Source organism: Carassius carassius, chromosome 41 (assembly GCF_963082965.1).
Source record: "Carassius carassius chromosome 41, fCarCar2.1, whole genome shotgun sequence".
Classification (NCBI taxonomy): domain Eukaryota; kingdom Metazoa; phylum Chordata; class Actinopteri; order Cypriniformes; family Cyprinidae; genus Carassius; species Carassius carassius.
Genome location: NC_081795.1, coordinates 25758827 through 25830915, shown reverse-complemented (window position 1 = coordinate 25830915; position 72089 = coordinate 25758827). Strand labels below are relative to the sequence as shown.

General features: G+C 39.3%; 2 protein-coding genes across 3 annotated transcripts in view; one reads left to right on the top strand and one right to left on the bottom strand.

Moving 5' to 3' along the window:
• Window positions 1-34394, bottom strand: part of LOC132123082 (serine/Arginine-related protein 53-like) — a 163726-nt gene extending 129332 nt beyond the window's left edge. The window contains exons 1-4 of the mRNA XM_059533624.1: window positions 34243-34394; window positions 33460-33627; window positions 28382-28504; window positions 2859-3038 (exon numbers count right to left, since the gene is read on the bottom strand). Of these exons, the coding sequence (XP_059389607.1) occupies window positions 2859-3038; window positions 28382-28504; window positions 33460-33617 (461 nt within the window). The 5' untranslated portion in view covers window positions 33618-33627; window positions 34243-34394. The remainder of the gene's footprint in view (window positions 1-2858; window positions 3039-28381; window positions 28505-33459; window positions 33628-34242) is intronic.
• Window positions 34395-36117: 1723 nt separating this feature from the next.
• LOC132123391 (short stature homeobox protein 2-like) lies at window positions 36118-41924 on the top strand. 2 transcript variants are annotated; one of them, XM_059533975.1, is made up of 5 exons: window positions 36118-36597; window positions 37672-37880; window positions 39566-39623; window positions 39933-40021; window positions 40349-41924. In XM_059533975.1, the coding sequence occupies exons 1-5, from the start codon at window positions 36345-36347 to the stop codon at window positions 40604-40606; spliced, it is 867 nt and encodes a 288-aa protein (XP_059389958.1). In that variant the 5' UTR covers window positions 36118-36344; the 3' UTR covers window positions 40607-41924. The 2 variants fall into 2 exon arrangements, with proteins under 2 accessions (XP_059389958.1, XP_059389957.1); XM_059533974.1 differs by having other exon boundaries at window positions 36119-36597; window positions 40313-41924.
• Window positions 41925-72089: the final 30165 nt, after the last annotated feature.

Below are 72089 nucleotides of genomic sequence, written 5' to 3'. Positions count from 1 at the left end.
AATGACAATAAACCAACTTTGACATTGGTCCTAAGTAGAGGCGGTTGTGAAGGTGTAAAGGGAGGAGTGTTAGTGAACACGTTACTGGAGAATGAAGCTCAGATTAAGACAGCGGCTCCCAAGGGTCTAAAGTGTTTAAGATAACGGCCCCTGTGTTTGCTCATTTGTGTTTGTCCCTCCATTATGTTAATGTCATCCCAGCCACATCCCTTAATTACAACCACAGTTACATCTATTGACTCCCTCAGGACAGATAAGCTGCAGAGAAACCAAATACACAACACACACACACACACACACACAGAGAGAACAGAAGCCCAGTGTCTGGGGATCCAACTGTGTGTTTACGCTTTACACTCATTCATCTCTAGTTCTTTGTTAGATTAAAAAAATAAATAAATGTTGCATAATTAAATGAAAATGAGACATCCAGTAGTTTCGTCAGATCACCTGAGCAATCAAGCAACAAGCAGCTCTGAATCTTAAAGTCAGTCATTCAGGTTTGGATATCGTGAGAGTGGAAAAGCTGTCCCCAGTTCACAAGTATTTTCCAAAGAGGTACCCCCGAGAGAGCGGAGGAGAGCACTCGTTTTCTCTAAAGCTGGCTTTATCGTTAACATACAGGACCATTTCCCCCTGAACTTGCTTTTCCATTCCAATGCACTACTTTTCCTTGTTTTCCATTGTGTTTCTATGTAAAGATGCACTAGATGGATGTGTATGATTGTGCACTCATGTCTCGCAGTTTTACAATGCTAATTTTTCAGCTGGCTAATACGTTTTGGCGGACACACGGCATGTGGATCCATCTTTCGCCCGGTTATGTCGTTTAATTTGTTTTGTTCTTGTTTATCCAGCAAGAACACATTAAACGATGCAAACACAATAAGCATATGCCGAATGAGTGTATATGTACATGCTTTATAGTGTTTTGCACACATTTTTAAAATTTTCAATGGAAAACACACACACACACACACACACACACACAAGATGTAATGTATAAGCTTGTTGTGAATATAGCCTGATAAGCTTGTTCAGAAATGCTGACAAAAATTATTTTTGATTTTAAAAACGTAATGTTTTTTTAAACTATTTCAATGAATGAATATTAGAATATTTGGTTTTTATGAGCTCAAATATATTTAAATGAAAAAACTCATCCCTCGTATATGTATTGATGAAATAAAAACACATATACAAACTTGTATAAAAGTACAAAAAAATATATATAGTTTGCGTGTGCTTTTGTTTAGTACTCTATTTTATACATCAGATGTGTATGGCTCATATAAGCAATTCAGTATCGAGAGAGAGACAAATTGTGTCTTTTTTGTCATTTACTTTAAATGAATTTTTTACATAAAATGTACAAATGCATAATCAGCTGCCTCTTGATCATGTTGATCATTTATAGGCCCTAGAAATGTGTGTACCAAATATATTACTGTAGGATAAAATATAAATAGACATTGTATTTATTGTTTAACACAATATTACAACAAACGTTTACTGTAAGTTATGAGAGGATATAATGTTTTATAAATGTAGCTAAAATGTTGTAGCATGCATTACCAAACAAGCATTTGGTTTTCAATCAGTTTATACCTCCGGGGGAACCAAACATTAAAATAAAAAATACAAGTCAAGCTATAAAGAAAATAAAAAATAAAAATCAAGAATTTGTATTATTTGTGTCCTAATAAGATGGAAAACAGCAATACGTTTATTTTCAGATGTCTCTTTACAGTGACACCCTTTTCAGGCTTAAGGAGTAATTCTCACTATTATCTACCTGCTTCTTTATAATTAGTAAGGTAGTAGTTAAGTTTAGGTATGGGGTGGGATTAAATGACCAAAATACGGTCATGCAGAATCAGGCATTAATAAGTGCTTTAGAAGTATGAATAAACAGCCAATTTCCTAGTAATATGCAAGGTAATAAGCATCTAGTTAATATTGGTCCTCAAACTAAAGTGTTACCCTATTGCTTTTAATTTATTATATTTAGTTTTATTATACCTTACCAACCTATAATAAAGCAGCAAATTAGGAGTTTAGTGAGGCAAAAGTCATAGTTAATAGTTAACAGTGAGTATTGGTCCTCAAGCTCAAGTGTGACTTTAATTATCCAGAACGCACATTTGTAAAAGAAAATATATTTATAGGAATATTTCATCAGGCTGACAGTGACAACCCTAAAATGCTGTAATGATAATTATAACCATGTGTTCTCATGTGTAACTGTCTGTATGTAGATTAAATCAACGCTGTAATTAAGTAAAATGTGTAAATAGTCGTGCAAGCAGTCCGTTTCTCTCCAGAAATGGTTTATGGACATGTGAACATGTTCTCATTAGTGGGTTACTTCACAGCTAATAAACGCTCACACACAGCAGCTTCACAGGCAAATTATTACACCTAATCATCAATGTTACGTGTAATAATTACTGCCGATGTATAGCTTCATTTGAAAACATTTCAGGATTCTGCATGATTACAGCTAGTTTACCCAGCGAGCTCAGGCTTGCTGACTGTTGTCATTGGAAGGGGAACGGAGAACATTTAATCTCTCAGGAGTCGAGCCGGGGTTTGAGAGGAGAAAACAGAGTAGCGGGATGGAAATGCAGTTAGCTCTTGCTCACGCATATTACACTGGGGCATAAATCAAGAGAGCGAGAGAGAAGCAAACGCATTAGACACCCAGCGGGACGGTGTATACACTGATGGATGGATGAGGCCTTCCACACAATCAGCTAAACTCTCCAAACTAGAAGATTTCCTACACAGACATGAGACTTGGGGAGATTTGGGAGTGTGTTTCTGTGTGTGTGCTAGAGAAAAGAAAACTAGATTACCTTTGTTTGTCCTTATCTTTGGCTTTGGCTTTGTCCGTCTCTTTGTCCTTAGTTTTGTCCCGCGGCCGGTCTTTGTCTCGGGCTCGTCGCTGACCACGGTCTCGATCTCTGCTGCGACTGCGTTTCCTGCTGGATCGACCGCTGCTGCGACTGCGAGACCTTCGGTGACGGGAGCGTGACCTTCAAGAAACACACCATACCAAAAATACATGCAAGTAGTGGTCAGCTTAGCAGTTAAACATCCAGGTTGGGCTGAACAGCCAAAATAAACATTATTCAAACTCCAAAATGAATGCAATTAATGAAACGGCACAATTGAATAAAGATCAGGGTGACTGAACCTCTAAATCTACAGAAACTGATTCTACTGGCGATTCAGCTGTGGACATTTCCAAGGCCCTCAGAAGTCCTCCGTTTGGGAAACTTCTACAGTGTTGAATGGAAACTACACCAAATATCATTTTAAGGTCTAGCTGCAAAATATTGAGAGTTGATGACATTGGTCAGAAGAGGGAAATATGTCAAATCTGCCATTGTGTCAGAAACACTCGCACAGCAGCGTTCACTATACTGTTATTTAATGCCAAACGTAATAAAACACAAAGTACAGTGTTATAAATGTACAAATATAACCTGCATTGTGTGGATCAAATGTACCCAGAAGGACAGTTAAACCTGAATTCAGCTAAACACTATGGGGACACACATCAGACAGGATTAAACATGCTGACTTCAGTCAAGAGCAGTGAGGGATTTTCTCTTTGTGTTTTATTGCTTGTTTAATATTAAGCACAGTCAGCAGCAACAAGAGCTTAAAGAGCTGAACAGATCTAATATACATTTACATTTATTCATTTAGCTGACGCTTTTATCCAAAGCGACTTAAAATTGCTATATATGTCAGAGGTCGCACACCTCTGGAGCAACTAGGGGTTAAGTGTCTTGCTCAGGGACACATTGGTGTCGCACAGTGGATTCAAACCCGGGTCTCTCACACCAAAGACATGTGTCTTATCCACTGCACCAACTCCAAATATACTGTTACATTTAACCCCAGTTTATACAGACCTCAAAGCAAAAAGATTTTTGGGGTGAAAACAAAATTCCTTTTATTGAGTGAGTGTTAAAAACTGTTATCTTTCCCTCCTTTGATTCACTATTAAGCCGAGTCAATGATTTTGAGTGGATATTTCAGGTTTATGTAATTTGTCATTGTGTGTCTGTTATGTCTGTAATTAAAGACGTCTGGCTATGATTTGAAGAACATTGGTCACCACTGGCTTCCACTGTTTGAACATCATCTTTTGTGTTTCACAGAATAAAGAAAGACATACAGGTTTGAAAGGGCAGTTTTTCTAATGGACAATGCAGCACACCGCACCAAAACTCATAACTAACTCATAACTAACGTCATAACTAATAACAAAAGTAAAACTAGTCCTTTTTTGGCATGCATGTGTAAGATGTTACTGTATTTTTTAATTCAAGACCATGACTGATCACTGTTTTCATGATCGATCACTGGTATCACTTACACGTGCTTGTATGAAGTGGCCATTATGGAGGAGCTCGCTATGACTGGACACATGCTTTATTGATCCTTCAGACACTCGGAGAATACTTACCAAAGCAACAGAGCCCAGAACCATACATCCACACCGTGACATACACACACACAGAAACCGATACACACGGGGTACAGCAGGGAACAAAACAAGTCAAAGACTTCTTTATACTGATTGCATTTTCAATAAGAAATGAATGCACTTTTACGGCAGAATATACTTTTCTCACTTTCACTATTTTTTTTTTCATTTGTCTATTAAAAACCAAACAAGACTAGGTTTTACACAGTCCATGCCAAATCAGGAGCCATATAGTAATTAAATAACTTTTAATTTTTAATTTGAGTTTTTTCGTGAACTATTGCTCAGTCTGTCAAAAATCTCTTTTCTAAGGGTGTAGGTAACCTCGTTTCAGTTTCACCATCATTCCTGAGATTACAGACAAGGTCTAGAAGCAGATCACTATTTAAAAAAACCCAAGACTGGAAAAACACTAAATCTGCTGCACTTCTATTTGTTTCATTGTTTTATCTGATCGTTTAGCAGGCGGAGCAAAGCAGTTACAGTTACACGAGAGAACACAAGAGCGCTCTTATTTTAGCACATGTACTTGTGGCCAGGCGAATGTAATACACACCAGCACCGTCGGCCCGCCGTTTTTTCATCTCTTCCTCTCTTTCCGCAGCCCAGCTCACTTCTGGCCCTGTTGCAAATTAAATTTATTGTAGTTAATAGACTGTGGTGCGGCTGCTAAATGTCAATTTCATTACCAAGGCCTTACCCTTAGAGAATCATGACCTCATTTAAGGCGAGGGGTAAATGTGTTAATGCGGGGTGGCCAGATAAACATCCCCTGCCACAAGCACACATGCGTCCAGCAGCATCATGCCAAGAGTGGGCTGTTTTACATGACTTTCAGCTATTATCACCAGAGGGAAAGCCTTCCCCTACTGCCTAAAAATATTTTACATATTTTTTTTTTCCAATCCATTAAATCTAGCAGCAACGATTGGCTCAGGCAATTTTCCTGGCAAATTATCAATAAAGTAATTACCAGTGTGTGGGAGAGTGCCGGGCACTTATCACACACACACACACACACATATATATATACACACACACACACACACACACAAACACACACACACACACACACACACACACAACCACACATTTATTGTACAGATGTTTAACAAAAAACTTCAATTCTCACTTCCAAATCACTGGCCTTGTTTTTTTGATGCAAGATGATAACATATTTCAATAACTGAATTTAAAATTAAAACATGGTAGTGAAAGACACTGGGCGTGAGGCTTAAAATACAATGATGAAAATGAATGTAAATGTATAGCACTATACCTTTTTACACAATTGATACAAGTTAATGTTTTTTTTTCCAAAGCACATACAATTCAACTCTAAAAAATGAATTAAAATAGAATAATTAAATTAAAGCTATGACTTATAGGAGTCATCAAGAGATGTAATAAAAGGCTCCAGACAGAAAGAAACTGATTTAATGTTGAGTTAATACAAAGAATGGTCAGGTTAATCAACAGAAGCTCAGAACGAGCCTGATTTCAGTTGATTTAGCACAGTTCATTAAGTCCATTTCACAAGATAAAAAGTTGTCAGAAATATTGGAAATGGTTTTTTGTTGTTGTTGTTGTTTTTACAGTGAGAGCATATTCAAGCTTTCAGATGACATTATCACAATAGTACTGTTTTAGGACGTGCATCATTTTCTGTCTAGCAAACAAAGTAGTTGTCATTTCCTGATTTCAGTTACATGGGGAAACTACAGTTTAAGAGCCGTTTAAGAGATTATGTCACTATTAACTCTTCCTTATGTCAACCCAGACCAGTAGTGCTGGTATTTATTTATTAATTGCAGAAGAATTTTTGAATATTAATTTAGTTTTAGTCTAAGACTGTCTGAATCTAAACATGAATAAAACACTCTTGGTTCTTACATGTGTTATAACTGAACATGAATGAGCTGAGCACTCCAGTTCATTTGGGTTTGGACATTAAGGTGAGTAAATGACAGAATTAGCTTTTCAGGGTGAAATATTCAGCCCTAAACGCAAAATAACTACAATTATTGAATGTCCTAAGCTGACAGTATCATCAAATATCTGTTTGCTTCTACAATACTTTGTACAGTAGGTGTAATAAATTTCATCCACAGCAAGGTGACAACACTCACAGTTGGGCTGTTGCTTTTAAGAATGAGCAGAATAAGAAACCAAAACAAAGGGATAGGTGAGGAGGTCAGAAGGAACCCATGTGTGTACACACAAACTCTGTCTTCTGCAGGTGAAGAGGAGAAGCACTAACTACAGTCCCAGTGTGTTCACGATCAGCGGACGATGATCAAATCAACTCATGATGGTAGAATAAAAAACAAGGCACCACCCAGGCTTCAGACAACGATCTGTCCCATCTGTGATAACTGATGTCCAATTACATCAATGCCCAATCCAAAATCTTAGCCACCGTTTTCCATTGAATAATGATATTATGCGAACAAGGCAAGTGTTGCCACTTCAGAATGCAATATTGCTGCAAGTCCCAAAAACTGCATTCTTCCATCTTAGAAACATTGCCAAGCTACGAAACATGTTACCTGTTTCTGATGCAGAAAAGCTAGTTCATGCATTCATGACCTCTAGACTGGACTATTGTAATGCACTTCTAGGTGGTTGTCCTGCTTCGTCAATAAACAAGCTACAGGTCGTCCAAAATGCAGCAGCTAGAGTCCTTACCAGGTCAAGAAAATATGATCATATTACCCCTATTTTACAGTCTCTGCACTGGCTACCTATTAAGTTCTGTATCAGTTACAAATTATCATTACTTACCTATAAGGCCCTAAATGGTTTAGCTCCTGCGTACCTAACTAGCCTTCTACCACGCTACAACCCATCATGCACCCTAAGGTCACAAAACGCTGGACTTTTGGTAGTTCCTAGGATAGCAAAGTCCACTAAAGGAGGTAGAGCTTTTTCACATTTGGCTCCCAAACTCTGGAATAGCCTTCCTGATAATGTTCAGGGTTCAGACACACTCTCTGTTTAAATCTAGATTAAAAACGCATCTCTTTCGCCAAGCATTCGAGTAATGCATCTCTTAAATTGTGAGTGTAGTTGTATCTGATCAAATGTGCATTCTTCTTCTTCAGCTTGGGTTATACTAATTAATTTTACTTTGTTGGAACAGCAGCTATGCTAATGATGTCTCTGTTTGTTTCTCTGTTTCTGCTGGGATCTTCATCCCGTGGTAACTAGGATTTACACAAGCTCCAGTCTGGATCCAGAACACCTGAGAAGAGATGATGCTGACAAATATTGCTACTTACTATGCAATCACATAATAATTGCTGTTAATAATGTTCATCGTCTGGTTGACTACGTCTTGTATTAATTTTTCTGAAAATTCATGTCATTTGCACATAAACTGATCACCACTTATAAACTACTACTAAGCATTGTAGAAACTTAATTTTCTGTAAAGTTGCTTTGCAATGATTGTATCGTAAAAAGTGCTATACACTTGAATTGAATTAAATTCTGTTTCTACACTGACAGTGAGCTATTTTTAGTGAATCTAGTTTGATTGTGCTGCTTATATTGTAAAAGTGTAGCAAGTGTCAAAAAAAAAAAACTTTATCAGCCACTTCTAGTCTATTCATGAAGAAAATCTCAACAAACAGCTTCCTCTTAATTAGCGAGTCAGAACGTCTCACTATTTTTATTCCAGATCGCTGAAGTTCACCTTGAATGAGCGATGTGGGTTTCCTACAGGAGCCAGAGCTCCAAACAGCTGTTTCTTCTTGTTCCCAAGCGTTTCCTCAACGAAAATGTTAACAATTCAGGATGTTCTGAGTGCTCTTTAAATGCAGAGCCACACAAGTGTAATTTATGAGATTCCTCTAATTACCAGAGCTGATGAGAACATTTCCCAAGCTGCTGCTTTCTGCAGATGTGCGATGCTCCTTTTACACACACCACAATTTATCACACAAAGATAAAAGGGGGGCGGCCTACAAATTAATAGTACTGAAGTGTAATGTTTAAATACAATAGCAACCCCACAGATTCTGGTCATTTGTATTTTGTTGGAGAATGCATGGTTTAAAAAAAAAATAAAATCTTGGATCAGTCTGTTTCTCAAGCCTTTTTTTTTTCTTTGAGTGCTGGTGAAGTTACTGTACTTTGCCTTTGTGGAGTAGTGTTTCTTTAAATGGGTGAGTGTTTTAAACTAGTTAGCACCAATTTGATAAGCAATTTAAAACAGATTTGTAATTTACAATTCAGAAACAAACTGTAAGTGCATGAAAAAGTAATTTACTGGTTCTCACTGTATTTATTTATGTTTTTTATGAGATCTTGCCTGCACTAATCTGGATACATCTCAAGAAGGGATGTAACGATTAACTCAACTCACAGTTCGATTCACGATTTTTTATTATTATTATTTTTTTTACAAAATGAGATTTAAGACAAATTATAAATTAAATGTGTCCTTTTATTATTGCTTGGACAACATGCTTCACGTTTCTTTATGAAATTGACATAAATAACTCTATAATAATATACTACTATAGCACTTGCATTGCTCTTTTATTAGTTTTGATTGCTTCTATTGTCCTCTTTTGTAAGTTCCTTTGTATAAATGTATCCGCTAAATAACAAAAGTAAATACAGTATAATGTAAATAAAACTAAATTGTAAATTCTACAACAAGACCCAAATCAAATAAGTAACAAATAAAAGAAATCTCTTCATATAAACAACATAAGGCTTCATCTGTGCTCTTTCAATTTAAAATTAGAAGCAATCACTGCATTTTAATCCAAATCTAAACAAAGATGCTGCATGCATGCAACGTGGGCTGTTTTTAATCTAAATTAATTAATTAAATAATTTAAAAAATTTGAAGCAAAAACAGAACCATATGACTTCAGTTTTGTGAAAATCTACATAAACAATATCTTTATGAAACAGAAAGAGCAGACAAGCTGAATTAGATGCAGATTCACTCTCTGCCAGCAGGTGGAGCTTAAAGCGGCCCTTGGTTAACATTGTTAACAAAGCAGCGCTGCATTTATGAACTTTAATGTGCATTCTACAGATGCAATATCACATATTTGAATCGATTTTCAACCGGCTCGCTGTTAATGGTTACATCCCTAATCTCAAGTTTTAGCCTTCTGTCCACAATGAGACAGTGTTCTTTCCTGTGAAAACTGGACTTTGAAATGCATGAGGGCAGCTGCGCTTTAGATCAAACATAAGATGGCGATTTTGTGTGACTTGGTGAAATGTTTCGCTATTGCTGACTCTATTAGGCTTGGTCTCTCAGTATCATCTCAGTGAGATTTTATTATGTTTTATGCATGAGCATTAAAATCATTTAAAACTTTGAAACTTCTGGAAAACGCTAGTGTGGACGGCGAGTGTTTTGAAATGAAAATGCCATTTTTTTTTTAATATATCCAGATGAATGCAGACGAGAGGAAATCACCTCACACTTGGGCCACCCACACTCACAAGGCTGTGTGTCATTTAGTTGAGTTCAAAGGTCTCTCAGAACACTCTGATCACTCGAGGAGAACAGAGACACCCTAAACGCTCCTACCTAACCAGCAGCACTGAGACTGAGACTGTATTACATCTGTATTAGTGGTACAGAGGGCACATGCAGAGGTCAAAGAGAGGCCAAAGGTCAGAGTGTCAATAGGTGCTAACTCACCACTGTCAACACACACACATTCACGAGCAACTGCTCCTGTCCAAGATCCACCTCTGAAAGAAGTAGTGCATTACAGATTTTCATTTTAACAAGTATTCAGAGACATAAAATATAAATCATGAGCAATGGCCATTTTTTTTTTCACATTGAGGGCAAAAGAAGAGTGATTTTTTTTATGTCAGAGGCATGTGTTTTTAATTAGTAGGTGTTCTCATGTTGGTTTTTCTGTTCTTTTTATGATAGGGTATTTATGGAGTGACGGTAGATCTGAAGGCCGGCCCTTGAGGACTTTTATTGTTTAAATGTGGAGGGTTACATTTCAATTCAAGCACTCACACAAGAAAAAGCATAAATATTGGGACTAAGTGGGCCAGTCATAAAACTAGAGCGCTGTGAAACAGAGCAGAAACCACACTTAATTAAACACTAAACGAGCATCTGAAATATAAAACCCCCCATAAAACCCACCAATACCTGTGCAGAATGTTGTTTCAGAGTGAAAGGGAAATGCTACATTTGATAATAGTGTCAGATCATATACAAACCACAGAATGCCTTCATCTACTGTAAATGACATGAATGTCCTCCGCTGTAGACTAATGCATCTGTTGGGTCCACATCTAATGAGGTTTATGAAGCAAAGATGCTCACATTTCAGATTTTACTAACAGTCAGGACAGTCTCATAGTCCAATAATTACCTCAAATCACTCTCCATTTCTCTTCAAAAGTAATATTAGAAAAACTACAACTAGAATAACAAAATAAAAAAACATTAATGAGCCAGTGATGCATCAAGATTAAGTAGTAAATGGTGGAGAAAATAAATATGGCGAATTTCACTTCTGTTCCAATGCAAGACATTTTTATGGAAGCCCATTTCCACCACTGAATAAATAATAAAAAAAGTTAACTGCAATTTTTTATCTCACTATTTTTCTCAGAATTGTGTGATATGCACTCAATTGCAAGTTACAAAGTCAGAATTGCAAGACAAACTCGCAATTTTAAGAAAATTGTATTTTTTACCCTCAGAATTAAGTCAATTGGGAGAAAAAAAGTAAAAACTTCTATATTCAAAGCTCCAATTGTAAGAAAATAGCCTTTTTCCTCAGAATTGGACTTTCTAACTCAAATTGATGTCTAGTCTCAAAATTCGAAGTAGTTAGCATTGCAAGAAAAAAGTTAACAGTTGTCATGCCACGGTGCAACAGCTGAAGTCTGTCTACACCAGATGTGACAAAGCATTCATTGAAAATCATTCGAAAATTGTGTCAATATGTCATATCATATCATATTTATCCGCTACACGTTTCAGAAAAATGACTTGCGAGTATCAGGAATGCATTTCATTATTTTCCAAATGGTGTCAAAATTTCAGTCAAGAAGCACATCATTCAGCTTTGAGTTTTATTTGTGCTCCCTCTGTCCGACTTTCGTCCGAGGTGCAGGTTCACTGTGAACTGAACTATAGCACAATTTGCTGAAGTGCTCTTGAGGAGAGAGGGTGATGGCAGATGTGTGGCTGTAAGGCGGCTTTGAAGCAAGACATGAGTACTTCAACAGATCAGTGGATCTCCTGAACTCCTCTAAACCCTCCTCCAGCTGAAGCCGCACAGGAACTCACAGCTTTATGAATAGACTATAAGAAAATGTCTTTGATGCTCACTCTTTTCCTTTGACTTTTGTCCTTTTTTTATGCACCAACTCCCAGTGATGTATAGATGAGTATGCAATGTGAAGAGTGTCTGGGAAAAGAATGTGTAATGTGAGTTTCAGTCAAGTCATTCTCGTTTATAGCTTATTGTATACATTGTGCATCAGTAATTCTCAACCTTTTTTTCTTAAAGACTACCATTCCTCTCCGAATCAATACTGCAAGCCCCTCCCCGATTCTTGACTCCCCGAAATTGTTGCCGCTCCACTCCGCTCACACACTCTACATCCTACAGGCAATGTATATTCTATATGTACACATTAAAAAAGCCTTGTCTATATTTCTCTTCAGAAAGACTGACAGGTCAGTGCTTCATACATTTCAGCCCTTGGATGGAGGCTGTCTCCTCTCGGAGAAATCGGTCCTGCAGATCTGTGCTTGGGCCCGCCAATTAGAAATAATTAGGCAGTTATTGCAGTGGCGAGTGTTTTTAAGTGCACATATAACGACACAATGATGCTGATTAGTGGGCTCAGAGTGAGCACGGCTCAAACGGCCAGCGAATAATTATGCCAGTGATCACAAAGCCATTGCGTGCCTCTGTACTTCACCTTAACGCATTTCAAAACGCCACTTAATTACGGCCCCTAATTAATCCACCATTAATTGCAGGAAGAGCCCAGTTTATCTCGCTTCGTTTCTAATTATCATCTTATGAATAGTTATGTTTCTAATTAATGTGTTCATTAGGCAGGATATTTTCTTTCAAAGTCGTGCTTGGAGCCAAAGATTCGGCATGTGCTCTCAGAAGCCTGGTCAGCCAGAAGGTGAGGCCGTTCTACTCGCACTGGCTTTTATTTGACTACATTCAACCTCCTAATTGGCATTTAAAACAAAATTTGGAAGAACTTCAAGAAGGGCTTAAATGGGGGATGGATAGCTGGAAAGAGAGACAAATTAATTTTATATTATTTTCCAATAGCAGTGGCTTGAAAAGGAGGCAGCCGCCACACGCAGGTCTGAAAAGGATGAAATAAACAGAGCTCACGGCGAATGAGCAGCCAGCCATGACTTTAATTCCCACAACTCAATGCTCTCAATGGATGCTCACATGATGGAAAGCACACAATCATTTCTTCAAAGGTTATACTAGCAATCATTGTAGGGACTCATGAATTTCCACACATAAGGATAGATGCACAGCCTTATAACTATGAGCAAAACCTAGTGTTGGAAAGCACTGATAGATTAATAATTAAGCATCTAATGACTCACCCTAATGGACCTGCAACTATATTCAGTTGTTACTTGACCATTTAGTGCTTAATTCTGTCCTGTACACACAGGATTGTCGAAATCATACTCTAGATTTAATACTGTCACATGGAATTGATGTTGATGGTGTTGAAATTATTCAGCCAAGTGATGATATCTCAGATCATTATTTAGTTCTGTGCAAAATTCATATAGCCAAAATTGTAAATTCTACTTCTTGTTACAAGTATGGAAGAACCATCACTTCTACCACAAAAGACTGCTTTTTAAGTTATCTTCCTGATGTAACCAAATTCCTTAGCATATCCAAAACCTCAGAACAACTTGATGATGTAACAGAAACTATGGACTCTCTCTTTTCTAGCACTTTAAATAAAGTTGCTCTTTTACGCTTAAGGAAGGTTAAGGAAAACAGTTTGACACTATGGTATAATGAGCATACTCGCACCCTAAAGAGAGCAGCCCGAAAAATGGAGCGTAGCTGGAGGAAAACAAAACTAGAGGTATTTCGTATTGCTTGGCGGGAAAGTAACATATCCTACAGAAAAGCATTAAAAACTGCTAGATCCGATTACTTTTCTTCTCTTTTAGAAGAAAACAAACATAACCCCAGGTATTTATTCAATACAGTGGCTAAATTAACGAAAAATAAAGCCTCAACAAGTGTTGACATTTCCCAACACCACAGCAGTAATGACTTTATAAACTACTTTACTTCTAAAATCGATACTATTAGAGATAAAATTGCAACCATTCAGCCGTCAGCTACAGTATCACATCAGACAGTGCACTATAGACCCCCTGAGGAACAGTTCCACTCATTCTCTACTGTAGGAGAGGAAGAATTGTATAAACTTGTTAAATCATCTAAACCAACAACATGTATGTTAGACCCTATACCATCTAAGCTCCTAAAAGAGGTGCTTCCAGAAGTCATAGATCCTCTTCTGACTATTATTAATTCCTCATTGTCATTAGGATATGTCCCCAAAACCTTCAAACTGGCTGTTATTAAGCCTCTCATCAAAAAACCACAACTTGACCCCAAAGAACTAGTTAATTATAGACCAATCTCGAATCTCCCTTTTCTGTCCAAGATACTAGAAAAGGTGGTATCCTCACAATTATATTCCTTCTTAGAGAAAAATGGTATATGTGAGGATTTCCAGTCAGGATTTAGACCGTATCATAGTACTGAGACTGCTCTCCTTAGAGTTACAAATGATCTGCTCTTATCATCTGATCGTGGGTGTATCTCTCTATTAGTTTTATTGGATCTTAGTGCTGCATTTGACACAATTGACCACAACATTCTTTTGCATAGACTTGAACACTTTGTTGGCATCAGTGGAAGTGCATTAGCATGGTTTAAATCGTACTTATATGACCACCATCAGTTCGTAGCAGTGAATGAAGATGTATCCTATCGATCACAAGTGCAGTATGGAGTACCTCAAGGCTCAGTACTAGGGCCGCTACTCTTCACGCTTTATGTTACCCTTGGGAGATATCATCAGGAAACATGGTGTTAGCTTTCACTGTTATGCTGATGATACTCAGCTCTATATTTCTTCGCAGCCCGGTGAAACACACCAATTTGAAAAACTAATGGATTGCATAGTCGATATAAAAAACTGGATGACGAGTAATTTCTTACTGCTAAATTCTGAAAAAACAGACGTGTTAATTATAGGACCTAAAAACTCCGCTTGTAATAACCTAGAACACTGTCTAAGACTTGATGGTTGCTCTGTCAATTCTTCGTCATCAGTTAGGAACCTAGGTGTGCTATTTGATCGCAATCTTTCCTTAGAAAGCCACGTTTCTAGCATTTGTAAAACTGCATTTTTCCATCTCAAAAATATATCTAAATTAAGGCCTATGCTCTCAATGTCAAATGCAGAAATGTTAATCCATGTATTTATGACCTCAAGGTTAGATTATTGTAATGCTTTATTCGGTGGTTGTTCTGCACGCTTAGTAAACAAACTACAGCTAGTCCAAAATGTAGCAGCAAGAGTTCTTACTAGAACCAGGAAGTATGACCATATTAGCCCGGTCCTGTCAACACTGCACTGGCTCCCTATCAAGCATCGTATAGATTTTAAAATATTGCTTATTACTTATAAAGCCCTGAATGGTTTAGCACCTCAGTATTTGAATGAGCTCCTTTTACATTATAATCCTCCACGTCCGCTACGTTCTCAAAACTCAGGCAATTTGATAATACCTAGAATATCAAAATCAACTGCGGGCGGCAGATCCTTTTCCTATTTGGCACCCAAACTCTGGAACATTGTTCGGGAGGCAGACACACTCTTGCAGTTTAAATCTAGATTAAAGACCCATCTCTTTAACCTGGCATACACATAACATACTAATATGCTTTTATTATCCAAATCCGTTAAAGGATTTTTAGGCTGCATTAATTAGGTAAACCGGATGATGTGATGTACTTGCTACATCATTAGAAGAATGGCATCTACGCTAATATTTGTCTGTTTCTCTCTTGTTCCGAGGTCACCGTGGCCACCAGATCCAGTCTGTGTCCAGATCAGAGGGTCAATGCAGTCACCCGGATCCAGTACGTATCCAGACCAGATGGTGGATCAGCACCTAGAAAGGACCTCTATTGCCCTGAAAGACAGCGGAGACCAGGACAACTAGAGCCCCAGATACAGATCCCCTGTAAAGACCTTGTCTCAGAGGACCACCAGGACAAGACCACAGGAAACAGATGATTCTTCTGCACAATCTGACTTTGCTGCAGCCTGGAATTGAACTACTGGTTTCGTCTGGTCAGAGGAGAACTGGCCCCCCAACTGAGCCTGGTTTCTCCCAAGGTTTTTTTTCTCCATTCTGTCACCGACGGAGTTTCGGTTCCTTGCCGCTGTCGCCTCTGGCTTGCTTAGTTGGGGACACTTCATCTACAGCGATATCGTTGACTTGATTGCAAATAATTGCACAGACACTATTTAACTGAACAGAGATGACATAACTGAATCCATGATGAACTGCCTTTAACTATCATTTTTGCATTATTGACACTGTTTTCCTAATGAATGTTGTTCAGTTGCTTTGACGCAATGTATTTTGTTTAAAGCGCTATATAAATAAAGGTGACTTTGACCCAATTTAACTTGACGACTGATAAATAGCCAATCAAATCACTGCACTGAGAAACTATGCTGTACTGAACTAGACAAAAATGCAAGCGTTAGATCAGACCTCCTTTGACATTGATCTTTGTCCCAGTTTGCATCTGTGTCCTTTAGGGATGGGCGTTTTCCGCAAATATCACATTCGAATATTTAAGCTCACAAAAAATGAATATTTGAATATTCGTTTATTTAAATTAAGTTTAATGAGACAGACGTTATTTTTCAAGAAACAGGTGTTGATAGTTTTTGCCCAAACCACTCACTTACCGCTCGTCTCCTGATTCTCTCTCCCGCTGCAGACTTCGCTAAACCACGCCCCCCCTGCCACATACATGTTCTTGTTAAGAAATACGGGCATGTAAACATGATCGGGGGAAAGTTGGCTCTTTAGTCTGTTAACAATAAGGCCGGCTGCGGAGAAAACGCGCTCTGACGGCACAGGCGTTGTCGGGACTCACAAATAAAGGTTTTGTGAAGCGCTTCGTTTTTTCGTTTCACCACTGAAAGGGATCCTCATCTGGTGGAGACATGGCTCCAGCAAGAACTGTTCCCACTCGTCTCGGCTGGACTCTCTAATCATCGCTGAAGAACTGGCTCAGCCTTTTCTGACGAGCGGGCATTGCATCTTCTTCATCGTTGGTGACGGCGGCTGCATCCGTACTCGCATCAAGGAAAATAATGTTCTGATAATGTTCAAAAAAGTTTATTTTTTTTTCACTTCTCTCATGTTTTCATCGAGAAACCTGAGATGTTTGTGCCGAGGGTCTAGGGCAGACGTGAGAAGAGGAGTTTTCACTGCATTCTCCAAGTTGTATCCGTTGCTTGAGAGATGCCGCAACAATGTTCTTGATTTCGGTCAGTTTCTGTGATTCTCCACAGCATATTTGAAGTACTGTAGAAGACCGCAGTTCTTACCGTTCACATATCGCGTCTTCTGCGCACTCAAGTTCGTTATTTCCAATGTAGGCGCACTCAAGGGAAGCGACGCGGTCGCGATTCGCACGCGGCGCGACGCTCCGGTTTTTTCCAGGCACGTCCGCACCGCATCGAGTTAAAAACATCTCAACTTTTCTGAATGCCACAAGTGCACCGCGGGTCATGTGACAAGAACTAAACATACAGCTTCATCCTTTCCCGTAACAACATTGAAAGCTCAGCCAAGACGAAGGAACAGCTGATCATAGCTGTATATGGATTGCCATTTTGAAATAAATTTAGTAGCAGAGCTACTGAAAGCGATTTTTTGTGCTGTACATCCATTTATCCTTTGCTGAAATGTCCGCGTCTTCATGGAGAGAGCGCGTCATTGTTGCTTAGCAACGGCAGACACCTCAGGAGTGCTTCTGTCCGAGCGCTTTGGAAAGGAGAAAGCGGCGCGCCTAGCGTTTTCCACGCGTTTTTAAGTGCGATATGTGAATGGCCCCTTATTCATTCATTAATTATTTTTTGCTTGCATACATCTTCAAATATGCCATGGAGAATCACAGAAAGTGACCAAATTAGGTTTTATTGTGAACTTTTTTTTTTTTTTTTTGCGAAATTCGAATATCATTTTTATTTATCGAATAATTAGAGCAGAACGAATATTCGAATGTTCGACTGTCCGTGCACACCCCTAGTGTCCTAGTGTAGTGATTCTGTTCTATGTGCAATGATGAACTATGATAAACAGAATTTGAAGTAAATGGCAATGCTTAAGCAACTGCTGTCATAAGGTCGATTCAAAGTTTAGGAAACTGACAAATGCACAACTGAACAATCTGCAGATTTCTGTTCTTTACTCATTTTGCCTGCAATTTTGTATTTTTTTTATTATATATATATTTCTTACAATTATTTTCTTTTACAAATCCAGAGAAATAAAAACACTAAATACTGTGCATCCCCAAAATATACATTAATAATAAAATACATTAAGTAAAAATGACCTTCAATGATCAATTTCAACCAATGAAACAACTGAAAACATAATTTTTATGTGGACTGCTGAAATGAACTTTTAAACTCAATTTTTGTGTTGAACTGACCTCTCTAGAGTGTTATTTTAGCTTTTAGATGAGATTAAACAAAAGCACACTAATAATTAAAAAAAAGAGCTGCATGGACATGTATGAAAAAAAAAAAAAAAAAATCTGACTTTTTTTTTTGTTCTGGGTAAACGCTCTCTTTAAACATGCTCGCCCCAGTCTGGATACGGCCTGTTATTCACTTACTGTGGCAGAAACCACTCCCATGTGTGGATTTTTATTATTATTGTTTTTGATTCTCTGCTGCTTTGGATGGAAATCAATCATTGGGCATTCCCATTAAATAATAATGTGAGAGCCGAATGACATATTTCTGAGATCCCAATGCAGAGAGAAAGGAAGATGCTTTGGCCATTTTTATTTAGCCTTTAATGCATAATTTCATAATTATAAGTTCAATCATAAGTTCAATTAACAAAGAATCGCTTCAAATTGGTTAAAAGCAAATGTCAAAATGTGCACCCTCGGTACGAAGACAGAGTCTGCGGCTAAAAATAAGCAGGTGAATGTTGTGTCCATGTGTAAGGCAGCGCTGCCCAGGAGAGACTGATAGATGGAGGGAGAGAGAGCGGCGCTCGCGGCTAGACCCCTGCCATGGCACTCACACCCCTCTTTGGTAAATAAAAGTTTCTGACAACAAAGGCCAGCAGCGTTTGACTAGCTTTAGAGGAGATAAAAAAAAAGCACACACTCGGGACAGAGAGAGAGAAGAAAGAGCGAGAAGGAGGAGAGGAGGGCTGTCTCTTAGATTGAGGATACTAGAGCATGTTGATTTGATGAAAATCAGGACACACACCTGAACCATGCGCAGAACACACATGCTAAAAGAAGCTTAGGTTTGCATCGAGTCAGCTAATGTGCATGAGAATACCGAATACCCCTCTCTGGAGCTACGCCAGCGTGTTTAGGAGGGGTTATGGAGAGAGACGTTAACCCCCACTGTGAGCCCCAGGAGCAAAGCACAGGAGAGATCCCACAGAAAAACTAAAAAACTAAACCTAGCTGATTTCCTGCTCCCCACGTAAAAATACTGTACATGCAATACCAATCTTAATCAAAATACCCGTCTTTTGTCAGAAAGTGGACAAAAGAGAAAGAAATCTGTAATTCCCCAACACGTCCATAGTTGTTGCACTTAAAGGCAGCTTTAAGTAGTAGAGTCATTATTTCTTATGCATGCATCTTTTGAGCTCTTTAACTACATGTGCTAAAATATTTTAACGTATTGTTATACTATTAAACTAAGAAATATGCTCTGGTCAAGCTTAGACACTTATACTTTACCAAGTAAAGCTTTTTTACCCAGAGGCAAAATAATGAAAACTCATGAACCTGTTAAGCAGAGGTGTCAAGTAACGAAGTAGCCTACAAATACTTCCTTACCTTACTTAAGTAGATTTGGCGTATCTATATTTTACCTGAGTAATTCTTTTTCAGCCGACTTTTTACTTCTACTCCTTACATTTTCACGCAAGTATCTGTACTTTCTACTCCTTACATTTAAAAAATAGCTTTGTTACTGCTATTTCATTTCGGCTTGTTTTCATTCCGTCTTTTCATCATTCAAAAAAAAAAAAAAAAAAAACCTATCCAGATAAATCGCGCCATCCGGATGGAGTGAATTTGATTGTGGTTGGATGAGAAGAAAGAACATATACCATTGCGACACCCTATTGGTTTGTACGCGATCCATCGCACCTGCACAGGACACAAATCACATCACACTCCAGCCAGGACATAGCCAGTTTTGGGTTCGTTTATCAAAAAATATATTTCTTAAAAGTAGGGTTGGATATGGAACCGGTATCCGATCGCCTCAGAGTCAGTCCCCTTAAATTTCATATGAAACCGGCCTCAGACCGGTCTCCTTCCCGTCTTTCAGCGCGCTCTTCAATCCGCAGACCGCGGCGGAGCAGCGCGAGCGGACAAACACAAACAGAGGACACAAGGTGTGTGTTTATCGATAGATTGTTAGAATATCCGTATCTGTGCAGTTCTTTGTCATAAATACAGTTTACAAAAGGTCACGAGGGAGCAGCCGGTTTCTCATCTACTGTAAAGTTTTCGCTTGTCACCGCTCAACACACACAGTTGTTTCCTCCAGCAACAATCTAGCCCTTTACACATTTAAATTAACACATACTTTAATTACACTTATTTAAATATATTTAATTTAATCATACATACTTTATACATACACTACTGTGCAAAAGTCTTAGGCACGTTAGTATTTTCACCCAAACGAATGGTGTTCGGCCAGTTATTTATATATTTTGCTGTAGTGTGTCAGTATAAAATATCAGTTTTCCTTTCCAAACATTCATTTAGCCATTGTCAGACTGCTTCTGCATTCAAAATCGCACTAGATTATTAATAAAATTAATGGCAAACTGATATTTCCTACTGACATACTACAGCAAACGATATAAATAACTGGCTTAAAACCCTTTTTTGGGGTGAAAATACTAATGTGCCTAAGACTTTTGCACAGTACTGTACTTTACAAACGACATTGTTGCTACTTTATAAAGAATGAGCATACAGTCATTCACAGAACTGATTAAAGACAGTGACAGACAGCACTCATCTTAACTAAATATCAGAGTGAGTGACAGAGATAGAGTAGAAACATTATGTGCGGTTTTGTATTAAATAATGACCCAGATTGTGAAATACATTTATTAGTCTTAGATTAAGCCCAACTTGGGAAATGAGAGCATCCAAGCTGAAAGCTATGGATTATTTTAAATATTTGTAATGTTCTTTAATGTTATCCATAGTTTTTTTGTGGTTCTTTTTTTTTTAAGTATCGGTTCAGGCACCGGTACCGTTTTTAAAGTATCGAAAATGCACTGGACCCTACTTAAAAGTTATTATTTCTCACTACTGGCTCATTTACCAAATGGGTGCTTTCTCTTCGTCCTCCACAAATTAAGATACTGTAGTTCGGTAGAGTGACGTTTGAATAAATTTGCGTTTGCGATTGACGACGCGATTGACAATGTTGTGATAAGTAGGCTATATGTAGTGAATACAGGAAGCTATCAATCAAGAAGGTGTCAGGATTATGACTTATTTTTAGTTTTTGATTAATCACTTGGATTAATCCTTCATTTTGACAGCACTAATGTTAATTGTAAATAGACAACCACACAAGAGTAATTGTTACTAAGCCTGCACCAATGTTCTTGTCCATTGCCCTCACAGATTCCTGCAGCTAAGCTTGGATGTACATTTACATTCCATTAAAGGTTACTGATGACATGCCTCTGAAGTTTGACTTTTTGCACCATAACAATACTTATAGGCATCTAGTCATCATATCTCTAGTCCTTTAATGTATTTGCATTGTACTAAAGTGCGTTCATTTTCAATGGGCATATATGTGGCTGAAACAGGTAGCCTAGTGCATCCCAAATTTTTCAACATGAACATTTTAATATAACATTATAGTCATTATGGCCTATGGCCTTTAGAAAAATGTTTTTTTGAGGAGGTGGGGTAGTGCACAATAAGCCCCTGTGGCGCGACCTAAGCTTTTGTTCTTAATGGCATTTTTTTTTCCTTACATTACTTTTATACTTTAAGTAGTTTTTTAAACCAGTACTTTTACACTTTTACTTGAGTAAAAAGCTTGAGTTGATACTTCAACTTCTACAAAAGTCTTTTTAAACCCTAGTATCTATACTTCTACTTGAGTAATGATTGCCAATACTTTTGACACCAGTGCTGTTTAGTTGTCTGATTACTGTTCTTGAACGGAAGTCTACAGCAGCCCAAATCAGACTTGGGGTTGTTTCTCTTCAAAGCTTTGGTGCACTGAGACAAAACTTTGGTATGTCATCACAAGCATGACTTCCTGATGAAGCTTATATAATGCAGTTAGGATGACTGTAAAATTCAAAATACAGGGACAAAAAGTGTCCTTTTTTGTTTTATATTTTAAGCAATCTCATGAGCAAGAGTATTGTTTTTCACAAATATCAGTACAATTGCAAATGTCTTATTGATTTTGTAAAACAGTTCAATATACACTCACCTAAAGGATTATTAGGAACACATACTAATACTGTTTTTGACCCCCTTTCACCTTCAGAACTGCCTTAATTCTACGTGGCATTGATTCAACAAGGTGCTGAAAGCATTCTTTAGAAATGTTGGCCCATATTGATAGGATAGCATCTTGCAGTTGATGGAGATTTGTGGGATACACGTCCAGGGCACGACGCTCCCATTCCACCACATCCCTAAAATGCTCTATTGGGTTGAGATCTGGTGACTGTGGGGGCCATTTTAGTACAGTGAACTCATTGTCATGTTCAAGAAACCAATTTGAAATGATTCGAGCTTTGTGACATGGTGCATTATACTGCTGGAAGTAGCCATCAGAGGATGGGTACATGGTGGTCATAAAGGGATGGACATGGTCAGAAACAATGCTCAGGTGGGCCGTGGCATTTAAACGATGCCCAATTGACACTAAGGGGCCTAAAGTGTGCCAAGAAAACATCCCCCACACCATTACACCATCACCAGCAGCCTGCACAGTGGTAACAAGGCATGATGGATCCATGTTCTCATTCTGTTTACGCCAAACTCTGACTCTACCATCTGAATGTCTCAACAGAAATCATCAGACTCATCAGACCAGGCAACATTTTTCCAGTCTTCAACTGTCCAATTGTGGTGAGCGCGTGCAAATTGTAGCTTCTTTTTCCTATTTGTAGTGGAGATGAGTGGTACCCGGTGGGGTCTTCTGCTGTTGTAGCCCATCCGCCTCAAGGTTGTGCGTGTTGTGGCTTCACAAATGCTTTGCTGTGGTTATTTCAGTCAAAGTTGCTCTTCTATCATCTTGAATCAGTCGGCCCATTCTCCTCTGACCTCTAGCATCAACAAGGCATTTTCGCCCACAGGACTGCCGCATACTGGATGTTTTTCCCTTTTCACACCATTCTTTGTAAACGCTAGAAATGGTTGTGTGTGAAAATCCCAGTAACTGAGCAGATTGTGAAATACTCAGACCGGCCCTTCTGGCACCAACTCCACGACATTCAGTTTGGAGTTCAGGAGATTGTCTTGATCAGGACCACACCCCTAAATGCATTGAAGCAACTGCCATGTGATTGGTTGATTAGGAACACGTGTTCCTAATAATCCTTTAGGTGAGTGTATATTAGACACAGTATTGGCTTTTCCCCTCTCTATTTTGACAGCAAAAACTGTCAAAAAAAAAGCAGCAGATGACAATGTTTGGTTGCTCATAAATCTGTTCCAGAAATCTGCAGTTTTGAATGAAATGGGTGAATCAGTGATTCAACGACTTGTAAGTCTTAGGTCCTGAATGAATCAGTGTCTGAAATCAATGACTCCCTCATTGAGACTCACAGAGCGTTTTAGTTTGGAAGCTTAAAGTATTTTTTTACATTTTATAAAAAAAATAAATAAATAGAATCTCTTAGCATTATTTACAATATACAAATGCAACTGCGGTGTACGTGCATTCAAAACTTAAATATTTATATTTATCAAATCTCAATTAAGCATAGTCATAAATAACCAGTATAGAAACATGACAAAAAAAATTAATTTTGTAAATTTGAATGCTAGAAGTAACAACTGAATTGCACAGAAGAGCAGATTTAGGTTTTATTTTTTTAATCGTTATATATTTTAAAAAAAAAACTGTAAAGGAAACTAGCTGTATAGTGTATATATTCTGAAATTACATCTTCGAGTTTTCCGATGAATCCCAGAAACTCAGAAATTGATATGTAGTAGAACTTGTAGAATTCTAGGACAGCAATAGATCTCCAGTTACTAGCAAACAGAGAAGATGGCCCGCTTTGTAACGACTGAATCCAGTTACACAGAAACTTTCCATCCCTCAAACCGCTCGTCGTCTCTGTAGGTACCTCTCGAGTCACAGCCTGGACAGGTCAGATTGTGATGCCTCCAAAACATGTCTGTATCTACAGTGCTGTCCCAAAACAGTGATAACAGCACTGCTTCTGCAGTTTAAAACACCACCAAACCAATAACACTGTGTTCTAGAAAGTCACTCAACGTCATGAGAACAGATTCACTCTCAGGTGTACAATACAATATGTATTCTGTTATGAGGTAGTTGATGATACTCAGCCCTATTAAAGCTGAGGAGGAGATCGTTCCCAGCATGCATTAGCTGCTGAGCTTGATCAAAGGTAATAAATATTCATGTCTAATGGTTTATCAGTTACTTGAGTCATTTTTACGTGTCAAAGTGCAGAGACTGTGGAAGAGAGCAGAGCAGGCTCCTGAACAGCACGTCAGATTCCTCACCTTTCGAACTTTATGTGTGTGTTTATATATATTTATTTATTTTTGGGGGCCAAGGAGTGTAATATGCCCAACTGAACTGTCCTAATCTTCTTTCCCGCAGTATTTCCATGCCGCAGTTATTGTTCTCATTCTCTGAATAATATCCTCCACTCTTTTTCTGTGGGTCCTGTTCTGTTCTTTTCTTTCCCGTTCTCATATTCTCTATCTGGTACGGCACTTGCTCATATCCTGTCAGCGTATCAATCAAAGAGAGCTGTCCGCTCAATTCACACCTGATTTCTCAGTCTGTCTCATCCCAAACGCCGTTATTAGACCCAAACCTGTTTAACATGACAGTGACAGATCGCAGCCCGACCCAGGTAACCCGTTTCGCTCAGCTTTAGGCTCGTTCAGTCAGCGTTCACTGATCAGACTCAATATAACATGCTTCAAAGTAAAAAATACAGCCAAATCTAATACGAGCACGTCTTACTAACGGGACTTTCATTTGAGTCACTCGTAACACAGTTCATTCAAAACCTGCTATAGTGCTTTCATTAGGCTGATCACACACACGATCTTACATTTTAGTAGTTTTACAGTCAGTAGTAAACAATGCAACTTACAGTAAAGTGCACATTAGATGTTTGACTAAAATATGTTTTATGACAGGCTAAACCCTAAGGACCATATGTTTCATACTAAACTTAAAGATGCTGAATGAAAATGGTGTCACATATCGAAGTATGGTCACACTTTAGTTCAGGTACCAATTCTGACTTTTGATTGAGATTTTTGCCACAGTAAACTCCTAATTTGCTGCTAATTAATAGTTAGTGAGGTAGTTGTTAAGTTTACACTGACGGTCAAAAGTTTGGGATCAGTAAGATTTGTATTAAAATACACTTTGTATAGGGCTGTCGATTTAACTCGTTACTCGAATCACTGTGTGATGTAGCCTATAGTATACGGTTATATTCCCCTAAAATAAAAATGTCCCTGTTTGAGTTTTTGCTTCATATTTATATCATGTTTTGTAGCATTAACAAATCATGTGATCCAATTATTCAATGGCCCGTTCATAAAAAGAGAGTCATTTACTTCATTCCTGAATGAATCATTCATTTGAATGAATCAAATGAATAAATGAGTCAAGTGTATGATTCAATTGAATTAATCAAACGAACGAATCAAATGAATTAATTATTCTTTAAGACATTCACCACTACCCACTGAAAGTTGTAGTTTTTTTTATTTAGAGTACATTTTCATTAAAAAACTATTTCATATTTCCATATTAATAAAAACATCAAAATGAAAAACTAATTAAAGGGACATTTCACCCAAAACATTTTGATTAGTGCGATTAATATGCTATTAATTAGACTAATTAAACAATAATGTGTAATTAATTCAATTCAAAATGTGAATCCTAATCCTTAAACCCTTATACGTTACCTAAAACCAAGAGAAATACAGCCTGTAATATCGATCCAGTGTAACTGATGATGAACCCATGACAGATGCACGTATATGTGTTTGATTTTCACAACTAAACGCATGTCAGCCTGCGCAGTGCCATCGTGTGCCCAATCTTTTCATTATTTCCCACATTCTCGTTCCTTATCCATCAGTCTTCAAACACACCGGAGCCAAACATGACCTCAGCAGCTAACAGAGAGCAAGAAAAAACCTCAGAAACTAATAAATCTAGTACATTCAAGCTCCACAGCTCGAGATAAACTAAACAAACCAAACTCTGACATCATACAGACTCGCAGGCCATGTTTCTTCATCACCCAAACTTTAGAAAACATCTGTGCTATTTAGTAAATGCTTTTATCCAAGTCACCTGAAGTGTAGCACTTTAAGTCTGATACCTCGCATCTTGAGAGGACCGATTCTAGATATCAGGCCAGATGTTAGCTAATATTTTCAACAGTTATTAACTCAATTATTTCACGTCAGATAATCTCATTCCCATAGGGAAGAGTTACCATCTAAAATGCTGAATCGGCACCCAATTGAACCCTTAATTCAATGCTGCTATAAACCCTGTTAATCTGTGTCAATCTAACGAAGATTTATTTAGACGAGTGCAGCTTCTCCTACAGCCGAACACAAGTAAACCAATGCTTTAGCCTGCATGCATCATGAAAGCCATCCGTACGCTTCTAAATCCTTCATTTGCAATGTTAATGAAACAGCCTACAGTTAAAAACAAAAAGCCTACAGTTCTTATTCCTGTGTGCATGAGAGTTTACTTTAAATAATAAATGAAATAAGCAGCTGATGGATAATCATTTTAATTGCATAAATGCCCCGTTTTCCTCCGAGCTCTAAACAGGCACAAGGGCAGACAAACGTGGACTGACCCAAGGGTGCCTGTGCAAGCACTTAATTAATACAGACAAAAACACTAATAATCTACACTAATAACCCCTGTAATGAGTGTGAGTGTCCATGTGTGCAGGACAAGAGTGGCTCGGTGAACAGAAGGTCTTTAACATGCTAGCATTTGAGTCCAAATGGGGGGGGGGGGGGGTCACTGATACTGATGATGATGTGGCAGACTTGTGTAGTTTTAAGCACATAAATAAAAGTGGCATTTGATTTGTACAGAAATAACATTTTATGGGAAAGTCTGTACCTGCACTATTAATTGTTTTTACTATGAACTTTTGAGTTAACCATTGTTTATCAATTTGAAAAAGTTACACAGAGGTCCTTAATTGAAAAAAAAAGTCCTTGTCATAACATATATATATATTTTTTATTTTTTTACTTTCACTGTCATGGATCTTTGTTAGTCCTGATCATAATTACCATAAATGCATTCATTTTTAGGATTTTAACCTTTAAAATACCAGTTTGTCTAGTAACTTCAATATATTAAATGCTATGACAGATTACATGCTAATTAATCATTTTGATGCATTATTATTTTTAAAGGCAATGTAAGAATTAAAGAAACAAAAAAAACTACCATTCACACGAACCACACTCTGATGTCCATATGAAAACACAAAAACTATTTGAATTACAACATTTCAATTCAATTGAGCCTTTTTTTTTTAGCAGAAGCAGAAAACAGACAAAGTACTTGCCCCATAGGCCAAACCTCAAGAAATTGTGCTATCAGGTGAAACACAGTAAGAAATTAAAAATTAGTAAAATATTATTAACTAAGAAAACATGATTTTATGATTAAATGGCACTGGGATTAAATATTGTATTTTAATAGGGAAATTTGTGTCCTTATTGTCCTGAGTGTAACAATTTTTTGTACATAGAGTAATAGATTTATTAAAGCAAACAAAAGTCAAATATTCTAATATCAATAAAAATACAAATATTTGACTAAATTTATGGTGTTTGCATTAACACAGCCAACATTATATGAAAAAAAAAAAAAGAATTTGTCCCTAAGGACGCACAAGAGTTAAAACTGTTTCAAAGTAAATTCTACCCCAAATGTATTCATTTTTTCAGTGTAGATATGGCTAATTTTTTAGCCTCTTCTATCGTCCACCAGTCAAAAATAAATAATGATAATCATATATATGATTGCCACATGATTCATAAGGAGCACAAACAGGGCAAGAAAATCCCCTCACAAAACTGTAACATTTAGATCCTGCTTTATATGATTAACTTGCATATATAATGACCTGAAGTCTCCTGCTCAAAAGCATTTAAAAGAAGCAAAACTATTTCCTTTGGGAAGGTACATTCATTCCAATGCTAAGGGCCGTTTAATTACAGAACTACTAACAGTCCTTACCCTGTTTTCCGGCTGCGGGACCGAGACCTGTGGGACCTGTGGCTCCGCCCCCTGTCTGTGCTCTGGCTCCGCCTCCTGTGACTCGACCCTCTGGAGGAGCTGCTGTTGGAGCGCTTTCTGTGCCTGCAACCCCAGTAACAAGAGCCCATTAAACACACACACACACACACAATCACAGTTTTAAAGAGAACAATGTTTGGATGCACGATCACCCTGACTAACCCTGAGCTGCACAGATGCAGGCGTCTCTCTGACATCATGGATATAAACCCGTCTGACTGCATTATTATAACTAATCCACTCTCTTTCTCTCCACTGAGCAGCTGTCACCTTCCCTGTTCTCCTTCCAGCTGATAGATCAAGACTTCTGAGAGACACTTTAGCCAAAGCCTGAGTCCATTCCCCAGGTCATGAATAAATCAAATGTTTATCTAAAAACCATAATTAAATTAAGTGTGCATTTCTGCATCTGTCTCCACGACCGTGTCAGAAGAGAGGAGACTCCTAAACACTCTTCTGAGAGCCATGACACTCGCTCGGTCGGTCTATTCATTCAGAAATGTATGTGTATGCACTCAATCAAATGCAAATCATACTACATCACACATTTTATAATATCAGGTTTTTAGCAGTTTTTAATTGCTGACATTTTTTTTATAAAATTCATGGCATTCAACAAATTCTACACCTATTAGTGTATAGTTAAACTGTTGTCTCAACATTAATACATTAATTTATGTACAAATATGAAACCAGTATTAAAGGAGTTAGCATCAATTCACCTCACATATAATCGTGTGTGTGTGTAAAAAAAGTATTAAACTTTTCACAAATACACAAATGTAATAATGCAGTGACCATAACTATGTAAATACTGTCTTTTTTCATGTGTGTGCAAATGTACGGTAAGTAAATGTATGCAACAGAAAAGAAATACAAATACTCATGAGATCACATCAATGTTTTAATACACCAGTTTACAAGCAGAAAACACATTATCAAACTCTCCAGTTAAACTATAATAATTTGTAAAATACAATGAAGAACTCACTATTTCTTTACAGCGTTTTAATGCATTAAAAATGTAGAGAATAGAAATTATCAACTGAATTTATGGCATAAAATGCTATTTTAATAATAATAAATTGTGTGTGTGTGTGTGTGTGTGTGTGTGTGTGTGTGTGTGTGTGTGTGTGTGTGTGTACAAAAACCTGCTCCGTTACTTATGAATACTATTAATTCAACTTTTGCCCACTAAATCCAAGTCATGCACAACATGAAGACTCATGAAGAAAATAAACACAATTATATCACAGAGAGGATATTAAGATTATTTTATAATTAAGCCTTTAAAAACATACTGATATTTATAGAGTGATAGCTCACGACATTTCAAAAATATAGATTATAACTTGAAAAATGTTTAAATGTGGAAAATAATGATTAAGATGGAGGCGCTCATGGTGCAAGAAAGATGTATTTTGTATATGACACTTTCATCACGTCTGGAGGTGTTTCAAAGGCACCTGAAGTACACTCACATACTTGCAGCGTCTGTCTGAACATATATTTAGGATCTGAATCACAGAAGTGAAGTCTCCGTGTCTTGTAAATCTTTAGTTAACAGAAGCTCAGCACTGCTCCACCGGTCAGACACACAGAGCGATGAGTTACACTCTTCAGATGAACCTAAAGACAGCCACTTCACAACTCAACACACTTACAGATACGGTCAACAATGACAGACATCCTTCTTTCTGGGAGAGCAACTATTTCTCATCACACATAATGGCCACCGAGCAAGCGTTTAATTCAAAGGGAAAACATACTTGTTTTTGTTTTAGGCATTAACTTTAGTTTAACAAGACTTCATACTGTATGTTCAATGTGCATCTCAAGTAAACATATCTCACATTCAAGAGTGTTTATGGAAAACTTAGCCACATAAAAATACTGAGGAAGATATTGATTTTTCACAGTGCATTCATGTAATGCCATGAATAGTGCTGGGTTGTAAACCGGTTCATACTAGTGTTCATTTTTCTTATGATATGTATTTTTAAAATCGCACAATACCGGTGTGGTTTAAATAATGTTCAGAACGTGTCTGAGAGGAGTCTCTCTTCACTGGTGAAGCAACACAGCTGTACAACTATAATACCGTCATATACCATCAAACCAGTTTACTTTAGAAAAATACCCTGATATTCATTTTTGGCATACTACTAGCAATGAATTTATATATGTAAGACTTTCTGCTTCGATTTAAGAACTTTTGAGGCTTTCATTTGTGAAAATGTGATTTAAGACTTTTTGAAGACGTGCAGAAACTCTGCCGTTAGCAAAAAGGTTTCTTTACAGGTGCTGATAACGAGAGGTTTTAACACCGAGTAAATGCTCACGGTAACATCAGCCGGTCAGCGCTGTCAGGACTAGTGGTCGGCCGATATATATCGCCATTTTTCAAATATCGGCATCGGCCGATAAGTTTTTCTGTGTGGCGGGACTTTTATTTTCACACAGTGCTCATACTCTCTCTCTCTTGTTTACTGTCGTTGTTAATAGTGCTGTCTAATACGGACATAGAACGGTTAAACAAAGGAATTAATGAATACAGAAAGTATTATAATGATTCATTTTATATTAGTAGTAATAGGCAAACATTGTAATACTTTCTTGTTTGCCGTCAGCATTAAGCAAATACTAATTTATACAATTGAAACAAATCTTTGAATGACTAATGAACAGTTAATTTCACAGTCTAGTCCAGCTGTGAGATCTTGTGAAGTGTGTATCAGCATGATCACGTGCTCTGTGTGACGATGATTTGTGATTTCAAATTATGCTGTGCTTTACACATTTGCCCACTGTTATATTCATGTCATTTTCACTGTGTGCTGTGTGTTAAATGAGCGTTACCCTGGCTTTATTTGAAAAATATGATTCCCAGTGCACACAAACTTCCCAGAATACTGAATCCCCTGTTGATTACAGCGTTTACTTTCTTTTTAATTATATTTGTATTACCGTATTTTTCTGACTATAAGTCGCACCTGGGTATAAGTCGCATCAGTCCAAAAATACGTCATGATGAGGAAAAAAACATATATAAGTCGCACTGGACTATAAGTCGCATTTATTTAGAACCAAGCACCAAGAGAAAACATTACCGTCTCCAGCCACGAGAGGGCGCTCTATGTCTTCAGTGTAGACTACAGGAGCACTGAGCAGCATAGAGCGCCCTCTCACGGCTGGAGACGGTAATGTTTTCTCTCGGTTCATTTCAAATTAATTTTGATAAATAAGTCCAGTGTTGGGGTAGTTACTCAAAAAATGTAATTAGTTACTAGTTACTAGTTACTTCTGTAAATTGTAATGAGATTACTTTACTAGTTACTGCATTTGAAAAGTAACTTCACTACTTATTACTTTACTTTTTATTTTTCTCAACTTCTTTTTAATGGTTACATTTAATTGTATTCATCAAAAAGTATGTCTAATTCATTTAATTCATAACACATACATTTTCACAGCAATTTATTAAAAGTTTAAGAAAAATTAAATGTTCAGGGCCCTATGAAATGTTTTATTTCTTCACCATATGTTTTATTTTTTTTAGCATGTGTAATTATTTAAATGCATAAAAACAACTTCATTTATTATTTTTTTCTTAAAATAGCCTTATGAAATGTTTTTTCCCCTCAGAAATTCTGTTGTGTATTTACATTTTTCTGGTTATCAAATGAAGGCATAAAACATTCATTTAGATTTTCTTTTAAATATAAATTGCATTTCTTTTTTCTTCTTCTGAGAAATATATTTTCAATCTGAGTATGAACAATAAACACAAACTATGCAGCATATAGTAAAAACAATTACACAAATTGTCTTCAACAATACAGTGCAATAACAGTGCAATTGATTCACAAACTACACACAAAATGAGTGAGTAATATTCAGAGTGAAACAGAAAAAAATAGTGCAACTATCTTTATGAACTGTATAATTATATAATGATTTACTTAGTATACATAATATACATATTATAAATGATCGATTCGTTGGCTGTAATCAGTGTCAGAATCGTGTCACTTAGTTTTCGTTCATTTTTCAAAGCAGACTACTTATTGGTTTAATATGAGAGAGTTTGAACCAATCTGGGCACGGGGGTGGGACTAAGCGTCAACAATCATTTCTGTTTGGCTCAGAGGAACAAAAGCATTGGTTTCTTCTGACGAATCAATGTTGTCAAAATGCGATGACGTAATCACATACACTATGGCGCCTCTGAATATCCATAATGAGTCTTTGAGGATTAAGCGCTAAGATCAATCGTTATCGGGAAACCCCAGCCAGAACTTTACACACAGGCAAACACGGCATGTGTAACGCAGGAAAGCGCGTTCCTATAGTCTAGTAAAGTAGTGTAGTTACCAATATTATTAGTTTAATGCGTTACATTACTTCGTTACCCCAAAAAGTAATATAGTTACTGTAATCCGTTACTTTGTAACTCGTTACCCCCAACACTGATAAGTCGCACCTGACTATATTTCGCAGGACCAGCCAAACTATGAAAAAAAGTGCGACTTATAGTCTGGAAAATACGGTAAATATTTTTTTGTGGAAAATACTTGGTCATATAAAGTACAAGTATGTTTATTTTACAAATTAATTTTTTAATCCATTTTCAAACGATTTAAAATTTCTTAAATATTAAAATAAATACAATTATATCAGCTTTATATCAGTCACCCTGCTTTCCAAAATATCGTCAGTCAAAAAAAAAAACTGATATCGGTCGACCACTAGTCAGAGCATCAGTTTCAAAGTGATTTTTTTTAAGTGCACTTTCCTTCTGGGCTCAATGTGCCAGCCGAGCAACTGACATTGACATGAATAGGGATGCAAACTGAATTACTGCTTCAGAACTTGTATGTGACAGGTGCATGAGAAATAAGAGGGCTCATGATGTCAATCAAACAAGAAAAGTGTTTCAGAGGAAGAGCACATTATTACATTTTGATGAAAGATTACAGAGACAGGAACTTTTTCATGTTTGATAGTTGAGTGTGTACCTCCTGTCAGCGTCTCTGTTTCTGTCTCTGGAGCGTGTGCGTCTGCGGGAGGGTTTGCTGCGGCTGTGAGAGGAGCTGGACGAGGAAGAACGGCCTCTCTGTCTCCTCTTCCTCCTGCTTCGACTGTTGTCCTCGCTGTCTGACGAGTGACGACCCATGTTCACCAGACTGTAGCACACACACACCTGACTCAGATAACAGAAATGTTGGGCCATCACTGTGATTCAGTAGCTCACATCATGCACAAGCCTGATAAGAATGCAAATCAATTTTCCTAAGCTGTGAATACTGTTTTTTTTATTAAAATGTAAGCACACTGGTGCATTATAACCCAAAATGTGTGATTTTTTAATTTATTTAATTTATTTGAGGTCTGCTACACAGTAACAGAAGTTGAAAAGAAAGCGGCAGAACATAAAACGCATGCATGCATAAATAAAGAAATGTTTTAAAAACGCATGAAGCACATCAGAAAGTACATCCAAACCTTGGCGTTAGATGCACCTCCACCGTTTACAGATCAAGTGTCTTATTTAATGAATGAAAAGAACATAAACGGGAGAACGTGGAAACGTTATGATGAAAAAATGCGTCTATAAAGGTTATAAAAACAAATCATCACGGAATGCTGTCAGTCTTACGAACGTTAGATCGATTTCCTCCACATTTCCACGCGCTTCCTCTGACAAACGCTATGCAACAAACAAACAGCACGTCTGCTGATATATTCTGACACTTGTGCGTAAAACTATTGATTTTTAGTATCTATATTCAAACTCTTACCTAGATAACGACCCACACTGCTCTTGTGTACAGCAGCTCACAGAACAGCGCCATGAGCCGAGGAGCAGACAGAAGTAATCGGTCTGGAGATCATCGATCAGCGCGCAGCAGGCATCACCAATCAAACACGATCGCCAGGCGCGTTCACCTTCTCCTCGTGATCGCGCAAGATCAGCGTGAAATTAGAAATTATACATTTTCTGTTCGTGCATTTCTCAGCGACAGTGTCGCCATTACATCATAATTATTTAAACTTGGATGTGTTGGATGAGTGACATTTTTTTAAGGAAAAGGTGATTTTGAGATCAGGTTAAACTTTCATATTTTTGATCGGAATGTGTTATGGACAAGGCAGCTCTGTCGCTTTGAAGACAAAAATAAGAAAATTACCATGGGCTAAAGGCTAATTATCTATTAGATACATATAGGAACAGACAAATCTGAAAATATAACCATAATCCTAGCCCTAAAAATTAAAATGTGAAGGCAAAGGTAAACATGATTTGTCTCAAATGATGAAGGCAAAAGTTTGACTACTTACAAAAAAAAAAAAAAAACTGAGGTCTTCGCTTTAGGGAAGAAAAAAACACGAAATGCTTACATCAAATATTTAAATATTTGCATAATCTTCAACATAGCATATTGTGATGGTTTTACTCAACCTACAGCCAACTAGAGATTAGGCTACATTAATTATTTGATGTAGCCTATATGTACAAACACCTATCATATTTTTCTGGGGGGGGGGGGTATTTTAGGAAAATTATTATTAGGCTATTATTAATTCGCATATGAGATGAAAATGCGTAGGTCTTAGAATAATAAACTAATAAATAATAAAGCGTTTACTAAATATCATGCTGTGTAGTAGGATTTGTTCATTTTCTTCTTCTTCTTTTTTTATTCTCTTTTGATGCCCAAATGCACGTAGGCTATTTACTTTGCTGGCTAATTTACTATATTATGCAAATAGGCCTATAGGCCTACGTAATAATTTGACTAAGCCTGTGTAATTAAATAGCAATAAAACCGCACCGAATCTCAAGATTTTTTAATATTGCGATTCATTAATAGAAACAGATGCCCTCTAAGTGTTGAAATATTAATTAAACTGGTTTCTTTTTCTTTCTTTTTTTAAATAGTGAAAATGTATTTCACGCCGTAAGACATTTTGAATGAAAACACGTATTATTGCACGTGGCTCATTTTATTATTGCTTTATTACGAAGCTATTCGTGATGGCTATTATATACCCACATAGCTATACAAATAAGCTGCACTTTGACTAAATTGTTCAAATTGGTGGTTTTGATTTAGATTGTCTTTAAATAATTTAGATTCGAGATGTTCTTCATATTACCATTAAATTCATAACTATCACTAAAACGATAGCTTTTTTTATGAAAAGCACGCTCTCCCTCTCTAATATCATTACATTAAATATAGGATACTGTATCAAACAGACTGTTCATAATTAGCCCGAAATAAAACAAACTGTGGTTTAAAATGAATTTCTTAATGATGTTGTTATGCATGTGTCACTTCCAGGACCACAGAGTGCATATATTGCTCTTCTATCACGCTCTCTCGTTCTCCAGCTCAGAGCAAAGAGTGTCCGATTTTTATTTTTTTGGCCTCATCCCAGCAGAGCTTTCCATCATCATCATTATCATCATCATCATCATCATCATCATCATGGACCCTAGTGTTTCCAAATTCTAACCAGTCCACGCTTAATGTTCTCCTCTTGCCAGTCTTGGCCAATAGCGAGCTTGAAGTGTGATGTGGATCTGCAGGACAGATAAGGTGCCAGCCCCCCCACCCCACCCCAGCCCCGTCCCGGCCCGCCTTTGTGGGAAGGGGCTCGTGGAGGAAGGTAGCGCGCGCGGATCAAGGGCCAGATGCTCGTCAAGTATAAATAGTGTGACTTCAATAGTGAGTCTGCAGCAAGTGCGTACACTCCGCAACAAGAGGAATTGTCAAAGATCTGGTCACATCACCTCGCATTCAGGCCGACAGATCGAGGGTGCTGTTGCTGTGTTATGGTACACTGCTGAGGATCTAAAGAAGATTGTTTCTTCTTCCTCTTCTTGGGCGCAGTGATGGAAGAACTCACCGCGTTTGTCTCTAAATCTTTTGATCAGAAAGTGAAGGAGAAGAAGGAAGTGATCACGTACCGGGAGGTGCTGGAGACCGGCTCGGTGAGAAACAGAGAGGGTCTGTCGGTGGAGCCGGTGCGCGAGGAGGTGAACAGCAGCATCACGCGGAGCGGCGCGCGCTCGTCTCCGGCCAGAGACGAGGACATGATCGCGTCAGAGAGAACCAGAGACTCCATCAGTCCCAAACTCACAGACGGTGAGGGCTCCCTTCATTCTTAGCCTTTATCCTGCGGGTCATTTTTAAAAATCATTCATCAGGCTGTTTTTTTTCTTCAAAGGCCTATTCATTTACTTTAGAACTTCATCGCTTTCAAAATTTTCTATTTTATTTTAAAGTCACATTAATTTCGTTCAGGCTTCACGAAACGTGATAAGTAGCCTATAATAATTTGACAATGTCATCACTGTCATAATATGATTGAAGCAGCCTGAAAACAAACCTACAATGAACATATCAAAAGTTAACAAGTGATCATATTTTTGTATTTTTGTTGGATAGCTGCATGCGGGCCTATATATATATTTGTGTAAAAAAAAAAAACAACCTTTGTTGTGAAACTTCGTAGCCAGATGTTAAGACGTTTGAAAGATTTACAGATAATGCATAAAATAACAGACTCATAAAATAAAATAAAATAAAATAAAATATGTAGACTACCCGTATGTACAGGCTTTTGCTAAACAGAAAATAATAATAATAATAATAATAATAATAATAATAATAATAATAATAATGTAGTAAACAAACAATTATGTGCCGTATAAATCCACACGCATTTTATGCACGAGACACGCTGAAGGCCTATATTTCAATTAGCAATAATACCATATCACGAACAGTATTAGGGCTAAATAATACAAATAACAATAATGTTAACTGCGGATCATTTCGATTTGACTAATAGCCTAGCTGTTATTTTTCCTTTAGATGTCCTAAACATCTATTTATGAATTGTTTCTAATGGGCTAATTGTTATTTTGACAGCAGGAATTTTCTTTCAGCTTCGTTAATTGTTGTCTTTATTGGTTTCATTTTCGTAACATCCAGCCGATCTGCCAGACAGTTTATTTCACGTTCAATAGGATAATATTCCTGTCATAAGCATCCGGTTCAGAGAGACTCTCCATGCACATGTACAGCGTGTAAATAATTAAAGAGCTCTGTGTAGGACAAAACACCCGTGACCGACATCAGTGGCACTCACTGCCCTCCTCCTCCTTCATCATCACTGGATCAAGCGTTCATTCGTGCTTTCTGCTTCGTTTTCAGGTAACACAGATATGAAAGAACGCAAAGAGGATTGTAAGCCGTTGGAGGATGAGACACAGACTAAAATCAAGCAGAGAAGGAGTCGGACTAACTTTACCCTCGAGCAGCTGAACGAGCTGGAGAGACTGTTCGACGAGACGCACTATCCAGACGCCTTCATGAGAGAGGAGCTGAGCCAGAGACTCGGGCTGTCGGAGGCCAGGGTGCAGGTCAGACACCGCGCGCGCTGGATGCGCTGTGCGTCATGCCTTGCGAGAGGAGAAACACTAATGATTAATGCCAATGTTCAACGTTATTAGGCTGTATGCAATCACATATTAGGTGCACAGTAGCCTAATTATCTTTGCTATATACAGGTGATTGTATATATAATTAACGTGTCATTATTATGTAATAGGCCTACATCCTGTTACGTGCAACATGATGAGCGCGTAGCCTGCAAAACATGCATTAAATTATTGACACAGGAACATTAGCAATGTAGAGTCCCCGAAATAGCCTAATTTCTAACCAAAGAGAGATTAAAAATGCAAATGCATTTGAAATAAAATCGATTAATAAAAAGAGTAGGATAACATATGCAAATTGTTTTTTTTTAAAGTGTTACCACTCCCAGCACTGCTAAACAAAGTTTCCAGCACAGAATAGCCTAACGTCGTTATTATTGTTATTACATTTAATTATTGTTAAATGTGCACAGCCTACCTCAGCGTGGTGTATAAAATTAGAAATCAGCTTATGTGTTGAATGGTGGGATCACATTGTCGAAAAAGTGATATTAAGCCGCTTAAATCAACACCGCTGAGCGATAACGAACAAAACAACGGACAAAAAACTATTCCCTGATTTGCGCGCATTGGCCTGCAGGCAACATCTGTAGTGTGCTTTTTAGGAAGGGGAAGGCCATCTGCACAGAAACATAATAAGGCTCAGTATATGCCATGTGTAACAAGAGACGAGCGACTGAGCCGAGTAATGACATTCAACATAGACATCGGCTCTGGTCTGATTGATCAGAAGAACACAATATCTGATTTCATTCGCTTTTATCTATTCATTCCTTGGGTGGGGATATAAAATTCACTCTTTGAATACATTTGGCCCTTTTAAAAAACGGGCTCAAAAGACCTCCCTGGAAAAAGTTAAACCATCGTCTCTCTTTGGGATCTTACCAAAGGGCATTGTCCCAAGCAAAGGCCTGCGGATTTACATAAATTATCTATCATTTTTACCCAAATAAAGATCTGATGCTCTTTTTATATTCAGTATTCACAGACAAGGCCACACCGCTGGCTCAAAGACTAATATGCCATTTAAACCGAAGTCGGGATTTATTATCGCTTTCCACTTTCACTTACAGCAGAAATATCATGCATGTGTGTCGATCAAAACGAATAAACAGAGCACTGGAACTGCGCGCGATTCAAAACAGATGCATTAAACACAATCATTTCCAAATCTCTATTGCATATTATAAATAGCAGAGAAGTGTAACACAGGCTTTCTTTCTGATGTAAGCAATTCATATCTTAATTTTAGCCTGCAATACATTCCCATGCTGGGTTTTTGCTATCAGGGGATCACTTGCTTCTTCTGGGAGATTAAAACGATATATTACGGCACTTTTTCAGATGCACGAGTTTAAGATTGTGTTTCTTTCCGTTTGTTTAACATTTTAATAAATCTCTTTGTTTTGTGGTTATAGTTGGCCGCTTTTTACGTCATTTCGCCGTGCGTATAGAGATAGCCTATAATAATTAAAATGTGTGGTTAAGCATTATGAATAGGCCTATTTCAGAGGTCCTCAGGGATGTTTTGCTGAGACTGTTGTGATATTGGGAGGATTTACACATGCCCTCACCAACAGCTGTCAATCAATGTCTTGTGTTTTCAGGTTTGGTTTCAGAACCGAAGGGCCAAATGCAGAAAGCAGGAAAATCAGTTACATAAAGGTGCGTTGCATTCAAACGCTTCACGTGCATTTGAATGCTTATATTGCAGACAATAAATTAGGAATTGCTATTGCGTTATTCGTTTATTTATTCTGGCTTTCTGTTCTATTAAAAATCTATATTGTCTTTGTTGTTAGATGATCGGATTTAAACGGGACAATTGCAACATACAGAATACAAATATTTTATACGTTGCATTATACAGTGTAGCCAAGTTCATTTGATCTTTTTATGTGTATGTATTGTGAAATATGATAGCAGTTTGTTTTTGAAGACATATAGATGAAAGTCAATGTCAATATGTTGCAGGAGTTCTCATCGGAGCGGCGAGTCAGTTCGAAGCGTGTCGTGTCGCTCCATATGTCAACGTGGGAGCTCTGCGCTTGCCATTCCAGCAGGTGAGGGACACTGAAAAGCCCAAGAGGCGTCCTATTTCTGATTCTATCAATCCACACTCAGATTTCCCTCCGTGTTGTTATGCAATGTCACCATAACTGAAAGATATTGTCGAAGAATATGCATAGATGAGTTGAGATTTATGAATTTGTCTTGCGGGGCATATAGTTGCAGGTGTCGGAATGCATTATTTATGATGATAAATGCAGTTGACCCAGTGCCCAGTAACGGCTCTGATAGTCTCTCTTAAGTTAATGTGTTTCTCCCCTCTCTTCCCACCCGTGCGTCCATAGGATAGTCATTGCAACGTGCCGCCCTTCTCCTTTCAGGTGCAGGCGCAGCTGCAGCTAGACAGCGCCGTGGCGCACGCGCACCATCACCTGCACTCGCACCTGGCGGCGCACGCGCCCTACATGATGTTTCCCGCGCCGCCGTTCGGTCTGCCCCTGGCGACGCTCGCGGCGGAGTCCGCGTCAGCAGCGTCGATGGTGGCGGCAGCAGCGGCCGCGAAGAGCACCAACAAAAGCTCGAGCATCGCGGACCTGAGACTGAAGGCGAAAAAGCACGCGGCGGCGCTGGGGCTGTGACGTCACCGAACATCGCACGCGACAGAAAAACGCACTATTTATGTTTCCTTATGAAGGACGCGCGAGAGAAAAAGGAGGCTATTTATGAACACAAACTGTGAAGTGGACAAACTTTACGTGGATCTTTTCGCGGATGGAGGGACAACTCTACAAAATGTTGAACTACGTAAAGTTGACCTTTTAGTGAACTTTTGCGGAAATCAAGAAGCTGAATCTGAATATAATGATATCTACAGCGGCTGGGACGACTGTTCGGGAACATGCTTTAATACGTTATTAGTAATTCATGGAAATAAAGAGGCTGGCCTCGTTTTATTTGAAACAAAGTTTCTCTGTGGATATTTGTGAAATATTCCAGAAATCACTTTTGTTGCCAAACATGAAACCTCCAGTGATAAACATATCCTCACGGATAAAACACGATTTCAGTGGAAGTTTATGCTCTTTGAGTTCTGAAACGAAATAAATCAGAATTAAACGAAACGATGATCACCCCTTTGCCTGTTAATGCGTGGATTGTGAATCTAATCAGAGATCATGATTCAGAGGAGATCCGACAGATGAACATTTCACATTAACACACATCTGGCTTTTACTCTCGGTGTAGAAATATAAATCAGGTAAAACACTAATATTGATAAGTTACGGGCACGAGTGAAATACATAGCTATGCTGATATAAATAAAATGGTTTTGGATGTTTTATGCTTCATCGAGGCATTGTGGGAGCGTTCTGGATTTTCTCTGCTATTTCTTTTCGTTCGTGTTCCTTCATCTCTTTCTCAGTGTGTCTGACATGGGTCTCTAAATGTAAGGATTATAAAAGGACATCGACCGCGCGCACTCATTTTTATAATATTTATGATTTGATCATGACTGTGAGACGAGAGCTCACCTCAACACCGTGTTTTCGATTCATAAAATAAATGTAAAAGAAGAAAAAAATGATTGTAGCATCTGTGTCATGGTATTTAGCATAGGCTAGTTCGTATGATTCATTTTTTTATTTTTACTTTGTGCATATGATTGAAGCGCTGAAACAGTTCCCTTCGTGTGCACGGGTAGAATTGCTCTTATAATTTAATGTCTTAAATTATACGATGTAAATAGGCATAGTTAAAACCCCGTTTCTGTTTTTTTTTTTTTTTGATGTTTCTGTTGTGATATTACGCATTATACAAAGTTTGTTATTAGTAATGCATGTTATTAATAACGTGTTGCCGAAAATCAATTTTATACATGACTATGTAAATACATATTTATTTATTAAGGAAAAACGTTGATGATAAAACCTTTTTCAGCTGTGGGTGACTGAAAAACTGAGACTCAGCTTCAAGCGCTTCTTCTAGTGAACAGTCCAACTATAACACTTTAGAAACAGAAAACGAGGAGGGATAATGGAATAAATATTTTCATATGAAATGTTTTTGCTTTGTATGTTTTGTCGGAACACGTAATTTTATAGTTTGCATCTCACTCGCATCACTCCTGTCGAGATCTGAAGCGTGCTCTTGGGAATCTGGTAGATACTAAATAACATCTCCTCTCGTGAATGACCTGTCTGGGCAGATTTCTGTCTGGATACAAACTTCATTAATTAATACAGTTTTAACAGAGGCTCGGTGTAAACAGCACGTGTGTGTCCAGCTCTGGGCTTCACTATTGAAGGATTGATTCCTCATACTGTTCAGAGGACGAGAGCCGGGGTTAACCCCAAACCGGAGAAATTCACCAGCAGATTTGGACAGTGTAGCTTTAAATATATAGACTACTTCATTTCTCTAAGTGGGCTCAGCCCGGCAGAATTAGGAGCTTGAACTAGAGCTAGAAGTGATGTGACAAATTAGAGAGCTATAGACTGCATTATAACACATTAAATATAACAATAACAATCTACATTCTGAAATTACAATATGTTATTATATTATGAAATTAATTCTTCCAGCTGCTGTCCGGCCTTTACAGCAATGGCATGTAAAATGTGTGACTAATGGAGGACTAACACTGAACCTCTGGGGTGAGACAGAGGTTAAAGAACCGATGGGAGTCAAATGGTTCAAATCAATGTATTTATTTATTTAAAATAAAATGATGTTTATAATTTTTTCAGACAAATCAGGTTGTTTTCTCTCATAACACAATAAATTACTTTATAAATACAAAAATAAGGAGATTTCCTTTCTTTGTAGGATCCCACAATGGGGAAAAACCCATTAGCCACTGCATGAAAAATGTAATTTGGTATGCTTCGGCAAGCATAGGGTCTTATCGGAAGAGTTTAGCATGACTTTTCCTCTGGCTCAATTGTTAGAGAATGTGCTAACAATGCCAAGAGCATGGCTTTGCTCCAAAGCAACACACACACACACACACAGACAGACACAAGCACACTAATAAAACTCGAATGTGCTGTGTTTCACATGATGGTAAAAGAGAGTTGGATCTATTTAATGCTGTTGTTTTATTGATAATACTCGTTTAATGATTATGGAGGTTAGTGTTAGGAGTTCAAGTTGTAAAGTCTCTTCCAGTTTGAGCGAAAGGGTTTCAAGTGAATCCATGATAGATACACTATGGTAAATCTGGAGAAAAGATGATGTTGTCAGCAGTTTAGAAGAGCTATCAAATATGCTTTAAAAATATAAGTGCTTCTTGCATATCGAGTTTTTTTCTCTCTCTTTAAATCTCTTGAAAACAGATATTGACACTCAGCATATGACAATGGTGACAAACAATTCATTTTCATATGAAAAGATTAACCCAGAACATTAAAAAACAAGCTGCTAAAAGTGACCCAAAAACAACAAGCAGTAAAAATGCAACAGCATCATTTATTCTGACGGGGGAAGTCACATTATTACAGCTATCTGTAAAAGATACGAGAGATTACTGTAATTACAGCTAGTCATCATAATTATCCTGCACTATCACAGTCATTTTATGGCCAATTCACCACAGAAATTTGAACGATGCTGTTTGTTTATTGTAATTACTGTGTTTTCCAGTAGGCTACTGTAAAACCTCCAGCTGCCCATTTAGATGTTACAATTCCTTACCGTAACAGTAAATTTAATATACAGTATGCTTTTTAGAGATTCAGTGATTCTTTGACATTGAGGATACATGCCCAATTAACATTTGGATAGCATTATAGTTCTCTTTTCCTCTCAGTGTTAAGCCTTATCCATCTAAAAGTACTCCAGGAGACAACAGGACGGGTTCACTGAAGTGCTTTTAGATTAATGATAGACAGAGCTATCATTTCTTTCCCACACTCTCTTCAGTCAAATGGCTCCACACTGGCTCCACATTCCTGCAGTACGTCTTCCTCTCCTTCATCTCGTTCCCTCTTCTTTCTCCATTCTGCGATGATCTTTAGGATGCACAAGTGTGACTCACCAGAGCGAGAGGTTCATTCAAACTGTATCCCAGCCTAGAAATGCTACTGAGAGCCATTTGAACCTCTGTAAACTTCAAGCAGTTAACCCTGCATTGACGATAAGAGCAGTAAAGCAGCATTTTGAGGGTCAGGCTCATCCCTTGAGCTCTCTATGCTGTATATCTGAGTCTCATGACCTGTTGCTAAATTTACCACTGTACAACTTTCCAGACAGTTAATGCTGAGCAGTCTTCAGGCTTTCGGCTTTTATCGTACAGCTGAGCAGAGCAACAGTGCTTCTGCCCATTACAGAAGCACCATATCTACACTTAAGTTGTTTTATTGTTAAATCTGAAGCACGGAGAGTTCGCCGTCTCCACTGAAGATGACATATTAAATATGTCTCTGCGCCCATAAGAGAGACAGAGAGAGGTAGTGTGCTTGAGAAAATGTCAATGAATGTTGAATCAAACTCCGCAGCGGTCTTGAAAGGAGGTGAGGAGAGCGAGAGAACACAAAGATAAGGTAGCTCTCTAAAGGTTTGCCTTTGTTATATATTAAGTGCCGCGAAAGAGAAATGTGCGCACATCATCAGACAAAAGACAAGCAACATCAGGGGAGAGCAAGGAGATGAAAGACTGACTTAAAATGTGCGGAATGGAGTGAAAGTGAGACAGAAACCTGCCTAAAACTTGCTCAAATACAACAATTAAAGCAGCCTATTGCTTGCATTGTCAGTGCATCTGTATGAACCACTTAAGCAAAGTGTATAATTTAAAACGCTCCTCAATGGCGCTCAGTAAAGAAGAAAACAATGGGACTGACCAAATAAAGCCTGTTTTATAAAGGCTGGGAAAAACGGCAACACTCGCAGCAATTTAATCTATCTGTTGGGAAGAAAGCTCACAATACTAAATGAAGTCAAACAAAGTGAGGAATTGTTATTTGGCATCCTGTTTAGGTAGTGCGGACGGACCGGCAAATCTTTTACCAACTATGAGCATTTATTTATTTTTGATGTAAATCCTGTTGCAGCTGGCACTAACACAACTCAATAACAACAATTAACCAGCCCTGAGGGGACGACAAAACCCAGGCATTTCATCCCCTCAAACTGAAAATCACACAAGACGTAAAGCGTATTTACCCTAGTGATAGTTGTAAATTAACCATACATAATTTTCAGTTTTATTTATTTGACCTGAATATATTTTCATCAAGAAGGAACATTGGAATATTCTTTGAAACAATGTGCTATGACAATAACCATACACTCATGTCATGTGATATTTATACTAAGAGTCTTGAATTACACAAATCTCAGTATGAACTCGAACGCTTTGGTGAAGTCAGTAATGTATACAGAAATTAACAGAATGTGTCTCAAAACAGCTGGCTGAGTATAGCAAAAAAAAAAAGCTCAATAAATCCACTTTCCACACCACTTTTTTTTTTTTCACCAGGGTACGTAAGAAGTCCTTGAACCACCCAAAGAAAAATCTCTCTTTTATGGATCTTTAACAGTTCAGGCAGAGCTTTTGAGAAACACAAATGCAGAAGTGTTCAGACACTCAAATTCACAGAGGAGATCCTATTGTATCAAATGTGTAATATTAAGTATTATATTCTAGTTCTGATATTCCAATACATTTTTCAGTTAGAGCTTGTCAGCAGTATAAACCTAGAAACATTGTTCGGAGTAAAATCATGATTTACTTAATCAGAACCCCAAACTGACCCACTCTAAAGGGTTAAAGCATTATAGACCTGAGCGGTCAAGTAATAGCTCAGGCCAGGCTGCGGATAATGCAGATGAATAGATTGTTGCTCAATATACAATTATGTCAAAGTCTTTAAAGAGACAGACTAAGTAGACATGATGTTCCAGGGAAACATCTCAGGGGCTGTCCGGGGCAAGCAGGCTTTGATGGAACTGGATTTAACACGGCTCCTACAGAGCTATTGGATTACCTATTTGGCCCAGTGATCTGGCAACATTTAATTAAATAAGCATGCATTAGCGTCCATGTGCGCACGGCTGCTCTGATGTGAATGTGTGTGTGTGTGACAGGAATCTTACTTATTCTGAATGCAAAAATGAATTTGGCAAGTTTGGCTACAGGTTCAGTTTATATTGCCTTTAATCTTTACTTGTTCTCTCACTTTTGTTAAAACATTTAGACTTTTGGACACAATGCTGTCAGTCATTATGCTATTTTAATAATAATAATAATAATAATAATATTTTAGAAACCCTCACTGCTCCTGAGCATATTCTCTTTCTCACAAAGCTAATATCTGAAGACATGTTTTTAAATGTAATGTTTTTCCATGCCTCTGCAGTAAGATGACATGCTGATCTCAAATCAGTTTTTACCTTTACATACAAAGTCAAAAGGGGTCACGTCTGATCCTGGATCAGCTCCTGACTGCATGAAAACCCAACACCATAAAGGGATGTGCGCTCATCATGTGGCAGAGGAATGTGAGCACTGATTCTGCCGGTGGAGAACAGGAGCGATAAAACACGAAGAGATAGAAGCAGAAAAGTCGCTCTGTCGTGGGATGAGGACAAGAGCGAGGTGGTGCAGACACAAGAGGAGCCCTCTGTCATCTTGGAGAGGGCTTTTAAAACGCTTCATCTTATCTTAATGAGCACCGGGGGATCTTTTAACAGGTCACACTCCACCATGTTTGACAGACAGTGTCATCATTTCTGATTCACCACTAAGGCAAAGAGCTGATACCAGATATGCACCAATTTCCAACTCCCACGTTTTTAAAGTCCACAAGAAAACAAAACTTGTTAGCAGATAGTCTTGTTGTGAACAATTAATCCATGCAAGTTAATCCATAGAAAAAAAGGGTGACACTTTATTTTTATGGTCCCCTTTGGACATTCAGTTGACTATGTGTAACTTTGCAACTACATGTCAACTAACTCTTGTGAGAGTATTAGTAGACTAGGGTTATGATTAGGAGAATGAGTTGACAAGTTACTTATAGTCAGTAGAATGTCCTTCAAAATAAAGTGTTGGCAGATATTAAGCACACCGTTACTAATACTCTAATGACTTCAAGTTGTTGCAAAGTTACTTATAGTTACTTACACAATTTGGTGTTCCTTCTGTGATGATGTCAGTTTGATGGGTGGGGCAGAACTTTCTTAACTACATACTACGTCGAGGAGGAGCCCTAAAATCAAGCCCCACCCTCTGTTCAGTCAGCAATACATTACAGTACTGAAGTAAAGTCGGACTCCACTTCTGTTCACATGGATTTTAATAACAGAATAGTTTCAGATGTTCACGTTTTCATTTTCTCTTCCAAAATAGATTTTTAATGTTGGACCAGTATTGCAGTCAATATTGAAATCAAGAGCGTGATCAGAGGAAGGTCAAGACTAGGGATGCAAAGGGGCAGAACATTTCTAGAAACTTTCCAAAAGTTTCCCAAAGTTTTTGGAAATTTTCTGATTGTTTCTGCCACTTGCAGCCCTAGTCAAGACCAAGTCCACATGCTCTATGTCCATGACACGGCCATAAAAATATGTTCATGGTCTTGAGCTTGGTCTTGTCATGGACTTTGGTACATGGTCTCGACTAAAACCCTGTGTGCGATGCCATTCAAACGTTGTGTTTCCACATAAATCCCGCTTATTTTATAATGATGGATTACATTTTTTGCATACAGCATGAATTTACATGTACAGTACCTCTTTTTCTTGAGACTCAAAGGTTAATTAAATGTAAAAAAAAAATAAACTGAACATTGTACTTAAATGTTGTTGGACTAGGAAAACAGGAGGACTGGGAGAAAGAGCGAGTGACAGAGATGGAGAGAAAGAGAGAGAGGGGGAGACAGAGAGAGAGCGACTGACAGTGCACAGTGGTAGGAGAGTGGTTCTCGCTGTAAAAGTTTATCCCTCTGGCACCATTGTATAAGCATACATATGGGACAGCCGCAATGGAAGACGACACTTTAAATGACATTATTATAAAATGCAATACTCCTGGAATGATCCCTTATTGAATTAGGTCGCATGATCCAAGATGAATTTCCCGGTTCTCTAATCCATCAAGGGGGGAATATTAAAAGATAGGACTCAACTGGCATCAGAATCGCTCTCAGTCTTTACTTTCATTATTTTGAATTAGGGTGCTGCTGGGGGAGAGCCGCTTCATGAGAATTACAATGATTCAGTGGCCTCGACCTGCCTTCTGACAAGTGAAATATTAACTCCTCAGTCATAGCTGTCTGAATTAAAATACTTGGGAGCTGCGGACGTGCTAAATTAAATTGGCCTTTTATGTTCCTTACACGGCTGACCCCCTGTGGGGCTGGAGAAGCAAGGACAGTAGCGGCGCATGAGCCAAGGTGTATGAAAGCGAGAGGAAGCGAGGCCCTGCTGCTGCTGTGCTGCCGTGGATCAGAGAGTAGCAGTTCAAGTCCTTTACCTGCTCAGCAGGTGTTCTTTCTGTGCCTCGACTCAATCCTAGCACTAGCTCTCCCTCTCTGCTTCTGTAAAACGCCACTGGTGCTCAGGCATGCATGGAACGAGGTCAACACCTAGGCATCTGCTTCCACCGCTTGTCCAACCTAAACCTCTAGAGTTTATTGACAAGCCAGATACGGTGATGAGGATGGCACAAGTGATCAAACAGTGAGGATAACCATAGCCTTAGTTAACAGCTGATCAAATTTAACCACAACATTTGTTGTCTTGTCTTGCATCATGCATTTCGACCGCTGAATGCTTTGGTGTATCTGTAAGGTTGCAGAGAGTCATTCGTTTGACCTGTTGCATGGCCTCATGTTTTTAGCAAACACTCTGCATTGTCAAAACATGAAAGAGTCAGTTAGACCGCATCCAATCTTGTAATCAGGCTTTAATAAACAGAGCTCAAGAAATGTACATCCATCTGTGAAAAACTTTTTCAACTTGGCAGCTGGCGAAGGCACAAGTGGGGGCAGAGCGCGATGCGAGCCAGGGCAGTTTTGCACAGGGGCCTAGTGTTCTTGTACCTGTGCCAATACACCCGCTCACCCTGACTCGGAGGTCACGCTGCCAGCGCTCCGATTCAGGAAAAAGTGGGAGAGTGGTTTCTTTTTGAGTCGCTACCAGCATTTTCCCTTCGCCTGCACTGCCGAAAGACTCCAGGGTGGACACATACCGTTTGAGCTCTTTAGAAACAGTCGATTGGCTGGGAGGACGAGGGGAAAGAAAGAGGAGGAGGGGAGAACACGGCTTTGACCTTGGAGTCTGGAAATGTTACACTTTAAATCACTGAAATTTTCTAAAATAATAAGACGCCTCAGGACAAGTCACTTTTCCTCCTCAAAATAAAGCCCCGGAATGAATATATGAATGAAAAGAACTAACAAAGAAACAGCAGGAGAAATAAAGTTTTCAAGTAAAAAGTAATCAGGTGGTCATGGAGGTCTTGTTTTCAATTTGAGCTACTCTGATCATTTAATATTACTCTTCACAGAGGCCAGTGCTCTTGGCCATAGAGCACACTTATTCCAGACAAATTTCAAGACATTTTGAACTCCACTTTTTTATTTTGCATAAATTTGAATGGATTTACAACAACTGTGCAAGAGGTCTTGAAATTATTTAAAGAGATAGTTCGTCTTAAATGAAAATGATCTCATCATTTTCTTTCTTGTGTAAAAAACGCAAGATGATATTTTGAAAAATGTTCAGGGCTTTGGTCCCCATTTACTTCACTGCATGGACAATTTTTGTGTTCTGCATAAGGGATAAAGGCATTTTGAATGACAATAGGATGAGTAAATGAACTCAGTTCTCAGTTTTGGAAAACAGCTCACAATTACTGATGCATACAATACTGTGATGTACAGTAGAGATTTTCTTGGGGCTCGGCGCTCTCCTAAAACAGAGAATTCTTGTGCACCATCAAAGTCTTTCAGGGTGTCTGTAATATTGGTTTGAGTGTCATAGTGAAGCACTCTCTCTCTCTCACAGTGCATTTCCAAGATGACAAAATCCATCCCCCTGTATTGATCAGTTATTCTACTATCCCTGCTGGCTACATCTCACGCTCCTCCCCGACTGGCTCCCTATTGATCTTTAGCAGTGATTGGTCGAGCGGTAATTTGAGACGGACATTGACGGATGACTAGCAACTGTTTTTCTTTCCTCTCATCCTCTTTTCCCAGGGTGATGAAGTCATAATGCAAGTGACACTGCCAGACTGAGACCAATTGGGTGAGCAATAACCTTTAAAGCCAATAAAAACGTCTGTACAGAAAGGACTTCTCTTGTCCTTTACCGACACCCCATGGGTATTTTCTGGACGGTCCTCATAAATACAAACGTTCAGTAATGGCTAAAGATCCTGTGCTTGCCAGTTGCTGACTTTCTGAAGGGATTCAGAAAGATTGCACTGGGCTGACCAAACGAAACAAAAATGGGTGTGGGAGTAGAGTGTCCTAACTACTAATCAAATCATTATAATGACAAGTTGACAATTACATAGAAGGATGTAATCTGAATAATGATTGTGCATACCATCAATGAGGAATGATAAAGAGATTAAATATAATCCTAATGATGTTCTGAGGTTTGTAAGTTGATCCTTTATTCTGAAATTGGAGGACACCTAAAGAGTAAGTTAATGGCAAACTGATACTTCATCCAAGGTCATGAAAAACATTTCTCCATTTATTCTTAATTTTATTCCAGCTTGTTCTTTTTTTTCTTTGATATATTGATATATTCAGATAAGTTTCTTGTTCTTTTCTTAAGTTAGATTTTTGATCTCTGTTTTATCTTTTTACACACCTGTTAGCCTTTTCTTCCTCTTTGTTGGAAAGGCAAAGAGCTGCCAAGGCACTGACTGACTTTTTAAAAAACAAAACAATATAACACTGGCACATTACCGTGATTTCACAGAGGGGGACCCACACAATGACCCTGGGTGACCAACACCCTCGTTCTACACAAGTTCATTTAAACCAGTTTAAACCTGGCCATTGACACTGAAATGCATATTAGTGGCTTGGGCGATCTTTTCCCTCATTTTGATGTGAGAGACAACAGGAGATTGACTTTTCCGCTGGAGGAAACATTATTATGGATCATGACGTCATATTCTGGCCATAAGTGATTGTTTAAAGTTAAAACGTCTTAATGCTGGATTTTTTAATCTTTTGTCTTCTCCAGACGTTAACTGATGGACTGGAGTGCTGTGGATTATTGTGATGTTTTTATCAGCTGTTTGACTCTCGTTCTGACGGCACCCATTCACTGCAGAGCATCCATTGATGAGACACTTATGCAGTGCTACATTTCTACAAACCTGATGAAGATATAAACTCATCCTGATCTCCGATGACCTGAGGGCGAGGACATTTTAATACATTTTTAATTTTTGGGTAAACTATTCCTTTAATGATAAAAAAGTTGCTTCTGTAAACAGCAAAATAAATTCAACAATTTTACAGTGCTTTACTGAGTTTAATGCTTGAAAGAGTCTCTCCGGAGTCTCTTCATAACCACAGGCCCAAGACAGCATTCCCAGTTGCCTCCTCCTTATTGAGGCTGTCATTCAGCCTTACATCGCTTTTTTTGGAAGGTACAGACACATCCAGATTTTGATCAACATGTGGGTGAGTAAATGATGACAGAATTATAATTTTTGCGTGAACTGTTTCTTTAAGGCCTTCCTCCCCGTCTTCCTTGAACCGCGCGTGTCATCTCTCTCTTGTTTGTGCGGGGAGTAATTTCAGCCTGTGGTGAGTGGACAGTACCTCCACTGGGACTGCTGGCAATCATGGGGGAAACAATGTTTACATCGATCAGCTGTCAGGAAGATTTATGGCTTCATTTTGCTGTAATAGAGAATTAGTGGGAAGATTATCAGGGACTCAACACTGGCGCGTGTTACCTGTGTCTAGGCCAGCAATTTGTCTCCCTGAAGCAGCATAACATTTGTGACAGCACCAGCACTTGCCCTAATTCAATCAAGAGAAAACGCTGGAATTAATTTGTTACAAGAAAATGTAAATATGTTCAGCAGACCGTGGCTGTGGAGCGGAGAGAGAAAACTGCTGATTTATAGTCTGGGCAAAATATTGATCCTCTTCTATCCAGGGCCCTTGTGGAAGGTTTAATGTGTAATAATTTCCAATTTAAAGCTGCTCTCAGAGATCAGCGGGTCTTTGTCAATTGACCTGTTAGGATGGTAATGTTGGTGTTGATCTGTCCCAGCATCTTTGGGACAGATCAACACCAATCTGACATGGATTTTATTGTGCATCACGCACACCCGCTAGACCTTTAGTGATAAGACACATGTAAGGAAATCAATGCGTGTAACCTGTCCGCGCAGTAATTACAACAGGGCCAGACGCAGACTTACAGCAGGGAGAGAGAAAGACAATGGCAGCTTTCTTTCTGTCTTTCTTGCTTGGTTTCTTATGTGAATTGACTTTCACTTAAATATTCTTATAGCTTTGACTGTGATATCATTGTCACTCATGCTTTCGCTCTCATGATAAATCTGTTTTTAATCACACACACACACACACACACACACACACACACACACACACACACACACACACACACACACACACACACACACACACACACACACACACACACACACAGAGATGGAGAGAAAACCTGCTCTCACCTGTTAGGATCTCTCCTCTCCTTTGTGTCAGTCACTTTACAGCAGAAGACTCTCTGTCATCCATCATTTGATCCATCTTTCCATGTTCTACCAATATCATGAGAATTTTTCAAATTCACATTGATACAAAAACAAAAAACCAACAACAAAAAAAAACACTCTCAACAAGACTTACTCATAACAGATTGTTGGTTCACTTTCAGTCTCTTTTCCAGTTTCCCTTTTATTTGATAAAATCAGAATAACAGTAAATCAGTTCCTTGTAAATTAATCTTTACAGATTATAGAACAGAGCCAGGCACAGCAAAAAGGCAAAGCGTACCCATTAGCATGTAATAATTAGTGCCTAATTCATTTCTCTCACCATGAATACATTAGGGCTACATGAGAGACTCAGGCAGGGGTGATCTGTTTAAGTATGGGCACAAACATATGAATAAACATTAAATCAAACCAGCAGGACCAACCATATAGGATGTGAGTCACATGCACGTCTTTCTTTGTTTATTTGTTTTGACATGGAGTGATAAAAAGAGTGAGTAAATAATCTGAATTGTGGTTTGTGCATTACATTTTCTAAGTTGTTGCCAATTTAGCAATTTTGTAATTTTATTACCAAATTCAGCAACTTTTCTGACTAGCCTTAAAAGTGACTCTATAAACGTTAAAAAGGCATGCATTTCCCCTCTAAATTACACAAAGTGCACAAAAAAAAAAATAGTTAAGTTGCTCAGTTGGTCAGTTATAATAATTATTGTAATAACTAATCAAACACAGGTGAACTGAATCAACGGTTGACAGAAACTAAATCAAGTGAAACATGCTTAATGTCCATGATTGCGATTAGCTTGTACTATGTTGATCAATTAGGTAGCATATTAAATTATTATATAATTGTTTGAAGAGCAATAGTGTAATAATCAGGTTATTTTCTTTATATGTGTGTTATTAATTGTGTATTATAAGATTTGTGCAATTTAGTTTTACTTGTGTGTGTTTTGCTAACAATTGAGTAATAGTGTACTAATGCTATCCATTCTCCAAATTGTGTGAAGGACTAGATGAACAGTTCATCATAGGGTTAACACAAACACACTCACACCTACAGAGAGTGTAGTATCAGCAGATCATATTGGGGGAAATCCACATCAGCACAGGCTGAACATGCAGATCTCAAACCAAGAACCTACTTGCTGTGAGCAATGCTACTGACTGCACCACCTGTGTAATAATTCAATTCTCTTTTTTACATGTGTTTACATATTCTACAATTTGTTTATATTTGTCTTTATACTTCTTTTTGATATTGTATTTTTGTATCTATATATATATTATAATGCATTTTAAATGTTATGTTTATTTATGTGTTTCAAATATCTGAAGTCTTTTTTTTCTGCCCAGGGGACAGTACAAGCTAGAACTGCTACTGTATGGCATACTGTAAACATTCTGTGCAGTATTCTCCAGACTTCGCACTCCCACACATACAATACTCTATCTCACATAGACACGACAATTTAACCCTCAGCTGAATAGTCCTACACATACAGGACTGATGTTCATTACAAACACTTCAGTGCTGGGAAGATACTTTAAGACTGGAGCTTCACAAGCTACAATAAAGCTACTCGCAATTTAAAATAGCCAAACTACTAACATAATGTAACTAACTAAACTAAAGCAAATTAAAGCAGCAATATCTTTTTAATAGATGTATATACAGATTGACACACAGATCATATGATTACAATCAGAGCAGTATGCAGTGCTGTGGAAAAAGTATTAGCCTCATTCAGCTGCAAAGTAGACAATAATATAAAACTGGTTTACTCCGAACGTGTGCAAAAACATTTTGGATTCATAGCCTCCATAGGATAGTGGCCTGTGAATGTACAACGGACCTGAACCTGGGACTATTGATGCATGGCAATGTTTTTCTACTCATATTTTGAACTATATGGGGGAATTACCTTTTTTTCTTTCTCTCTCTTTTAGATTGTAAACTTATATGCCTGTTTTTGTCAAAGTGTCTGGTCTGTGTTTCCCTTGGTGTCCTCTAGTGGTCTCACTTCCCCATAGGCACCCCACTGCAGGCACTACATTTCCCACAAAGCCTTGTCCCTTCATCACGGTTAATTGCACACCTGTTAATTGCACTCAGCTGTCTCCACTTTCATCGGCTTCACCTATCTATATAAACCGGTCTGTTTCTATCTGTGTCATGGAGCGTTCCCTTGTGTTTTCTTGTTTCTTGTTTTTGGACTGCTTTCCCCGTTATTAACCTCTAGCCTGTTTTGGATTTTGATTTTGAATTACCCCATTAAACACACTGCATTTGGATCTCTTGTTTCCTGTGATCAATCGTTACACAAGGACTCCATCATGCCCAGATCCAGCGAGGTGGGTGGCTTGGCGCAAATGTTCTGGAACATGGCAGTTGGAATGGGATATAATGATGAAGCCCTGAAAGACTCATTCAACGCCTGTCTGGATAACCCTGTGCCAGAATGGGAAATAAATGAGCTGGAGATCTTGGATTTTTGGGGGTTCATAATGTACCTGCAACATCGGTCTCAGTGGGATACCCCAGTCACACCTGTCTCTCCAGGTGTGAGGGCCGACTCTAGACCGGTGTCTCCAGACAAGATGGCCATCAGCCCAGCTCCACAGCACAAGGTGGCCACTAGCCCAGTGCCACTGCACAAGATGGCCGCTAGCCCAGCGCCACTGCACAAGATGACAGCCACAGGTGACCCTCCAGAGTCGAGTCAGGTACCCGTTGACCCTCCAGAGTCAAGTCAAGTCACCATTTACACTCATGAGTCAAGCACTACCACAGTTAGAAGGGCCTCAGAAGTCAAGTCACGAATGATCTTCATGGGCAAGATCAAGTCACCGGTGTTCTTCATGGCCAAAGTCAAGTCACCAATGATTTTCATGAGCAAAGGCAAATCACCGTTGATCTTCATGAGCAAGTTCAAGTCACCATTGATCTTCATGAGCAAGTTCAAGTCACCGTTGATCTTCATGAGCAAGTTCAAGTCACCGTTGATCTTCATGAGCAAGTTCAAGTCACCATTGATCTTCATGAGCAAGTTCAAGTCACCGTTGATCTTCATGAGCAAGTTCAAGTCACCGTTGATCTTCATGAGCAAGTTCAAGTCACCATTGATCTTCATGAGCAAGTTCAAGTCACCGTTGATCTTCATGAGCAAGTTCAAGTCACCGTTGATCCTCATGAGCAAAGTCAAGTCACCGTTGATCTTCCTGAACGAAGTCAAGTCTCAGTTGATCTTCCTGAAATCCAGACAAATCACCACAGATCTACCAGAGCCCCTTCACATCTCTGCTGAACTACCAGAGCTTCTCCACGTCTCTGCTGAACTACCAGAGCTTCTCCACGTCTCTGCTGAACTACCAGAGCCTCTCCACATCTCTGCTGAACTACCAGAGCCTCTCCACGTCTCTGCTGAACTACCAGAGCCTCTCCACATCTCTGCTGAACTACCAGAGCTTCTCCACGTCTCTGCTGAACTACCAGAGCTTCTCCACGTCTCTGCTGAACTACCAGAGCCTCTCCACATCTCTGCTGAACTAACAGAGCCTCTCCACGTCTCTGCTGAACTACCAGAGCCTCTCCACATCTCTGCTGAACTAACAGAGCCTCTCCACGTCTCTGCTGAACTACCAGAGCTTCTCCACGTCTCTGCTGAACTACCAGAGCTTCTTCACGTCTCTGCGGAACTACCAGAGCCTCTCCACATCTCTGCTGAACTACCAGAGCTTCTTCACGTCTCTGCGGAACTTCCAGAGCCTCGTCATGGAGCGCTCGACTTATCCTGTCATGGCCATGGAGACCATCTATCATCTCCTCAGGTCCATGGATGCCACCCTTAACCTGTTCATGTTCGCTATTTCAGGCTTACCTACCCAGACTTGCTCTCTTGTGCCATCGATCCCACTGTGGTGGTCTTCTGCGCCGCCCTGGTGGGCTTCTGTCTCGACCGCATGGCTGTGGTGGTCTTTTGCGCCACCCTGGTGGGCTTCTGTCTCGCCCGCATGGCTCCAGTTCCACCTGCTCCACCCTGGATTCCTGCCCTGTCGGTTCTGCCCTGGGCCCCTGAACTTTCTGTTCCCTCCTGGCCTTTTTGTTTTGTTTTGTTTTTTTTTCTCTCTGTTTTCCTCTATGGATCTGGCCCTCCATCCCTCCCCCTGGTCCTCTGCCGGTCCACCTCCCTCCTGGTCTCCTTGTGGTTGTTGTTTTGTTTTTTCACTTCCTGTCTCTGTTTCCCGCTATGGACCTGGCCCTCCGTCCCTCCCCCTTATCCTCCACCTGTCCACCTCCCTCCTGGTCTCCATGTTCCTTGGTTTGTTTTGTGTTCAATGGAGCATCTGGTAGCTGCTCCTTAGAGGAGGGGGTAATGTCACAGTGTCTGGTCTGTGTTTTCCTTGGTGTCCTCTAGTGGTCTCACTTTCCCATAGGCACCCCATTGCAGGCACTACATTTCCCACAAAGCCTTGTCCCTTCATCACGGTTAATTGCACACCTGTTAATTGCACTCAGCTGTCTCCACTTTCGTCGTCTTCACCTATCTATATAAACCGGTCTGTTTTCTATCTGTGTTATGGAGTCCTTGTTTTCCGTCACCTGTTTTTCTCGTGTTCCCTTGTGTTTTCTTGTTTCTTGTTTTTGGACTGCTTTCCCCATTATTGACCTCTAGCCTGTTTTGGATTTTGATTTTGGATTACCCCATTAAACACACTGCATTTGGATCTCTCGTTTCCTGTGATCAATCGTTACAGTTTTTCTCTATCCATGTTTGTTGTTTGTTTGAGTTTATGTTATTTTGTTATTGTAAAAATAAAAAGTTAATAAAAAAAGATATTAAAATGTGTTCAACCAACACTTAAATATAGCTTTTTATAAACAGCATGAAACACTACAATAATAATTTTTTTTGTATATAAGTATATAAAGTGTACTTTAAACAATGTCTTATAAAAGTGTTTGGCCAAATATAAATTTGTACGAACCCAAAAATGTTGTCCCGAGCCTGTGCGACTCTTTCTTCTGTGAAAATGACATTAGGTTGAGTAAATGATGACAGGCTTTTCACTTTTGGGTGAACCATACCTTTAATTTCTGCAAGAAGCCCTTATCAATTCAGCAGAGAAGTGCTCACATTTAGCCACGATCTTCACATCATAACACTGACGGGAACAGAAGAGAGCGTAACATTAGATTGTCCATTAAAAGCTATTATAAGGGTTTATGATAGCTTTTATGGTTTACTAAATCCAAACAGGAATCTAACCCAATACTCATGTTGCTCATTTCACCACAGAAGTGATTTCACCACAGAAGTGATTTCACCAGTGGGATATTTAGCCTGTGATTTAATTATTATTATTTTCTAGCACAGCAGTGATTTGATAGTTATTTCATAAGTGTTTTCTCTCACTCATATGGGGAAAGCCTGACAGGTGAGTTATTAGACTGTCCCCCGCACTGATATACATATTAATTTATGCCACAACTGCTTGTGTCATTTAAATATATGCCTAGAGATAAAAGCGTCTTCAATAATTGTTGTAAAAGGAAAAAAAGGACATCTCACAGATGGCAAAAAGGTGCTATCTTAAGTTTGTTTTGTGTGGCATACTATTTATACTGGTTATACATATTTTATGCATGCTACATAACTGTATTGTATTGTGTTAGCCATATTTACCAAAGAAAACATATGGTGTCTGTAAAGTCCTGGACAAATTTTTTTTTCGAGGGAACTGATCACTGGAACAATCTTCACCTAGTTTCCACCTGAAACCAGTGATGTTTAAAGCTGATAGCTCTGATTCTGAGTAATGACACCTGAAAACAGCAGGATGCACAGATGAATGAAGACTAATTCTGTTCTTCTGATGATGGAAAATCTAGATTTGTAGACATGTAGGTGCAGCATTACTTAAAGTCAACATAATGTGTTAAAGGGACCATCAAAATAAGGTTAAACTTTTTTTTCTCTTTCTTTATAATGTGCATCAATTTAATCAAAATAAAGCAGGGGTGTCAAACTCAATTAAGGGCTGGAGCCCTGCAGCGTTAAGATTCAACCCTCATTAAACACACCTGATACAACTAATCAAGTCCTTCAAGCTTGTATGTGTGTTGGAGCAGGGTTGGAATGTATTAAGAAAGAAGATTAGGGGGCGGTTCTGACTTCATATTGACTTTTAGTCTCTCTGTAGATTTGTACCTGCACACACACACACACACACACACACACACACACACACACACACACACACACACACGCACACACACACACACACACACACACACACACACACACACGAACTCTCTCTCTCTCTCTCCAAACAATATGCAACAAGCATAATAGTCATAAGATTCATGTAACATAAGGTTATCACAGTCTTTCCACATCTTTATTTTGTTTTTAATTAGCAACTTTTGAGCTTGTGTGTGTGTGTGTGTATTTGTGTGCGTGCATGTGTGGTACGAGATAGCAGTATAAACATACACACTCTGTTATTGCTGAGGTTCTGAGTTACTGTACACAATGACTGTGTCACTTCTGGATTCATTGTCTCTGCTTTTCCAAAACAATACGTCTCTGAGACCTGTCTCAATGTTTTTATAGCCTTTCGAATTAAGATCCCTTTTGTCATGTTGATACACAATCTGTCTTTCACAAACTGCTGCAGAAGACACTGTTCTGCAACAGATAGCAGCTCATCAACAATAACCTTCCATCATAACAATGAACATCCGACTTTCAACAAGAGGAAAAGACTGTATTACCTCTGACTGAGTTTGTGAAGTCTGTTTAGTTTATAACTTTCCTCATCACACAGCTGTGCTGCTCATAGTTGGACAGTTAACCGTCCTCAATACAAACAAAGCTCATCCAACATGAACTGTCATTCAAACAGCGATTCCCTCTCAGTTGATTGACAGCTTAAGATACCAAACAAAAGATACAGAGAGAGAATACACTATCTGTGTATTTTCCCCTAAGATTAGCATGAACTTGCATATTTTAAATCATACTGTAAAATGTCCCGGGTGCGTTATAATTCAATAATAATAATAAAAAATATAATATATATAAAAAATGCAGTTCATTTTGTGTTTAGGGTTAATGTAAATGTCCATACAATTACTGGATAATATCTTGTCAAAATTCATTTTTTATTTTGAGGTCTATGCTCATGTGGTTAACAGGTAATAAATTAATTATATCTATTCCATCCATCCTTCCATCCATCCATCCATCTTCTTCCCCTTAACCGGGGCCGGGTTGCAGGGGCAGCAGTCTAAGCAGAGACGGCCAGACTTCCCTTTCCATAGACACTTCCTCCAGCTCTTCCGGGGGGATATCAAGGCGTTTCCAGGCCAGCCGAGAGACATAGTCCCTCCAGCGTGTCCTCAGTCTTCCCCGAGGCCTCCTCCTGGTGAGACGTGCCTGAAACACCTTCCCAGGAAGGCGTCCAGGAGGCATCCGGAACAGATGCCCCAGCCACCTCAGCTGGCTCCTCTCGATGTGAAGGAGCATCGGCTCTACTCTGAGCTCCTCCCGAGTGGCAGAGCTCATCTCCCTATTTCTAAGGGAGTGTCCAGCCACCGTGCGGAGAAAGCTAATTTCGGCCGCCTGTATCCAGGATTTTGTCCTCTTGGTCATGACCCACAGCTCATGACCATAAGTGAGAGTAGGAACGTAGATTGACCTGTAAATCGAGAGCTTCTCCTTGCAGCTCAGATCCCTCTTTACCACGACAGACAGGTCCATCGACCGCATCACTGCAGAAGCTGCACCTATCCACCTGTCAATCTCCCGCTCCATCCTTCCCTCACTCATGAAGAAGACCCCAAGAACTACTCCACTTGGGGCAGGAGCTCTCCACCAACTTGAAGGGGACATGCAACCCTTTTCCGGCTGAAAACAATGGCCTTGGACTTGGAGGTGCTGATTCTCATCCCAGCCGCTTCACACTCGGCTGCAAACTGTCCCAGCGCATGCTGAAGGTCCTGGCCCGATGAAGCCAACATGACTACATCATCTGCAAAAAGCAGAGACGAAATCCTGTGGTCCCCAAACCAGACACCCTCCAGCCCCTGGCTGCGCCTAGAAGTCCTGTCCATAAAAGTAATGAACAGGACCGGTGATAAAGGACAGCCCTACCAGAGTCCAACATGTACTGGGAACAAGTCTGACTTACTGTAAACTGTAAACGGTGTTGGTAGGGCACTGCTTTCCCCTCCTGAGGTGCCATACGGTTTGCTGGAATCTCTTCAGGGCCAACCGATAGTCTTTCTCCATGGCCTCACCAAACTCCTCCCATACCCAAGTTTTTGCCTCCACAATAACCCGAGCTGCAGCCCGTTTGGCCTGCTGGTACCTGTCAGCTGCCTCAGGAGTCCCGCAAGGTAGCCAGGCCTGGAAGGACTCCTTCTTCCCCGGTCGGAGCACTTTCTAGCACCCCTCCCAGAGACTCCAAGAAGGCCGGGTACTCTACACTGCCATTCCGCCCGTAAGCACAAATGAAAGTGAGAGACCTATCCCCGACCCGAAGGCGCAGGAAAGCGACCTTTCATTCACAGGGGTAAACTCCAACACATGGCGACTGAGCTGGGGAGCTATGAGCAACCCCACACCAACCCGCTGCCTCTCACCGCAGGCAACTCCAGAGTAGTAGAGAGTCCAGCCTCTCTCAAGGCGCGTGGTTTCAGAACCCAAGCTGTGCATGGAGGTGAGCCTGACTATCTCCAGTCGGTATCTCTCAACCTCCCGCACAAGTTCAGGCTCCTTCCCTGCCTGCCAGGTGACATTCCATGTCCCTAAGGCCAGGTTCCAGGTCGGCCCCACATTGCTCTTTCAGGCTAAGCCCAGCTGGGCACCCATGAGGGGAGGCCCAGCCACCAGGCGCTCGCATTCGAGCCCCCACCCTGGGCCTGGCTCCAAGGTAGGGCTCCAGCTGCACCATGCAGGGCGACATCATGGTCCTTGTTTTTTTTTATAACTTATAAAGGGCTATTGAACCACTCTTAGTCTGACCCATCACCTAGGACCTGTTTGCCTTGGGAGACTCTACCAGGGACATATAGCCCCGGACAACATAGCTCTTGGGATCATTCAAACCCCTCCACCACGAAAAAAAAATAAAAATAAAAATAAACATTAATAATAATAAAACTAATAATAACAATAATAACACCATTTGCCCTCAATGGAGAAAAATAGGCAAAAACCGAGATTTTACATCAGTTATTAGTTGTATTTATTTATTTATTCTCAATGGGGACTATCATGATGGTTTCAGGATAACAGGACATTCTGCTTCCTTTCTAACTACCTTTCTAATCTTTTTGTATTCTATTTTTTTTTCATTTATTATGCAATTGTGTGTGTGTGTGTGTGTGTGTGTGTATGTGTGTGTGTGTGCGTGTGTGTAAAGACTAACACTAGCTTGCACTATTCTTTTTCTATTCTATCTGTTTTCTTTTTATTTATTATATTATTTAAAAGCCCATGCTACGTGTACTGTGTTAAGCTAACTGAGACTTGTTATAGCTCTTATATATCATTGCTCTTTTGTTGATTTTGATTGCTTCCACTGTTTTCACCCTTCAAAATACAAATATGCAAAAATTTTATGATTCATACAATAAACCTAATCTTGGCTTTAGTCCTGGCACCCAGCTGAGTTTTGAACAGTACTCACATATCCTCCAGGAAATGTAACAGTCTATTTTGGTGGATTGTTTGAAATGTGATATTTTAATTTTTGTGGTAAGTGTCTGACTAGCTACAGCAAGCAGCACTGTTAGTAATAAGAAGTCATTCAATGTGTTGTCTTATCATGTACTGTGAATAGCATATTTGCCACCAGTAGCCTCATCTTCTATTCTTTGTTACAGACTTGACATAAGCACGCAAGGACAAATGATGGAAGCCTGATATTTCCTGTCAAACTGAACCAGCAGCTCTGAATATAAATCTGTATTCTAGGCTTGCTGTACTGTACTACTGCTGAGGGTAAGACATGAACATTCAACAAACTGGTGTTGAGAAAATTTGACAAAATGTGAAGAGTGGGAATTTAAGCATGGATTTAAGGCTCACTGAATTAATCAAGTGTTAATGTATTAATGTGCTAATGTGTTAATCAAGAAACTAACGAGCACAGGATCTAACTCTCTAGAACAAGGGTCCTCAAACTTTTACAGGGGAGAAACCTTTCCAAATACTAATATATATATATATATATTCATATATTTTTAGCGCAAAATGTAATGTTTTTGTTATTATTATTTTTATTATTATTATTATTTCTTTTTTTCAAATTATGATTTATTGTTGCCATAGTGTTTTCCTTTTAATTTTTCTGGATTGTATTTAAATGGTTTGATAAAATCTAAAAGTATGTGTAATCAGTTGAATTTATAAACTTTTAAAAGCGTAATATTTTATTTAAATGTTTACAAATAAATGGCCATATTACAGAAGAGGATTAGGGCAAAGCAATAATAAAAAAAATAAAACCATCTCGAGATTAAAATTTTGAAATTTTTTCCTTGAATTTTAACGACCCCCCCCCCCCAAAAAAAAACATAACAACTTTATTCTTGAAATTTAATGAGTTTAATCTCAACATTTCATCTTGACTTTTTTCTTGAAATATATCAAGTTTTTTTTTTAACGACTTTAATCTCGAGATGGTTTTATTTTTTTTATTATTGCTTGGCCCTCATCCTCTTCCTTACCATATGATTTTATTTTATTATTATTTTTTCTGTTATCAAAAAAAAACGGTGGTATCAAATATGGTATAAAACAAATGAAGTCATAAAACATTAACCATTTAATCTTTAAAAATTTTATCAAATGAAAATTTAACAATTCCTTTTCATTTTTGGCAAACAAAGAGTTGTACAGCAGAGCTTTAGTGTAAAAATGTAAACATGGATGAAAAATTGTATGATTATTCTTTTACAAATACAGTTTTAATAATTGTATAATTACTTTTAGTTTGAGAAGTACATTCCACTGTAAAATGGTAATATATTTCTGTCACAGTTTCAAGTTAAAACTGAAATCTTATTTTGACGGGTTGTGAAGAAGACTTTTACATTTCTGAGGAGCTACTGTACTTCTGCCTAGATGCAGAAATATTAGTAAATTTTCTTAGGAGCTCTTTGTATTACTTACATTTATTGTACATACACTAGCTAACCATAAACAACATAAATAAACTCATATGTCAGAACCACACCAACAAACTCACACAGATGAACACCAGACTGGACTTTTCTGGACTTCCTGTGAGGCAGGCAAATGTAAGAGGACCCGTGTCCTCCTGTTAAAGTGAGGAGTCAGGGGACACATTTAAGACACATTAAGTGTTGGAGAACCCTCCACATTCACAGTTTTCACACACGTGTTTCTGCAGCTTGGGAAAACCATCGAACACATCCAGTTCTTACTGGGAATACAGCCAAATGTTGCAACAGGATAAAATGTAATCATGAGTTGGATCACTCTCTATAGACCAAAAGTGCTGCTATTACACTATAAGCTGGACGTCTGGGTCTGAGGACAGTAAGTAGGGATTAAACCTGCATGGGTTTTACACCATAAAAATATTAAACATACAATATACAAAAACACCAGTGTTGGGAAGGTTACTTTGGAAATGTAATAGGTTACAGATTACAAGTTACCCTGTTTAAAATGTAATAGTAGTGTAACTTTTTCAATTACTTTATTAAAGTAATGTAACTAATTACTTTTGAGTACTTTTTGATTACTTTTCTAAATTTGTGAAAATTAAAGAATAATAAATAAAAGCATATACATCAACTTACAGTTATCTAATAAGCATGTGACGTATTCTGTGTAATAAACTCCTGAAACATTGGTGTTTTTTGAAACTGCTGTCTCTGTATATGATGATAGTTTTCTCAAAATAAGTAAAATGCACATGGAGTGACACAGAGCAGTTCTAGGAATTATGTTTATGTGCTCGTGTACTCCTATATTGAGGCGGCAGAGGTTGAAAACACTGCGAGCTTCAGTAGGCCTATGTGTAGTAAATGAAACCATGTCTTTGCCTTTAATTTACAGGAGGGGCGGACTGGGAAAAAAATTCAGACTGGAAAATTTAAACTCATACAAACAAATTCATGGACAAAACTATTTTTTGAATGGACCTGACATAAAAAAGGTTTAAATCTTTAATTTGGGGACATGCAAAATAATTAAAAGTTCTCTCCTGAACTGCACCTTCACTTCCATTTTTCTCTTCAGTCTCTTTATTTTGCCCTGTTATCCATCTCTCTCATGACTTTAATACTCAAGATTGAACAAAACTATACTTTACAATACAATACTCTACAATACTACAATATCTTTATAGAAAAATCCTAATGTACTGTACACGAGTCATGTTTTACCCTTACAAAAAATTACCATGCTTTTATTAGCCTATATAAAAGTAAAATAGCCTAACCTTTTTTGTTTTTTTGCAAATGGATTTGTATTTATTTTTTAAATAAATACATTTGTAAAATAATTTTAAATTTTTGGTTATCACAATTAAACAATAGAAACCATTTTCCCTGGATTTATAGTTAAATATTAAAATGTTAATTTTCGTAAGGGTTGTGTTGTTGTCTGTCGTAGCTCCCACTAAACCTTTAAAAAAAATCTGATTTTTTTTTCAGCTAAATTCCTACTGTAACATTACAACAGATAATAATGATGTCCTTTATATAGTATTTTGAGTGATGACTGATGAGCAACGTGCTGCTGCTTGATTAAATAAATAAAAAAACAAAGACAAAAAAGCATCTTTACAGATGAAACTGACCTGAAACCCTGAACAGTAGTTCTGCTTCTCTGATCCAGCTGTGCGCTTCCACAGTCCACTCTTTTCTCTCTCTCTCTCGCATTGATTACTCTGAGTCTGATCCAAACTGTTTGGCGGAGAGCGCGGAGAGCGCGCGAGTCATGACTAACAATTCATCACTTATTAGAGATTTAATTATCAAATGGCGGATTCGCAAATGATCGCTTTAGTACATTCGGCAGGCAATTATACAATAATGATATTAAATACTGGGGCAAATTGTCCCGGTTCTCCCGGTGTCCAGTCCGCACCTGATTTCCACAGACACGCAGAATGTGCAAGTCATATATTGCACTTTTGGGGCTTTATATTCACAGACACTAGTCGATGTCATGTTTTGATTCAAGTGTACTGACCTACTTTTGATTTAGTCATCCAAAATGTGGCATAATCCGTCCGCGTTAGGCATTTCGTTTTTATGACTGGATTCTACGAACCAGACTGTATTTCCGCATCCTGGAAATTATTAGGGCGGTATGTCTCAGAATAGTCAGTGCAATTGGGAAAGAAATCAGTTAAATCTGTATGTGGATGTGTGTAAATATTCAAATGTAATCCACTTTGTAATCGTTCAATAATTTTGTAATTAAATTACGTAACGCCGTTACATGTAACTAGTTACTCCCCAACACTGAAAAACACACTATGATTCTTGCAAGCTAAAATAAAATACACCCTAAAAGACGAAAACGTGGGACTTCATTTGATGCCCAGTTTAAAATCTGTGTCCTGAAGCAAAACCCTAAGCCATAAGCTATAGTGTGTGAATAAACCTGGAGCATCTATTTGACTTGATATAACTGTTAATTCTTGTCCTCGAAAGAGATCGGCCAAGTTTCATTTCAATAGTACATACATACAGTCATACAGTCTAACAAAAAAAGTGTATGTGATTGAATCATTCATTCAACCAATATGTAAAAATAAAAGCCCAAAAAACTTTGGTTTACAAAAAAAAAAAAAAATAAACACACAACTGTGTTCATTCTGCATTGACTCGGTTTATGAGTCAGTTTAGAGACACTGCTCATCTCTGCAAAACAACAACAGCAGCAGCGACAAAAACCCTTTATGCAGACGCTTTCATCCAAACTAACTTACCACAGAGGAACATGCAATGCCTCACAGAGCCAACAATATTGATTAAAGTCAGCATAAAACAGAAAACACAAATCGTCTTTTCTTCCTGTTTTGTTGTATATCCAAGTGAAACCACATCTGGAACGAGAAGAAAAGTAGGCGGGATTTAATTGAGTCTACTGGGAATTCATTGAATAGTTGTGGTTTGCTAATTGATGCGATCTGGTGTGAGTGACAGAATATCAGAGAAGAGGGGGAGGGACATTAGGGGTTTTGATAAAAGATTAGGAGGGCACATGGAAATATTATATGCAAGGATAAATAATTTAAAATACTCCAATGCTGATTTCTTGGTGACATTAATAATGATAAAAGTGATTAAGTAAATACTGTTAATATATTGTGTTATTAAGATATGTATATTTGCAGGTATTCAAAGTATTCAAAGAAAATATAAATTATAAGAACAATTATTTTTATTTGATGGTTGCACCACATAACAGACCAAAAAACAAAACAACTAAAACTTCGGTATAATACAACAGATTCAGTGGAGCCTTGAGGACCTTGAGGGAAATGTTATCTTCACTATAGTGTGTTTTAGTCAATTTTATTTTATTTACATTTAATTACTGTAGCAAGTTCGTTTGGAGGAAAGGAAGAGGACAAAGGGGTCGGCTGGACTGCTGACGTATTTATTTAACAAATAAATTTAAAGTTCACAAACACCAACCGGTGACTTTTATTCTGATACGTCGGCACAACACTCTCGGTTTACTCTTTCCGGTTTCAGTTTCCGGTCACACCTGGCTCGGTCTCGATATGGTGCTGAATCAGGTTAGTATGGCCCGGTAGGGGCGAGAAGACGTCGGCAAACTCTCCCTGCAATTTCGTTAAATCAGTGAGTTGGGACGGCGAGAGGTGATCTCCACCTGGAGCCAGGGCGAGGGATTGTGGTTTGATATTCGCCTCTGGCCCGAGATCATCCTCTCCGCCAATCACCGTTGCCAACATCACTGATTCCGCCTCATTCCATTTTTTAAGGAGATTGAGGTGGTAGATCTGACGGGACCCGTTCCTATCGGACCGTATTACCTCATAATCGAGATCTCCGACCTGTCGTGCGACCTCGAATGGTCCCTGCCACTTAGCCATTAATTTGGAGCTCGACGTTGGGAGTAATACAAGAACTTTCTCTCCCGGTGCAAATTTGCGTAACCTAGTTCCCCTGTTATACAGCCGGCTCTGGCGGTCCTGGGCTTGTAACAAATTCTCTATTGATAGCCGCCCCAATGTGTGGAGTTTTGTTCTCAAGTCCAGCACATACTGAATTTCGTTTTTGCCCTGAGATGGTCCCTCCTCCCACGTTTCTCTCAGTACATCGAGCACCCCCCGGGGCTGGCGTCCATAGAGAAGCTCGAAGGGGGAAAACCCCATGGAGGCTTGCGGGACCTCTCGCACAGCGAATAACAAGGGCTCTAGCCACCTATCCCAATTTTTGGCGTCTTCGTGAACGAACTTACGGATCATGGATTTAAGCGTGCGATTAAATCGTTCGACCAGGCCGTCGGTTTGTGGGTGATAGACGCTAGTTCGAATCGGCTTAATGCCCAATAATCCGTACAGTTCGCGTAGCGTACGTGACATAAACGCCGTGCCCTGATCGGTGAGGATTTCTTTTGGAATCCCCACCCGGGAGATAAGACGAAACAGGGCATCCGCAACACTTTTAGCGGAAATGTTGCGGAGGACCACCGCTTCAGGATATCGTGTTGCATAATCAACTATGACTAGTGCAAAGCGATTTCCTCGTGCCGATCGCTCTAATGGCCCGATGAGGTCCATACCAATTCTCTCGAAGGGGACCTGCATTAAGGGAAGAGGGCGCAAAGGCGCTTTTGGGGCCAACTGACATTCCGGACAAGATGCGCACCACCTGCGCACGTTGTCATGAATGCCCGGCCAAAAGAAGGCGATTTAGTGTTGCTGCCTGTCCCAAATGGCCCGCCATAGGATTAGAATGAGCCGCGGGGAAAAGCATCTCCCTGCGGCCCTTTGGAATTAACAATTGGGTTGTATTCAATTTTGTCCGAGCGTCTTGGGTCACTCGATACTACCGGTCTTTTAAAATGGCAAAATATGGATAGAAGAGCGGGAGGGCAGGTTGGAGAGACTGGCCATCGATAGCGCGGACCTGTTGAAACGCATGTTTTAGGGTCTCATCCTGTGACTGCTCCAGAGGAAAGTCATCACGCTCCGAGAGAATCAGTCTCCCGATTTCGTTCGGTTCCCCTGAAGCAGAACCCAGCGGTCCTGGCTCAGTTTCCCCCACCTGTACCCGCGCGGTCTCCTTCCGTGCCTTATTTCCCCAAGAGGCATCCGCACATAACGACCCCAATAAAACCGTAAACGCGGGCCAATTCGTTCCCAAGATTATCGGATGTCGGAGGTGGGGACTAACCGCCACCTGCACACTATGCTTTTGTCCCCGGAATTGAATTATAATTGGGACAACCGGATACTCCACCACATCCCCGTGTACGCACCGCACCTTAACCACGCGGCTTGTTTCCAATGCCCCCGGTTGAATCAGGCTTTGATGGATTGAGGTTTGGTTACATCCTGAATCCACCAAGGCCGGATATGTACCCCCCTTGATACTCACTGGTATTTGGTACTCGCCAGCCTGACCGGGGGTGACCTGCGGGACGTCTGGGACCCGGATCATCGTCCCCACCTCCATCACTGGACACCTGTCCACGAAATGCTCCGGGTCTCCGCAACGCCAACAGGCCAGCCCAGACCTACCCGCCGCCCCAGTGGCAGGGAGTGGATTGGAGAATTGGCGCAGAGAGAGCGGAGAAATGGAAGCACTGTCCCCAAGGGCGGGGCCCTTGGACTCGCAAAATGGCCCGGGTCAGACCCGCCCCGCCCCCGGGGCGGGATACGAGGAGGGCCGGGTGGACGGGACCTAGGGAGAGGGACAGGGCGAGAGAGAGAGGGGGGAGAGAGGGAAGGAGAGAGAGAGTTAGTAGGTGGGGGTGCACCGACCCCTGGGCACGCCACCATGTGGTCCTCCGCCAGGTGGATGGCCGAGTCCAGCGACGTGGGGCAGTGGCACTGGACCCACTCGGCCGTCTTTTTGGGAAGCCGAGCGATGAACTGCTCCAGCACCACCAGGTCGACGACATGCTCCACGTCGCTTCCCTCGGCTAGTAGCCACTTGCGGCAGGAGTCCCGGAGCTGTTGGGCCATCGCGAAGGGCCGACCGGCTTCGCCCAAGTCCAGGGACTGGAACCGCTGGCGGTGTTGTTCGGGCGACCAGCCGACCCGCTGGATGACGGCCCTCTTTAGGTCGTCGAAGACAAGAAGTTGTTGGGCGGCCACCTGGGCCTCTCCAGAGAGCAGGGGAATGAGGCACACCGGCCACTGCTCTCGGGGCCACCCGCAGGCCTCCGCCGACTTTTCAAAAAGCTCCAGGAAGGCCTCCGGATCGTCCTGGGGCCCCATCTTGTGCAGCGGTAGGTGCATGGGTGCGGCGGGCGGCCCGGCGGCCCGGCGGCCTCGGCGCGAACCTCCCGATCGATCCAGCTCCGGAACCTCTCGCGGTCCTCCTGCTGGGCCTGGACAATGGCCTGGAAACGCCTCTCCTGATCCGTCCTTAGGTCCAGCAGGGCCTGGTGTTGTTTGCGGTGTAGGACCGCGAGGGAGGCGATGATGTCCGCAAGCGGCGTGGAGGACGGGCTTTGCATGGTGGTGGTCCTGCTTCCTTCCCGGGTTTCGGCACCAGTGTAGCAAGTTCGTTTGGAGGAAAGGAAGAGGACAAAGGGGTCGGCTGGACTGCTGACGTATTTATTTAACAAATAAAATTAAAGTTCACAAACACCAACTGGTGACTTTTATTCTGATACGTCGGCACAACACTCTCAGTTTGCTCTTTCCGGTTTCGGTTTCCGGTTTGCGTCAGCAGTCCGTCTCTCTCTCGCTTGCTTCCGACTCTCCTGGCGTTTTATACTCTCTCCACGCCAATTACTAGAACAGGAAACAGGTGATGATAATTTTCGCCCAAACCACTCACTTACCGCTCGTCTCCTGATTCTCTCTCCCGCTGCAGACTTCGCTAAACCACGCCCCCCCCTGCCACAATTACAAATTTAAAATACATTTTTTTTTAATCATAAAAAAGAGACTTTTGAGACTTAAAGTTCAATAAATATACTGACATTAAATGTTCAATTTAATATATATATATATATATATATATATATATATATATATATATATATATATATATATATGAAAAGTTCAGATGCAAAAGCCTCTAAATGCCATCTGAAATTTTCATCTAAAATTAGGATTTTTTTCAGGCTCCTATATTTATGTTCAGTTTTTTCACTTTAATAGCCTGGAAAAGGACCAGGCGAAAAGGATATATATATATATATATATATATATATATATATATATATATAAATAAAAGTAAAGATTCAGCCAGCTATTTGTTATTATTTGAGCCTTTTCACCTCAAATGCCACACTATTACATTTTCTTCAGTTATTTAAAAACTGCTGATACACTTAGTTTGAACAAAACCGAAAATTTGAGACCGTTTTCTCAAAATAAATCTATAACTTAAAAAATTCATTTGATGGATCAAATTTGATCAAATCTTGTGGTTTAGAGGAGAATAACATCAAATGCACTGTTGGGACACAATGTATGTTTTTAACTGGATTTGAGAAAGACTTTTCTTTTTCTTTATATTGGACAAATTTATTTGTCATTGATTCTTGTTTGTCAGCGTGCAATCACACTATGAACATGGCACACTGAACTAGCTGATTGCTAACACTTTGTTTGTCATTCTTGTTGGCTTCTTGTGCAGTAACTCATATCTTTCAGCTTCCTCCTGCCTGCCTTCTCTTCTCCAGCCCATAAACTTTATTTACATGTAATCTCTGTCCTGTGACAGAGCTAGAGAGGAAAGTGACTGCCTACTGAATGTAGCGTTGAGGCTGGAGACAAATTAATTGTCTTGTTTGGGTGATGGTAATTTGACAGGCATTAAAGGAGTGACGCAGGGGCGGGTGAACGGGCACGTGTGTGTGTGGTGTGTTAAAGGTTCTTCACTTTAAGCGCTTTCAGCCGGCCACTCCTCCTCTTTTCATTAGTGGAGTCAGAGAGACGCTGGAGCGAGGCACAATTGAGGAACACTTAGTGGAGGTGTGAGAGACGCGTGTGTGTGTGTGGAATGTGTCCTGCTTTCTTCCCCATCTGACATTTGTTTCAGTCTCTCTCCATGTTTCATTGTATGCCTTGCTTTGGCCACGTCTTTAGAGAGCAAAGAAATTCTAAATTTAAAGATAATGAAAACTGTTTATAATATGTGTACTCTATCATGGCAATGACAACATTTTAGGATGTATTTC

Bases quoted from the DNA above. Each gene is read 5' to 3' on its own strand.
- LOC132123391 (XM_059533974.1), top strand. From the start codon at position 36,345: ATGGAAGAACTCACCGCGTTTGTCTCTAAATCTTTTGATCAGAAAGTG. The intron at 36,598-37,671 runs GTGAGGGCTCCC...CTTCGTTTTCAG, and splicing joins CAGTCCCAAACTCACAGACG to GTAACACAGATATGAAAGAA. The intron at 39,624-39,932 runs GTGCGTTGCATT...AATATGTTGCAG, and splicing joins GGAAAATCAGTTACATAAAG to GAGTTCTCATCGGAGCGGCG.